General features: G+C 44.2%; 2 protein-coding genes across 3 annotated transcripts; one reads left to right on the forward strand and one right to left on the reverse strand.

The window, feature by feature from the left end:
- The first annotated feature begins 20,279 nt into the window (after positions 1–20,279).
- On the forward strand, positions 20,280–26,579 carry LOC109874594 (protein shisa-like-2A). Its single transcript, XM_031809680.1, has 3 exons — positions 20,280–20,782; positions 23,443–23,579; positions 24,730–26,579. Exons 1-3 carry the CDS (start codon positions 20,601–20,603, stop codon positions 24,903–24,905), a joined length of 495 nt encoding a protein of 164 aa, XP_031665540.1. The 5' UTR covers positions 20,280–20,600; the 3' UTR covers positions 24,906–26,579.
- Positions 26,580–32,493: 5,914 nt separating this feature from the next.
- On the reverse strand, positions 32,494–59,313 carry LOC109874506 (NAD kinase). 2 transcript variants are annotated; one of them, XM_020466426.2, is made up of 12 exons: positions 59,080–59,313; positions 58,310–58,573; positions 57,808–57,891; positions 52,664–52,793; positions 52,222–52,330; positions 51,987–52,072; positions 47,536–47,638; positions 47,219–47,424; positions 42,985–43,084; positions 42,722–42,879; positions 39,927–40,009; positions 32,494–39,741 (listed from the first exon to the last, which is right to left on the reverse strand). In XM_020466426.2, the coding sequence occupies exons 2-12, from the start codon at positions 58,570–58,572 to the stop codon at positions 39,579–39,581; spliced, it is 1,485 nt and encodes a 494-aa protein (XP_020322015.1). In that variant the 5' UTR covers position 58,573; positions 59,080–59,313; the 3' UTR covers positions 32,494–39,578. The 2 variants fall into 2 exon arrangements, with proteins under 2 accessions (XP_020322015.1, XP_020322016.1); XM_020466427.2 differs by lacking the exons at positions 57,808–57,891; positions 58,310–58,573; positions 59,080–59,313 and adding an exon at positions 52,994–53,122 and having other exon boundaries at positions 39,420–39,741.
- Between the last annotated feature and the right edge of the window lie 1,635 nt (positions 59,314–60,948).

The raw sequence follows: 60,948 nt of genomic DNA on the forward strand, positions 1-60,948 counted from the left end.
TAGAAGTGATTTAGCTCGTCTAGTAAGCTCGTGTCACTGGGCAGCTCGTGGCTGTGCTTCCCTTTGTAGTCTGTAATAGTTTACAAGCCCTGACACATTTGACGAGCATCGGAGCCTGTGTAGTATGATTCAATCTTAGCCCTGTATTGACGCTTTGCCTGTTTGATGGTTTGTCGCAGGGCATAGCGGGATTTATTGTAAGCTTCCGGGTTAGAGTCCCGCACCTTGAAAGCGGCACCTCTACCCTTTAGCTCAGTGCGAATGTTGCCTGTAATCCATGGCTTCTGGTTGGGGTATGTACGTACAGTCACTGTGGGTGACGACGTCCTCAATACACTTATTGATAAAGCCAGTGACTGATGTGGTGAATTCCTCAATGTCATCGGAAGAATCCCGGAACATGTTTCAGTCTGTGATAGCAAAACAGTCCTGTAGTTTAGCATCTGCTTCATCTGACAATTTTTTTATAGACCGAGTCACTGATGTTTCCTGCTATAATTTTTGCTTGTAAGCAGGAATCAGGAGGATAGAGTTTTGGTCGGGCAAGGGAGAGCTTTTTACGCGTCTCTGTGTGTAGAGTACAGGTGATCTAGAAAGTATAGCTGAGAACTCTCTAGGCAAGTAGTGTGGCCTGCAGTTTATCAGACTATACTCTACTTCTGGCGAGCAAAATCTAGAGACTTCCTTAGATTTCGTGCACCAACTCATGTTTACAAATATGCACAGACCCCCCCCCCCCCCCCCCGTCTTACCGGATTGTGCTGTTCTATCCTGCCGGTGCAGCATATATCCAGCTGAATATCCAAGTTTTAAGGAAGTTATAGAATAACTCTAAATTAAAAACTCTAAACTACCTATAAATCCCGTTCTCTGAGCGTTAATAAAACCTCACAGGAAGACTTTCAAGGAACCAGAGTAAAATGTTCTCAGAACCTCCCTAAAACCGGAGTAAAATGTTCTCAGAACCTCCCTGGAACCAGAGTAAAACGTTCTCATAACCTCCCTGCAATCTAAAAATAAACGTTCCCAGAGCAGGCAAAATGTTCACTTCTGTTCCCAGAATGTTAAAATATATATATATATATATATATATATATGTTGTACCAGTCAGGAAATCTATATCTTAATTGCCACAGTCAATGAACCAATGTGCTAGCTGGTTTATTGTCCCCTGGAATAAGTCAGGCAGAGATACAGAAAGACCATCTACTATGGAAATAGTATTTATGGTGTTCAGTAGAATCAATATACTCTAGCTGGTTGTGCTCTTGTGCTGACCGTGAATTTACTGGCCCCTGGAATAAGTCTGAAGTGTAGTCAGTCAGAAAGATTATCTAACGCTGAACTTGATAGCTGAAGGCCAAAGCTGTGATTGAATGGCTGGTCGGTGGTGATTCATTCAACTCTTACTGACAGAGAACACTGATGCATGCGAGGAGCACAGGGTTCAGAAGATTTCATTTTGATTTATTTAGCCAGGATAGTACACTCGGTAACATTAGCCAAGGGAGAAGAGTAGGGGGTTCAGAAGAGTAGGGGGTTCAGAAGAGTAGGGGGTTCAGAAGAGTAGGGGGTTCAGAAGAGTAGGGGGTTCAGAAGAGTAGGGGGTTCAGAAGAGTAGGGGGTTCAGAAGAGTAGGGGGTTCAGAAGAGTAGGGGGTTCAGAAGAGTAGGGGGTTCAGAAGAGTAGGGGGTTCAGAAGAGTAGGGGGTTCAGAAGAGTAGGGGGTTCAGAAGACAGGGCACTAAATAAACTTCAGCCTGCTGGTCATCTATGAACGTTTAATCATCTCGAAGAACAATCTGGCCTTAATGGCCATTTACTCTTGTCATCTCCACCCGGCACAGCCAGAAGAGGACTCGCCAACCCTGCCTCTCTAGATTTCTTTGTAGGTTCCTGTCTTTCTAGGGAGTTTTTTCCTAGCTATCGTGCTTCTACATCTGCATTGCTTGCTCTCTGGGGTTTTAGGCAAGCAATGCAGATGTATAAGCACAGGTTTCAGAACAGTAGGGGGTTCAGAAGAGAAGAGGGTTCAGAACAGTATGGGGTTCATAAGAGAAGAGGGTTCAGAACAGTAGGGGGTTCAGAAGAGAAGAGGGTTCAGAACAGTATGGGGTTCATAAGAGAAGAGGGTTCAGAACAGTTGGGGGTTCAGAAGAGAAGAGGGTTCAGAACAGTTGGGGGTTCAGAACAGTACAGGGTTCAGAAGAGAATATGGTTCAGAACCGTATGGGGTTCAGAACTGTAGGAGGTGCCAAACAGTCCATGGTTCAGAACAGTAGGGGGTTCAGAACAGTATGGGGTTCAGAAGAGAAGAAGGTTCAGAACGGTACAGGGTTCAGAACAGTAAGGGATTCAGAACAGTACGGGGTTCAGAAGAGAAGGTTCAGAACGGTACATGTTAACAGAAATACCTTATTTACATAAGTTATCAGACCCTTTGCTATGAGACTCGAAATTGAGCTCAAGTTCATCCTGTTTCCATTGATCATCCTTGAGATGTTTCTACAACTTAATTGGAGTCCACCTGTGGTCAATTTAATTGATTGGACATGATTTGGAAAGGCACAAACCTGTCTATATAAGGTCCCACAGTTGACCGTCCATGTCAGAGCAAAAACCAAGCCATGAGATCGAAGGGAATTGTCCTCTGTAACGTAACAAAAAAATTGTGGAAAAAGGGAAGGGGTCTGAATTCTTTCTGAATAAACTGTATAAGTATTATGTCAAATCTATGTAAATGTAATAGAAAAGCTGCAAACCTAAAAAATTAATAATAATAATAATAATAATAGATAATTCACATGTGTGTGTCCAGAGGCATGTGTGAGAGTCCCTCCCTCCCTCCCCCATTCTCTCTATCGTTGGACAAATAATGCCTTTCGTTTGCCATTTTTTCCTGTTTCAGCATTGGACTCAGAGAGATAATCTGGGATTAAAGCGTCCAGTGAGAGCTGGTTTGTCCCTCATTCATTTATAATATCTGACCGACATGTCCAACATCCACCTGTCATGTCCTGTGAGTCCAAACACATTCCAGTACACAGCCTCACATATCTGGAATGTATTTAAACTAATTCACTATTTACTGGAGCTATCGTGCTAAACGTTGTGTCATGAATGACTGCCGAGATTGTAGCCTATTCACAAATTCAGAGAGTGAAAGGGGGGAGAGGGGGGGGCAACAGAGAAAGAGAGAGTGGGAGGGGTACGTAGAGAAATAGAACGAGAGATGAGATAACATGACGAATGAATGCTGGCCTTGGGGATCTCACCCACCACTCACAAACACCTCCCAGTCCTCCTTTCTCCTCCACCTCCTCCTCTTCCTCCTCCACAAAGCGATGCGCCACACTGCCTCCAGTGTACTGAGTAAACAGCTCTTCAATATTTACTGTCACACTGTGTCTGTGTGTAACTTCAATGCATTTTACATTTACATCGTAGTAATTTAGCACTCTCTTATCCAGAACGATTTACAGTTAGTGTAATAATCTTACAGTGGTACTTCAACGGTTTTGTATCATTTCATTTCAAAGTAACACTTACAGGCCAAAACTGGGCCCTAAAAAAATGGTGTACAATTGTTTTCAACATCCCATAATGTTATCACATCATTGTTCTCAAGCCCTACAGCGTGTGCACAAAGATAGTACAACATTAAAACGTATTTAACAGCCATAATAACAAAAATATATTCGATTTTTTTATTTAACCTTTATTTAACTAGGCGATGCTGGGCCAATTGTGCGCCGTCATATGGGATTCCCAATCACGGCTGGATGTGATGCAGCCTGGATTTGAACCAGGTACTGCAGTGATGCCTCTTGCACTGAGATGCTGTGTCTTAGACCACGGATGATCTGAGATCTTATCAAACATGGCGTGTCATAATTTTGTCTATCCATCACAATTCAATGTGTCTTCTTCAAAAAAAGATCAATCATGATTAAAAAAAGGAATCAAGTACACAATGTGAACTCAGTCCCAAAAAATGTTTTGAGTTAGGGGTTTGATCTAGTCTCCAATGTAATATTTGATGTCTTTAATGGGTGTGGCTTGAAGAAATATTGCAGAACGTTTCCTCAGTTGAGTCTTGTCTGTTTCCGTCAACATGATGTGTTTGTGTTCCAATGCTTCTCATTCTCCAAGTCTCCAAATGAATAGTATTTTGTTTTTCGGAGGACACGTCTGTCTATCCTTTCAGTATTTTGTTTTTCGGAGGACACGTCTGTCTAACCTTTCGGTATTTTGTTATTCAGGGGACACGTCTGTCTAACCTTTCAGTATTTTGTTTTTCGGAGGACACGTCTGTCTAACCTTTCGGTATTTAGTTTTTCGGAGGACACGTCTGTCTAACCTTTCAGTATTTTGTTTTTCGGAGGACACGTCTGTCTAACCTTTCAGTATTTTGTTTTTCGGAGGACACGTCTGTCTAACCTTTCAGTATTTTGTTTTTCGGAGGACACGTCTGTCTAACCTTTCAGTATTTTGTTTTTCGGAGGACACGTCTGTCTAACCTTTCAGTACTTTTTTTTTTTCAGAGGACACGTCTGTCTAACCTTTCAGTATTTTGTTTTTCGGAGGACACGTCTGTCTAACCTTTCAGTATTTTGTTTTTCAGAGGACACGTCTGTCTAACCTTTCAGTATTTTGTTTTTCAGAGGACACGTCTGTCTAACCTTTCAGTATTTTGTTTTTCAGAGGACACGTCTGTCTAACCTTTCAGTATTTTGTTTTTCAGAGGACACGTCTGTCTAACCTTTCAGTATTTTGTTTTTCAGAGGACACGTCTGTCTAACCTTTCAGTATTTTGTTTTTCGGAGGACACGTCTGTCTAACCTTTCAGTATTTTGTTTTTCAGAGGACACGTCTGTCTAACCTTTCAGTATTTTGTTTTTCAGAGGACACGTCTGTCTAACCTTTCAGTATTTTGTTTTTCAGAGGACACGTCTGTCTAACCTTTCAGTATTTTGTTTTTCAGAGGACACGTCTGTCTAACCTTTCAGTATTTTGTTTTTCAGAGGACACGTCTGTCTAACCTTTCAGTATTTTGTTTTTCAGAGGACACGTCTGTCTAACCTTTCAGTATTTTGTTTTTCAGAGGACACGTCTGTCTAACCTTTCAGTATTTTGTTTTTCAGAGGACACGTCTGTCTAACCTTTCAGTATTTTGTTTTTCAGAGGACACGTCTGTCTAACCTTTCAGTATTTTGTTTTTCAGAGGACACGTCTGTCTAACCTTTCAGTACCTCTTTGAACGCATCACCATCGTGCATCTCTCTATTTCCTGTGTGACATTATCTTTCTTATGGATTCACTCACTGCAGTCCTCTTCCTGTGTCAGACCATCCACACCTCTTCAAGATAGTCCAAACTGGTTCAAGCAGGGAGAGACGAAAACGTCAAGGTTAAAGACATTTCCCACTCTGCCTCAAGTTTTACATCTTCAGCTGTGGGACTGTTGATTACTGTGACGAAATGGTCTTTTAGAAGCAATCTGTTTCGCAGAGTTAGCTGCAGCTACACCCCAAACAGTCAGCCTGTCTGCCTTCCAAATGACACCCTATTCTGTATAGTGCCTATGGGCCCTGTTCAAGAGTAGTGCACTATATTGGGAATAGGATGCCATTGGGACACACACACACCTATCTTTTTTGATTGATACAATGTTGTGTGCGACCAGAGAGTGACAGAAAACATATGAGGGGACAGAATGAGGACAATGAAATTAATGAATGTAATTACTCTGCTGGAATTGTTATATTACTGATGAATAGTCTTCAGAACAACTGTTCTGTAACTTTCCAATCAAATGCCTCACTCTGGTTTTCATTTGAGCCTATATACAGTGGGGCAAAAACTTATTTAGTCAGCCACCAATTGTGCAAGTTCTCCCACTTAAAAAGATGAGAGAGGCCTGTAGTTTTCATCATAGGTACACTTCAACTATAACAGACAAAATGAGAAAAAAATCCAGGAAATCACATTGTAGGATTTTTTATGAATTTATTTGCAAATTATGGTGGAAAATAAGTATTTGGTCAATAACAAAAGTTTCTCAATACTTGTTATATACCCTTTGTTAGCAATGACAGAGGTCAAACGTTTTCTGTAAGTATTCACAAGGTTTTCACACACTGTTGCTGGTATTTTGGCCCATTCCTCCATGCAGATCTCCTCTAGAGCAGTGATGTTTTGGGGCTGTTGCTGGGCAACACGGACTTTCAACTCCCTCCAAAGATTTTCTATGGGGTTGAGATCTGGAGACTGGCTAGGCCACTCCAGGAAATGCTTCTTCCGAAGCCATTCCTTCGTTGCCCGGGCGGTGTGTTTGGGATCATTGTCGTGCTGAAAGACCCAGCCACGTTTCATCTTCAATGCCCTTGCTGATGGAAGGAGGTTTTCACTCAAAATCTCACGATACATGGCCCCATTCATTCTTTCCTTTACACGGATCTGGTCCCTTTGCAGAAAAACAGCCCCAAAACATGATGTTTCTACCCCCATGCTTCACAGTAGGTATGGTGTTCTTTGGATGCAACTCAGCATTCTTTGAGTTGAGTTTTTACCAAAAAGTTATATTTTGGTTTCATCTGACCATATGACATTCTCCCAGTCTTCTTCTGGATCATCCAAATGCTCTCTAGCAAACTTCAGACGGGCCTGGACATGTACTGGCTTAAGCAGGGGGACATGTCTGGCACTGCAGGATTTGAGTCCCTGGCGGCATAGTGTGTTACTGATGGTAGGCTTTGTTACTTTGGTCCCAGCTCTCTGCAGGTCATTCACTAGGTCCCCCCGTGTGGTTCTGGGATTTTTGCTCACCGTTCTTGTGATCATTTTGACCCCACTGGGTGAGCTCTTGCGTGGAGCCCCAGATCGAGGGAGATTATCAGTGGTCTTGTATGTCTTCCATTTCCTAATAATTGCTCCTACAGTTGATTTTTTCAAACCAAGTTGCTTACCTATTGCAGATTCAGTCTTCCCAATCTGGTGCAGGTCTACAATTTTGTTTCTGGTGTCCTTTGGTCTTGGCCATAGTGGAGTTTGGAGTGTGACTGTTTGAGGTTGTGGACAGGTGTCTTTTATACTGATAACAAGTTCAAACAGGTGCCATTAATACAGGTAACGAGTGGAGGACAGAGGAGCCTCTTAAAGAAAGGATACAGGTCTGTGAGAGCCAGAAATCTTGCTTGTTTGTAGGTGACCAAATACTTATTTTCCACCATAATTTGCAAATAAATTCATAAAAAATCCTACAAATGTGATTTTCTGGGAACAAAAATCTCATTTTGTCTGTCATAGTTGAAGTGTACCTATGATGAAAATTACAGGCCTCTCTCATCTTTTTAAGTGGGAGAACTTACACAATTGGTGGCTGACAAAAAAAAAATTTGCGCCACTGTATATATATATATGCTGTGGGAAGAAGTGCTGAGATTGTGACAAAGGGCTGGATTCAATGTGTATGCTGAAGTAAAATCCACTTAAAAATGGAAAGGTAAATTCCGACATAGGCCGCTTTAACCGTGAATGCATTCTCTGCTATTGCGGGAACATTGACTTTAATAGTCAATCGTGCTATAAAGCAGATCTTTGGATTGCTATGGATTGAATAGAGCTCAAATTCTTTCTGACATGGTAGTTTGATGCAGGAAAGTGGACAATGAAGTTATATTCTTTTGTGTTTTAGGTGGTCCTAATACCATATATATTTTTTTAATTATCAGTGTACCTTTGAAGCCATTCAAAGGAGGAAATGGAGTGTGCTGAGTACTGGCCTCTAAAATTAGACATTCCTGTTAATGTTCCTTTCTGCTCCAATAGAAAGGCTTGTTTTCTGCCTCTTAAGGATCAGCCCCTATTTTTAAAATTTTGGCCTAAAATGACATACCCAAATCTAACCGCCTGTTGCTCGAGCCCTGAAGCAAGAATATGTATTTTCTTGGTACCATTTGAAAAGAAACACTTTGAAGTGTGTGGAAATGTGAAAGGAATGTAGGAGAATATAACACATTAGATCTGGTAAAAGATAATACAAAGAAAAAAAATGTTTTTGTATTTTTTGCCCCATCATCTCTAAAATGCAAGAGAAAGGATGCAACTCTATTATTCCAGCTCAGGTGCAAAGTTTTAGCCTGATCCAATGAACCATTGTATTTCTGTTCAAAATGTTGTATCAAGACTGCCCAAATGTGCCTAATTTGTTGTATTTGTTTTATTAATAACCTTTCATGTTCAAAATTGTGCACTCTCCTCAAACAATAGTATGGTATTCTTTCACTGTAATAGCTACTGTAAATTGAACAGTGCAGTTAGCTTAAATTCTTGTTAATCTTTCTGCCAATATCAGATATGTCTATGTCCTGGGAAATGTTCTTGTTACTTACAACCTCATGCTAATCGAAATAGCCTTCGGTAGCTCAACCGCTCAACCGACCCACCAATCCTGAAGAAGGTTTAATGTTCCTTTCTGCTCCAATAGAAAGGTTGTTTTCTGTTAATGTTCCTTTCTGCGCCAATAAAAATGTATTTTTTAAGACACACAGTGTAACGCTTTTCGTTGGTGGAAGAAGGAGTAGACCAAAGCGCAGCGTGGTAAGTGTTCATGTTGTAAATTTAATCAAAACTGAACACTAAGGAAAATAACAACGAGGAATAACGAGAACAAAACAGTTCTGTCAGGTGATACACACAAAACAGAAAACAACTACCCACAACTCAAGGGGCGAAACCAGGCTGCCCATGTATGGTTCTCAATCAGAGACAACGATTGACAGCTGCCTCTGATTGGGAACTATACCAGGCCAAACACATAGAAATACAAACATAGAACAAAACATAGAATACCCACCCACATCACTACCTGACCAAACTGAAAATAGAAACATACAAAGCAATCTACGGTCAGGGCGTGACACACAGAAAATACTTAAATAGATCAACAGGACAAGGGGGTAATAATAGTAATATTGGGTCCTCCCGAGTGGCGCAGGGGTCTAAGGAGAGGCGTCACTACAGACCCGGGTTTGATGCAAGGCTGTGTCACAACCGGCCGTGACCGGGGTCCCATAGGGCAGCGCACAACTGGCCCAGCGTTGGCCGGGGGGGGCTTTACTAGTGTGGGGCTTTACCTGTGGGGGGCTTTACCTGTGGGGGGATTAACTTGATTCATCGCGCTGTGGCGCAAGCTGACTTCAGACGTCACTTGGAAGTGTTTCCTCCGACACATTAGTGCAGCTGGCTTCCGGGTTAAGCGGGCTGGTGTTAATGAGCTTTGGGTTTGGCGGAACGTTTCAGAGGACGTATGCATGATACACTAGCACAGGATGCCGCGCGGTGAAACACTGCTTCCCATTCATTTCAATGGAAGGAAAACGGCGAGAAGCGGAGAGGGCGGGGGACCTTAAGGGCAGTGCGAAGGTGGCATGGGAGGCGGTGAAAAAATTACCTTTTCCCAACTTTATGCAAGTTTGGGGATTTGATCTAGCAACCTTTCGGTTACTGGCCCAATGCTCTAACCACCAGGCTACATGCCGCCCCGGGTCTTAAGAGCGGGTGAGATGGTGATGATGTAACTGGGGGCTGGCATCCTCTCTCTCATCAAAACATGTCTGCAGACGAGAGACAGGTGGAGAGAGAGCATGTTTAAGCCTTGTGTTTTTTATTTTGTATTCTAACAATGTTAGTCATCATAATCATCAGGAGGTGAAATGCAAAACTGACCTTGGATCATTAACTCTGGGACTTCTGCATCTCTATCTGCATTTCAATGTAAAGCATCTCTAATAATACTTCCTGTTGACCTGACCAAGTGACCTCTCACCTCTGATCATGCTGTGCCCTCTATGTAGCCAGTTCAGATGAGGCAGGGGTTCACCGACACAGCTGATATAACCTAGAGGATTTAGGGAGAAGAGGAGAGAGGGATTAAGATACTGGAGAAGATACTGAAGGAGAGATACTGTTATTAAGAAAATAAGGTAGCTAAAGTGATATTATTCAACAGGTATCAACAGGTGTGTGTGTGGCCTCACCTGGTGTCCACACCACACTAAGGCTGCAGAGTACTTTATGCTGAAAAACATGAATGGACACACAAGGACAAACAATATAGTGTAGTTATAGAAATAATTAAGGGTCTTGCTATTCTCCATGGTTGGCCTTTGTGCCAGGGGTGGCCTAGTGGTTAGAGCGTTGGACTAGTAACCGGAAGGTTGCGAGTTCAAACCCCTGAGCGGACAAGGTACAAATCTGTCGTTCTGCCCCTGAACAGGCAGTTAACCCACTGTTCCCAGGCCGTCATTGAAAATAAGAATTTGTTCTTAACTGACTTGCCTGGTTAAATAAAGGTAAAATAAAATGTTAAAAAATAAAATGTTAAAAAAAATATTTGAAGGTGGAAGGATTCACAGTAATACACCTGAGCCTGCTATCTGTACAACACAATCCATCAATCAGATTGATACATGAGTATGTGGGTTATAGGGTGTCAAATTGTCCTACATTTTTTCAATATGGGTGATTTAAAATAGCCTGGTTTTTTTTGTACAGACATCACACCCTTACCAAAACAGCACCCTCACCTGAGAAGTAGAAATCAAAGGGAAAGAAACTGGGATTTGAATAACTGCAGTTGAAATAGCTAAGTAAATGGAATAATACTCTTATTGATATGCGAATGGCTCTTAAAAGAGCCCTTGGTTGTATATAGTGTAGTCTATGGTGTTGCCAGGGAACAGCACCCTCTTCGAAGAAGTAGGAGGTGAAGATCTCCTACACACGGACTGCCTCTCTTGCTGTGTTGTTGGACCCCATCCTTGAAACATCCTGCAGAGCAGCAGACTCCTCCTCTGGCACACGGCGGCGAGCTGCAGATCCCCTCCTGGCCCTCGTGTCCATCCTCATAATGTTACGCAGGACACAGGTAGCCTTCAAACACCTGAATTCCTCCAGGAGGCAGTTCCAGATGGGCCTGGACACCCAACCTTGCAGTGCCCTACACGTTAACTGTAGGCAATCGTTTTGAAGGAATATCCAGTTACAAGGTATCTGTAGGAATATGGAAGACAATGTAATTATTAGACTTTTACATCACCAGGTCATTGTGGATTACTAAAGTATAATATCCCTGATAACAAATCAGGATAACATTGAATTGATAAATGCATGGGCACACATATTTGCATGTGACAATAACAGGATCATATCAAGGATAGCATCACAAATGAATACAGAAATACCACTTGAAGCTTGATGATGAGTCAGCAGTGCTGAGGCAAAAACAAAAAGTCCCCAGGAGCAGGACTCAGAACCCCTGCTCTTCATTGCGACCTCTTCAAATGCATTTGGAGTTTGATTTTTACAGTGTTAAATACATCAAGATAGCTAGCTAATATGAAGTTAGGTAGCTGGTGATATTTAATTCACTTGGCTAGCTATCTATACAGTATGTGAAATTGCCTAGATAGCTAGCTAGCTCATTTAGCAGCTCATGTGTGTGTTAGCCTGCACTGTAACGTTAGCTAATAATATATATTTTTTTAATTATATTTTCTAAATGTATTAACTTACTTGAATAGGTGGTCCCAGCCATGTGGACAATTGGAAACAGGGCAGAAAAGTTTGTTTGTCACCAGAGTGTTTTAGAGGATACTACTATTGAACTATGTACCCAATTAATAACCAGACCTTCATACAAACTTGCTATGCTGAATTCTTGACGCACGACGCCCACAAGCGAGTCACAATGGGCGGCCTAAGCGGCATGCCGCAATTTACCGCTATCTAGTGTACATGCACCGTACGCCTCTCCCGAGCCCATTGGGGAGTTGCAGCGATGAGACAAGATCGTAATTGGATCGCAATTGGATATCACGAAATTGGGGAGAAAAAGTGGGTAAAATAATAATAATAATAATAATAATAATAATAATAATGGGCTCTACTCATTCTGAAATGCTGAAGTGTTGCAGATTCGTGATAGAAATGTACAAGTAATTTCCGATTGAAAGGACATACAGTACGCAATGTTCACCATGAATGCAGCCTCCGCTGAAGCAGGAACATTGCCTTTACATTTCCGAGACGAGACGCGGTTGAACAGAGCCCAATATGTGGGAAAACTCTTACAGTAATTGCTGTGCCATTTTAGCAGCTGAACCTTGTCCAAAGATGTTTTTCTTATACTAATGTTCAGGTGAAGGAATGGATGGAGACAGAGCACAAAGAAAGAGCATCAACCAATTGAACAAAAGTACAGATACCTTTCACAATAACAAGGACATGGCGAATACAGTACTATAGGGCTCTCTTTAAATCAAGTCCTTATCAAACCCATTTTCCAAAGAGGTACATTGTTGGTATATGCCACGCAGAAGGTATAATGTAATTCATCTCTCTCACCTTCTCTTTTTCAATCTCTCTCTTTCAATCTCTCTCTCTCTCTTTCTCTCTTTCAATCTGTCTCTATCTGTCCCCCTTTCTCTTATCCAATACTCACTGCCCTAAACTAGTCAGGACCCACATCATGTTTCTCCTGCTGACATGTAAACCATCTCCCTCCCAGAACCTCCTCAGTGAGTCCATATAAACCATCTCCCTCCCAGAACCTCCTCAGTGAGTCCATATAAACCATCTCCCTCCCAGAACCTCCTCAGTGAGACCATGTAAACCATCTCCCTTCCAGAACCTCCTCAGTGAGTCCATATAAACCATCTCCCTTCCAGAACCTCCTCAGTGAGTCCATGTAAACCATCTCCCTCCCAGATCCTCCTCAGTGAGTCCATATAAACCATCTCCCTCCCAGATCCTCCTCAGTGAGTCCATATAAACCATCTCCCTCCCAGATCCTCCTCAGTGAGACCATATAAACCATCTCCCTCCCAGATCCTCCTCAGTGAGTCCATATAAACCATCTCCCTCCCAGATCCTCCTCAGTGAGACCATATAAACCATCTCCCTCCCAGATCCTCCTCAGTGAGTCCATATAAACCATCTCCCTCCCAGATCCTCCTCAGTGAGTCCATATAAACCATCTCCCTCCCAGATCCTCCTCAGTGAGTCCATATAAACCATCTCCCTCCCAGATCCTCCTCAGTGAGTCCATATAAACCATCTCCCTCCCAGATCCTCCTCAGTGAGTCCATATAAACCATCTCCCTCCCAGAACCTCCTCAGTGAGACCATGTAAACCATCTCCCTTCCAGAACCTCCTCAGTGAGTCCATATAAACCATCTCCCTCCCAGATCCTCCTCAGTGAGTCCATATAAACCATCTCCCTCCCAGAACCTCCTCAGTGAGTCCATATAAACCATCTCCCTCCCAGAACCTCCTCAGTGAGTCCATATAAACCATCTCCCTCCCAGAACCTCCTCAGTGAGTCCATATAAACCATCTCCCTCCCAGATCCTCCTCAGTGAGTCCATATAAACCATCTCCCTCCCAGAACCTCCTCAGTGAGACCATGTAAACCATCTCCCTCCCAGAACCTCCTCAGTGAGTCCATATAAACCATCTCCCTCCCAGAACCTCCTCAGTGAGTCCATATAAACCATCTCCCTCCCAGAACCTCCTCAGTGAGTCCATATAAACCATCTCCCTCCCAGAACCTCCTCAGTGAGACCATGTAAACCATCTCCCTCCCAGAACCTCCTCAGTGAGTCCATATAAACCATCTCCCTCCCAGATCCTCCTCAGTGAGTCCATATAAACCATCTCCCTCCCAGAACCTCCTCAGTGAGACCATGTGAACCATCTCCCTCCCAGAACCTCCTCAGTGAGTCCATATAAACCATCTCCCTCCCAGAACCTCCTCAGTGAGTCCATATAAACCATCTCCCTCCCAGATCCTCCTCAGTGAGTCCATATAAACCATCTCCCTCCCAGAACCTCCTCAGTGAGTCCATATAAACCATCTCCCTCCCATAACCTCCTCAGTGAGTCCATATAAACCATCTCCCTCCCAGATCCTCCTCAGTGAGTCCATATAAACCATCTCCCTCCCAGAACCTCCTCAGTGAGTCCATATAAACCATCTCCCTCCCAGATCCTCCTCAGTGAGTCCATATAAACCATCTCCCTCCCAGATCCTCCTCAGTGAGTCCATGTAAACCATCTCCCTCCCAGAACCTCCTCAGTGAGTCCATATAAACCATCTCCCTCCCAGAACCTCCTCAGTGAGTCCATATAAACCATCTCCCTCCCAGAACCTCCTCAGTGAGTCCATATAAACCATCTCCCTCCCAGATCCTCCTCAGTGAGTCCATATAAACCATCTCCCTCCCAGATCCTCCTCAGTGAGTCCATATAAACCATCTCCCTCCCAGAACCTCCTCAGTGAGTCCATATAAACCATCTCCCTCCCAGAACCTCCTCAGTGAGTCCATATAAACCATCTCCCTCCCAGAACCTCCTCAGTGAGTCCATATAAACCATCTCCCTCCCAGATCCTCCTCAGTGAGTCCATATAAACCATCTCCCTCCCAGATCCTCCTCAGTGAGTCCATATAAACCATCTCCCTCCCAGATCCTCCTCAGTGAGTCCATATAAACCATCTCCCTCCCAGAACCTCCTCAGTGAGTCCATATAAACCATCTCCCTCCCAGAACCCCCTCAGTGAGTCCATATAAACCATCTCCCTCCCAGATCCTCCTCAGTGAGTCCATATAAACCATCTCCCTCCCAGATCCTCCTCAGTGAGTCCATATAAACCATCTCCCTCCCAGATCCTCCTCAGTGAGTCCATATAAACCATCTCCCTCCCAGATCCTCCTCAGTGAGTCCATATAAACCATCTCCCTCCCAGAACCTCCTCAGTGAGTCCATATAAACCATCTCCCTCCCAGAACCTCCTCAGTGAGTCCATATAAACCATCTCCCTCCCAGATCCTCCTCAGTGAGTCCATATAAACCATCTCCCTCCCAGAACCTCCTCAGTGAGTCCATATAAACCATCTCCCTCCCAGATCCTCCTCAGTGAGTCCATATAAACCATCTCCCTTCCAGATCCTCCTCAGTGAGTCCATATAAACCATCTCCCTTCCAGATCCTCCTCAGTGAGTCCATATAAACCATCTCCCTCCCAGATCCTCCTCAGTGAGTCCATATAAACCATCTCCCTTCCAGATCCTCCTCAGTGAGTCCATATAAACCATCTCCCTTCCAGATCCTCCTCAGTGAGTCCATATAAACCATCTCCCTCCCAGAACCTCCTCAGTGAGTCCATATAAACCATATAAACCAGTGTCTCCTGACCCCTCCTGTCTCAGCCTCCAGTATTTATGCTGCAGTAGTTTATGTGTCGGGGGGCTGGGGTCAGTTTGTTATATCTGGAGTACCTCTCCTGTCCTATTCGGTGTCCTGTGTGAATCTAAGTGTGCGTTCTCTAATTCTCTCTTTCTCTCTCTCTCTCCGAGGACCTGAGCCCTAGGACCATGCCCCAGGACTACCTGACATGATGACTCCTTGCTGTCCCCAGTCCACCTGACCGTGCTGCTGCTCCAGTTTCAACTGACCTGAGCCCTAGGACCATGCCCCAGGACTACCTGACATGATGACTCCTTGCTGTCCCCAGTCCACCTGACCGTGCTGCTTCTCCAGTTTCAACTGTTCTGCCTTATTATTATTCGACCATGCTGGTCATTTATGAACATTTGAACATCTTGGCCATGTTCTGTTATAATCTCCACCCGGCACAGCCAGAAGAGGACTGGCCACCCCACATAGCCTGGTTCCTCTCTAGGTTTCTTCCTAGGTATTGGCCTTTCTAGGGAGTTTTTCCTAGCCACCGTGCTTCTACACCTGCATTGCTTGCTGTTTGGGGTTTTAGGCTGGGTTTCTGTACAGCACTTTGAGATATCAGCTGATGTACGAAGGGCTATATAAATAAATTTGATTTGATTTGATTTGATTTACAAGCTTAGTGTGGGTTAACTGTTTTGAACTCTCAACACAGATAGGACACTGATAGGACACCGATAGGAAATTAATTTGGTTAGGCATTAATCATGCAAACACTTTGTGTCTTTTTGTGTGGCCCAGCATCAGTGAGATACAAACCTATGATCTTCTGTTCTTTCTTCATATTATTAGTACACTGTGCCATCCAGATGGAGCTAGCATGACACATTTTTTTACTGATACAAAGCTGCTCATTTTAGTCTATTCAAACAGACCCCATTTCAAAGACAACAAGCACTCATTAAGATCAGGTGTGGCCAATTTGTGGGCGAAGCCAACACACCTGAACACACTTTTAACAAGATAGATGATAGATTTTTGTTGACACTGAGAACAGAATGTATGTATTTAAAAACAATTCTTAGAATGTTCTTTGAACGTTATGTGATGGAAAATGTTATAGTTGTGGTTTTCTATTTACCAATTTCTGTGTTCTATTCTTGTGCTTTTCTAATAACCAATTTCTGTGTTAATGCAAGTGACTGATAAAACGAATCCTCACTATCAGTATCTTCAATTTGGCAGTACACCCAGACCCTTGTTTTGAGAACAAAAAATATCTCAGTTTCAAGGTTTCAGCTTATAGAGAAGAAGCCTTGTGAGGTATTGGTCTGTCACATGCATGACCCAGTGTTGGTCAGTCAAATGAATGAAGCAGACGTTAATGATTGATTAATTATAAATTATAAATAAGCTAAATCATGCAAATATAACGTGTCTGTATATAAGAGATTTAACAGGACTGACCCGAGAGAGCTCCTGATTGACATGTGTACATGGTGCATTGAGTTGGTTGGAACCAATCCAGCGTGCTGATAATAAAGTGATTCATTTTAGATTGACTTCGAGTGTACCAATAATGAATTTCCACAACACTTACTAATGTTTTCCTCTGTTTATGGAATGTTTTCTTAATGTTCTGAGAACATGACTTTAAATAAAACCATGAAGAAACCTGCAGGAAACATTATGCTGAAGCACTGAAAATCCCACCTAAGTAACATCCTGCACCATTCCCAGAACGTTGATTTTAATTATTTATTTATTTTTTATTTCACCTTTATTTAACCAAGCTAGTTGAGAACAAGTTCTCATTTACAACTGTGACCTGGCCAAGATAAAGCAAAGCAGTGCAACACAAACAACAACCCAGAGTTACAGACGGAATAAGAAAGCGTACAGTCAATAACACAATAGCTAAAAAAGAAAGTCTATATACAGTGTGTGCAAATGGCGTGAGGAGGTAGGCAATAAATAGGTCATAGTAGCGGAGTAATTACAGTTTAGCAAATTAACACTGGAGTGATAGATGAGCAGATGATGATGTGCAAGTAGAAATACTGGTGTGCAAAAGAGCAGAAAAGTAAATAAAAACAATATGGGGATGAGGTAGGTAGATTGGGTGGGCTATTTTCAGATGGGCTATGTACAGCTGCAGCGATCGGTTAGCTGCTCAGATAGCTGATGTTTAAAGTTAGTGTGGTTAATATAAGTCTCCAGCTTCAGCGATTTTTGCAATTCGTTCAAGTCATTGGCAGCAGAGAACTGGAAGGAAAGGTGGCCAAAGGAGGTGTTGGCTTTGGGAACGGTTGCTTGAAGGTTGCATGAAAAATAACCATAGGACAACCACGCTCTCACCAAGCTCTAAGAAACGTATGGCTCTCAGAACGTTCTGTGTTAGCTGGGGGGGGGGGGGGGTTCACTTCCCTGCACCACCACTCTCTACACTGGTGTCAGAAGCGGGATGGCCCATGAAATTACTGCGGTCAAAAAAATCTTTGAGACAAACTATTGTTGTTTTGTTTGGATATGTTGGAAATGTTGTATTCCATGAGAATACAATGATTAAGCATTGTTCAATACAATTCCTTCAGTACTGAGATGCAATTATGAGAAACTGAAGTCCTTCGGCTTCATCAACAAGATATTGTAACAACTGTGTTCTTTGAATAACAAACAAAAGATTCAAATGATGAAAGTTCTCCATTTCTTTCATTGTTGTCGTGAGAAATTAGTGGTTCTTAAAAATAAAGAAAGATAAAATGGATTAGATATAAAAATATATATATATATAAAAATATAATTTACTCTGTTTTTACTCCGGTGATGGAGGGAGAGTACAGAGAGAGAAGTTGTTTGTTCTTTTTTCCTGTACAACTTCATCAACACACTATTCTAACAGTTAAGGCCTAGATTCAATCAGATCAAGCGTTAACTGCCGATAGCCGTTACCCGCATAGCTGATGTTTTGCCAGTGTCAGAGGGGAATTTGTGTTGGAGCTGTCAAATTGGTGAAGAGCTGCTCTTGTGATCATTGTCACGAAGCTACACCCTTCCCACTGGTGTTAGAAATTCAGAATGAGAAAGTGTAGGCTATAGGTCTATAGAAATAATTACGCTCAAATTGAAAATCATTCAACGAAATAATGAGGATTTCTATCAGCCTAATCGAGGTGGAGATGACTTCTCACATTCCAGTATTTGAACTGCTAAACAAAGCGTGCAGGCAATGGCAATGTATGCTTTAGGTATCATGTCGGGAGCGGCTTGTGGATTTGACAGCTCTGACGTAGTTCCAGCTCCGACACTGTCAAAACATCAGCTATGCGGAAGTTTTTTGAAACCGAACAGAAGACTCCATTTATGAAAGTTCTGTCTGACTTTGTCTTTGGAAAATATTTTACATGTGTGCCTAATTTGTAATAATAAACAAGTTGCAGAAGAAGCACACCAATCATTAGAGAAATTACATTTAAAAAAGACATTTCTTTTCCAGACGTTGACATCACGTACATTTCACTTTGCGTGCTGAATAAAAGGTTCGAAGATCCATTTAAGACATCTTTTTGACATCAGTATAAAACGTATGTTAAAAAATATATGTTTTATACAGAAGCAGAACATTTGTATTTTCTGAATGTTGAAAAAACAAATTTACAGACTTTGAAAATATGTTTTTTTTTTCCTATGGAAAATTAAAACTGCACAAACATTCTCAATGAAGTAGGCATTATGTCACAGTAATATAAGAAATACCTTGCAGCAGAATATGTATTATTGTTCCCATCTGTCACATGCACTTATGTTCAATTTTTCAAAAGCTTAAAAAAAAACTAGAGTCGATTGACACACCGGTGCTTCTCACAGTGACTTCATTTTGAATATTGAGTAGATCCCTGTGTGTTTATGGTAGAGACTTACCTTTTCTTGTAGTGGTTGCAGCTCAATCGCCTCTTTCCGTCGATATGTAGTTCCAAAACAGGAGGCTTGTGAAAGCTGTCTTTTTCCACACAAGAGGATACGGACAAGAAAATCATAATGAAATCGTTTGTAAAACCTGAACAGTTTCCACCAAAGATGAGACTCTTACGAACAAATCAAGATTAGTCCGGACTGCACCGAAACAAGACCCCAAAAAAGACGGCTGGTATGGACAGACGTTTTCGTCGTTAAATGCTTAGTGTGAAATGTAGGCCTTTAATCGTTCACAAGAATACTTCCCACAAGTCTAAAAGCAGGATCAGTGGAATTCTGGGCTAGTAGAAGGAGATTCCACCATATTGCTTAGGTTACAAGTGATGATGTTTAACGGTCATGGCTGCCTTCCCATTTCTGACACCAGTGTAGCGAACAACAATCCCGGGTTGTGGCATGAAAGGCAAAAACCCTACTGGACTTATCATAGACGTCTATAATTGGTGCCAATTCTGAACCAATCTTAGTTGCCTTTTTTAGGTCAAATCAAGGCCGGTCCGGACCGCACCAAAAGAATATCTAAAAAACATCCAAAAGACGTCTGATGGTAAATGCTTAGTGGGTTTGTTGTAGTTTGAAATCAGTGCTTATTAGATATGTTCCATGCAATAATGTATCTACACATGAAGTGGAGGGCACTCTTTCTTTTAAGGTTTTCATATTACTGTATTAACATTGATTGCATCAATCATGTTTCATGCGAACCGCCTACGTTCAATTCAAGCTTGAATGGATTATGTAATAGTCTAGGTACCATTAGTGTGAACATTCCAAAAGCAAATGACACGGAGCACAAGGAGAGGAATGAAATAGCTGAGCAGACACGGCAACCTGGCTAAGGATGTCAGTCTACTTATTAAGAAAGTTTAAGAAAACAAAATGTGGCCTTCATGTTTGTGACATCAAAGCAAGATAAAAATGGATTAGATATGATTTAATGAATTAGTCCACTTTTGTAGAGATATCTCTTCACTGTTGGAGAGAGAGAGAGAGAGAGAGAGAGAGAGAGAGAGAGAGAGAGAGAGAGAGAGAGAGAGAGCGAGAGAGAGAGAGAGCGAGAGAGAGAGCGAGAGAGAGAGAGAGACAGAGACAGAGACAGAGAGAGAGAGAGAGAGAGAGAGAGAGACAGAGAGAGAGAGAGAGAAAGAGAGAGAAAGAGAAAGAGAGAGCGAGAGAGAGATGGGAGGGGTACTCTAGAATTCTAAATGATATGTCGAGGTGCAAAGTTTCGTCCCATTTCAGTGGCATCCTTGGAATAAATGTTTTGCACTTTTCAGCAGAGCAAGGGACACTTATGTGGATAGAATTACAATGAGACCTTTAAACATCTAAGGAAATCATCTCTCCGACTCTTCTCCCTAAGAGTGTGTTTTCTACCAGCATGAGTTCGGAGTGCACAAGCTACTACAGCGCAGAGAATGTGTTTATGAATGGCTCTTCATGTCCTAAAGAAGGGAGCGATCCGAGCGCGACATTCTGCTGCGGATTTAACGATATCAAGTATTGCTGTGATGATCCCAACAGCTTTTTCCCTTATGAGTATGGATACATGTGGTGGCTCAGGTACGTAAGGGATCTTTACTAGTCTTTATGATGGTGTGCTTTTTGGACATAGTTTTTGTAGAGTTATTACAATGGTAGACTATGATGCTTTATTTTATCTCAAGAAACCACAAGATGAGAGACATTGTTGATCATAATTATACAGCAAAGCGCACACAATTAATACACGAGAATTAAGGATATTTTTTAGGATACTGATAACAGATTTATAGGATCTTCACATTTCAATTGGTTTGCACTGGAGTTATGGTGATCTTATTAACTATAGGCTATTGTATGCCAAACTTATGGAAGGTGATAAATACCTAAATTAAAATCCAACATGAAAATGTGTAAAAGTTCAAATGGATCATGGGAAATGGTTAACCTTATTGGAAGGACATTTCAAATCAAATCGAATGAAATATAATTGGCCACATACACATGGTCAGCAGATGTTATTATGAGTGTAGCGAAATGCTTGTGCTTCTCGTTCCGACAAGTCCAGTAATATCTAACAAGTAATCTAACAATTCCCCAACAACTACCTAATACACACAAATCTAAAAGGGTGAATGGGAATATGTACATATAAATATATGGATGAGCGATGGCCGAGCAGCATAGGCAAGATGCAGTATAAAATAGAGTATATATATATGATATGAGTAATGCAAGATATGTAAATATTATTAATGTGGCATTAAAGTTCCACTGTTTAAAGTGACTAGTGATCCATTTGTTAAAGTGGCCAGTGATTGAGTCTCAGTGTAGGCAGCAGCCTCTGAATTAGTGATGCTGTTTAGCAGTCTGATGGCCTTGAGATAGAAGCTATTCTTCAATCTCTCGGTCCCAGCTTTGATGCACCTGTACTGACCTCGCCTTCTGGATGATAGCGGGGTGAACAGGCAGTGGCTCAGGTGGTTGTTGTCCTTGATGATCTTTATGGCCTTCCTGTGACATCGGGTGCTGTAGGTGTCATGGAGGGCATGTAGTTTCCCCCGGTGATGCGTTGTGCGGAGCAGTTGCCGTACCAGGCAGTGATACAGCCCGACAGGATGCTCCCGATTGTGGATCTGTAGAAGTTAGTCAGGCTTTTGGGTGACAAACCAAATTTCTTCAGCCTCCTGAGGTTGAAAGAGGCACTGTTGCAGTGTTTTTCCTGACACCACACTCTGAGGGCCCTCCCTTCCTCCCTGTAGGCTGACTCATCGTTGTTGGTCATCAAGCCCACTACTGTTGTGTTGTCTGCAAACTTGATGATTGAGTTGGAGGCGTGCATGGCCACGCAGTTGTGGGCAAACAGGGAGGTACAGGAGGGGGCTGAGCACGCACCCTTGTGGGGCCCCAGTGTTGAGGGTCAGCGAGGTGGAGATGTTGTTTCCTACCTTCACCACCTGGGGGCGGCCCATCAGAAAGTCCAGGACCTAATTGCACAGGGTGGTGTTGAGGCCCAGGGCCTCCAGCTTGATAATGAGCTTGGAGGGTACTATGGTGTTGAATGGTGAGCTGAAGTCAATGAACAGCATTCAAAAATAGATATTGTTCTTGTCCAGGTGGGATAGGGCAGTGTGCACTGTGATGGCTATTGCATTATCTGTGGACCTGTTAGGGCGGTATGCAAACTGAAGTGAGTCGGTGATATGATCCTTGACTAGTCTCCCGAAGCACTTTGGGGTCATTTAGAAATGTCCTTGTTTTTTAAAGAAAAGCAAATTTTTTGTCCATTTAAAATAACATCAAATTGATCAGAAATACAGTGTAGACATTGTTAATGTTGTAAATGCCTATTGTAGCTGGAAACTGATGATTTTAAATGAAATATCCACATAGGCGTACAGAGGCCCATTATCAGCAACCATCACTCCTTTGTTCCAATGGCACGCTGTGTTAGCTAATCCAAGTTTATCATTTTAAAATGCTAAATTATCATTAGAAAACCCTTTTTCAATTATGTTAGCACAGCTAAAAACCTTTGTTCTGATTAAAGAAGCAATGGAACTGGCCTTCTTTAGACTAGTTGAGTACCCGGAGCATCAGCATTTGTGGGTTTGATTACAGACTCAAAATGGACAGAAACAAAGAACTTTCTTCTGAAACTCTTCAGTCTATTCTTGTTCTGAGAAATGAAGTCTATTCCATGCGAGAAATTACCAAGAAACTGAAGATCTCGTACAATGCCGTGTACTACTCCCGTCACAGAACAGCGCAAACTGGCCCTAACCAGAATAGAAAGAGGAGTGGGAGACCCCGGTGCACAACTGAGCAAGAGGACAAGTACATTCGAGTGTCTAGTTTGAGAAACAGATGCCTCACAAGTCCTCAACTGGCAGCTTCATTAAATAGTACCCACAAAACACCAGTCCCAACTTCAACAGTGAAGAGGCGACTCCGGGATGCTGGCCTTCTAGGCAGAGTTCCTCTGTCCAGTGTCTGTGTTCTTTTGCCCATCTTAATCTTTTCTTTTTAATTGGCCAGTCTGAGGTATGTATTTTTCCTTGCAACTCTGCCTAGAAGGCCAGCATCCCAAAGTCACCTCTTCACTGTTGATGTTGAGACTCGCTCTTTCACTCTCTTTTGATGTGTTCTTCCTCTTTTTCCTCTCTCCTCATCTCTCTTTCTCCTCTTCCCTTCTCTCTACCCCTCTCCCCCTCACCCCCCTTCCTTCCCTCCCTCCCCAGCTTTGGGGCTCTGATAGGTCTGTCCATAGCAGCAGTGGTCCTCCTGGCCTTCCTCATCACAGTCTGTGTCCTCTGCTACCTCTTCATCGCCACTAAGCCCAGTCGCCTTGACAACGGCCTGCCACTACGACCACCAGGTAACACAAGTGACCAGAGGTGGCAACATACCATAATAATGGGCCAGCTACTGACATACCATAAAGATGGGCCAGCTAGTGAGATATCATAATGATGGGCCAGTAGTGACATACCATAATGATGGGCCAGCTAGTGACATATCATCATTATTGTCTTGCTTGGGACATACCATAATGATGGGCCAGTAGTACATACCATAATGATGGGCCAGTAGGGACATACCATAATGATGGGCCAGCTAGTGTCATACCATAATGATGGGCCTGCTAGTGATGTCTGGTTTCATAATGATGGGCCAGTTAGTGATGTCTGGTTTCATAATGATGGGCCAGTTAGTGACATACCATAATGATGGGCCAGCTAGTGACATACCATAATGATGGGCCAGCTAGTGTCATACCATAATGATGGGCCAGCTAGTGATGTCTGGTTTCATAATGATGGGCCAGCTAGTGACATACCATAATGATGGGCCAGCTAGTGTCATACCATAATGATGGGCCAGCTAGTGATGTCTGGTTTCATAATGATGGGCCAGCTAGTGACATACCATAATGATGGGCCAGTAGTGACATACCATAATGATGGGCCAGCTAGTGACATACCATAATGATGGGCCAGCTAGTGATGTCTGGTTTCATAATGATGGGCCAGTTAGTGACATACCATAATGATGGGCCAGCTAGTGATGTCTGGTTTCATAATGATGGGCCGGCTAGTGACATACCATAATGATGGGCCTGTAGTGACATACCATAATGATGGGCCAGCTAGTGATGTCTAGTTTCATAATGATGGGCCAGCTAGTGACATACCATAATGATGGGCCAGCTGGTGACATACCATAATGACGGGCCAGCTAGTGAGATACCATAATGATGGGCCAGTTAGTGATGTCTGGTTTCATAATGATGGGCCAGCTAGTGACATACCATAATGATGGGCCAGCTAGTGACATACCATAATGATGGGCCAGCTAGTGACATACCATAATGATGGGCCAGCTAGTGATGTCTGGTTGGGAATAAAAAAAGAGGACAGCAAAAACACACATTCTATCTCACAATGAACAAGTACAGCTGCAGTGTGTGTGTGTGTCTGTGCGTGCGTGCGTGCATGTGTGCCTGCTTGTGTGTCTCGGTATTCCAGGGTTGGACCCCCGTGAGGGCCCCAGCCACTCCGGCCCAGCACCGTCCATCGGCCCTCAGGGCTTCAGGAAGCACTTCTTCAGCAGGAAGCTGGACTGTGACAACCAGCCACCCGACCCTGAGAGATTGTTCCAGAGGTGCTTCGTCACCACCGTCAACATGGAGGGCCCATCGTAGTGCTCTTAATATGGAGGGCACTTTGTAGGATGCTTAGGAGGTAATGGAGGGCCCTTCGTAGGACGCATAAAGGCCCAGTGCAGTCAAAAACGTGATTTATTTGTGTTTAATATATATTTAGGTTGGGATAATACTGTGACATTTAAAAAATAATTGCTCTTGTTAAGAAGCCATTGTTTCGTTTTGACCATTTTGATTCAAAACAATCACATTAAGGTACTTAATTGTTACCCAGAAATTATTTGATATTAAGATAAAAATGTATGCATTGGGCCTTTAATATGAAGGGCGCTTCGTACGACGCTGTCTTCTAAAGGCGGTCAGATGCTTACTTGTTCTGACTGGAAATGAGTGTATAGAAGACTACGCCACACAGAGGGAGGACTGGAGAAGCAACAACCATTAATGACCATGTTCTGTATGGACTGGAGTAGTACTGAGTTTGTCAATGTTCAAACAGTAGTTGGCTGGTTAACCCACTCTAGAAACATTTCAGTTGAGCTTCTTTTTTTTCTGTTGATGAAAATAAACTTCAAAAACAGAAAGACAGAAGTCACGCTGGACAACTGTGGACCCGAAGCATATTGTCTGTCTTGCCTCACCTCTGTATTCCAATGTTGTTTGATGAAGCAAGAGAAAGGACAGAGGGAAATCTTTTCATTCATTATTTTGTGTTGAGAAATCCATTTTAACTGTGTCTGATTTAATAGAAGCTCGTGTGTCTTCAAGACAGACACTCTCAGATAACAAGCTCCTCAAACCAGCATTTACTGAACTTCAACGTCGACAGTTTGTGTGATTCTTCACCTTCTATCTGGACACTGTTTTCGATCGTCTACGTGTCTGTGTGTGAAATGTTTATTTGGTTGAGAATGTTGCCAATGGGACAACAAGTGTCTACAACGTATTTGCATCCAATAGAACTGATAAGGAAATAAATCAGACATAGTACAACATAATAACAAACAGAAAGCCTCAGATTTCCAGTTACCTTAACTTGGCCCGGTTTTCAAAACGTTCAAGGTGGAATCCATAACGGTAAAACTGCCACGTCCTTTTGCGATATTACAACAACAAATAAGTCACACCCTCTGACATCATCATCATCATTCCACGCGCGATAGACCAACAGCGTACGTACTGTAATTATTTATTTTCACGATGCTGGACACTCCACAACTCGGTTTCATCAACAAAAACAAATGTGCTGGCGCGCACAGCGGCGTCGTTTGCCCTTATGTGGATTTCAGCTTTAAAAAGGTCATGTCTGTTGTAATATAAAATACATGAAATTGCTTGTTGAAACATTGCATGTTGAACTGTCATGTTGAATTTTCTCAAAACTCAGCATTGATCATGGCAGAGATTATAGAATGTTATGTTCCACCGCTGTCCATGCTGCTGTCCCCATGTTCAGAAACACTTTAATTCATGTGGTCAAAGTCATTGTGTTGCCAATTTGCCATATACAATGGCTGCATGCCATGAGGCATCAGTTGTGTGAGTCACTTCTTTGTTAGTCATGCTTCAAATAGAGAGTAACTTGTCAAAGAGGAAAGATGGTGCACCTTTATGGTGTGTTATCACAGCAGGCACCAAGTTTGATGTTTTCTCAATCTATTAAAGTGGGTGGCTGAGTGCACAACACATTAAAATGTACTTACAAAAATAAAATGCATGTGGCCTTTCAATATTCAAAGTGCTTTATAAAAACGAACTATTTCTTTATATACACATTTGAAAAAAAGTGTGAGAAGCAGATGCTATATCAATTTGTGATCAAACATTTACATAAGCTATCCAAGAGCACAGAGCTTGACAACCCCTCCATGTGGTTACATAAAACACAAACTCAAAATGGGACATCTGTTGACGAGATCGGGGGTGTTTGGAGCGCACCCTCTCCAACATGAACAGCAAAACACAGTGTATGTACATAAAGTATATACACATTATATATACTGTATGTATCTATGTACATAATCTCCATATATGCCTCTGGATAAAGAGGAACATAGGAATGAAGAGAGTAAAACCATTCTGCCACTCAGTGTTGATGACGTCACCATTTCCAACCACAATTAAGGGCTCTATTCAGTCTGTGAACCTGAAGCGTTACAGATTCCACAATAGAAATGTAAAGGTAATTTTCGACTGAGCCGACATGCGCAGCGTTTACCGTGAATGCAGTCTCCGTTAAAATCTGGAACATTACATTTTCAATCACGTTGTAAATCTGAACTCCCACAACGCGGATTGAAAAGAGCCCCGAGACATCAAACATCTCATCTTCTATTCTCCTGCACCTACAACTATGTTGTCCGGACTTCTTCCCCATTCCCCTCATTATAAAAACAGTGTGATTAAAGCACTGAGTCAATAACAGGGAAGAAGGAGTAGACAGATGTCCATTATTTCTCTCATACACATGGTTCAATACAGTCCTTGAGAAGACAGAAAGATCAGCGGCAAAAAAATATTATCTTCATCAAGAGAGGACCGCACAAACGAAGCGATCGATCGCTGGTGAAGATAAATGGGGGCGAGAACAAAGTCATCCCCCATAACCCCATACTTATCTTGAGAACACTGCAGTAATACATAAATTGAAGCTACAGTAACATGAGCATGGTTACCATTTCCCCCCTCATTATAAAGTGTGTGAAAAGCACACACACAAAAAAATACAAAAACTCCCTGACGTTGATGACTTTTTGCAAATCCAATCAGTTTTCCACATTGATTCAACGTTGTCACATTGATTTGTTGTTGTTGTTGTTGAAATGACATTGAAACAGTGTTAATTCAATCAGTTTTTACCCAGGGGGTCATCATCAACAGTATGGATATATTGGGGCGGCAGGTAGCCGTGGTTAGAATGTTGGACCAGTAACAGAAAGGTCGCTAGATTGAACCCCGAGCTGACAAGGTAAACATCTGTCATTCTGCCCCCTGAACAAGGCAGTTAACCCACTGTTCCTAGGCTGTCATTGTAAATAAGAATTTGTTCTTAACCTACTTGCCAAGTTAAAATAAAAATATCTTCAGCTAGCTGATCTAGCTTCAGTCGAGTGGTCATTTACTTCCCAAAGTAGAAATAAATAATTTACTACTCTTTCCTATTATTCTTTGTGACTCCGTGCTTTTTACACCCTGTTGGGGAAATGGTGATAATCATAAACATGTCGTGATGCGTTATGTGATGCTAATCGAGGTTCACTAACAATAACATATATTGCATGGGAGGGTGATATGCATCTCCATGTTTCTGCATCTTCACTAACCTCATCCTCAGGCTATTGTGCACAGTGCATATAGGCCTGGGATATCAACCAATCAAAAGTTGGCCTTGGTGTGCGTGACCATAGAACTCTAATAGGAATTTAATTTTAGCGAATCACAAGACTGTGAGGCGTGGCTCTGTGCTTGTGGTGTGCTAGCGTACGGGGAGGGTTAGGGGAAGGTGTTGTGGGAGATAATTGGTTTAAACCAGTGCCTTACGGTATGCGCTGGGAGTTTCTCCCGGCTCTCTGTACTGGCTAACGAAGGCCAAGTTTGACTCTCTGGTCCACCAGGCTCTCTGCGCATTTGGGCGGATGTGTCTGGGAATGAGAATCTTCACAAGTCAGTATTTTCTCCTGTTCATCCACAAACATACTGCAGCACAAAGGCTGTTTACACAGGAAGCCTAATCCTGATATTTTCCCAATTATTGGCAAAAAATCTGAGTTGATTGATGTAAACGCAGCCAAATCAACCCCATGTCCCTTTCTCAGTTAATTGTCTCGCACCCCTCTAGTCTACTCTCGCACCCCTCTAGCCTACTCTCGCACCCCTCTAGCCTACTCTCGCACCCATCTGACTGTTAACATCTACTCAAACATGCCAAATTCTTTCAGTATCCAGACACATTAGCAAACTTACAATTTCATCAGATGAGCCAAACCTCTTGATATTTGACTGATTAGTTGTTGTGTGGAAGGTAACCGAAGGCTTTCAGATTCCACGGTCTCTCTTCTGATGACTCCTATAGCTTCTCTCTAGGATGTCATTTCACAAAACAGCAGTATTTTTCTCAGGCAGGGTTTTTGGGTAAAACGGTAAGTGTCCAGACCTGACACTCTGTACTGCAGGCCTAACGTGATAAAAGACTGCATGAGTGTCAATCAGATGCCATTTTTCAGCCCCAGAGGGAGCCATGTAACAGCATGGAAGACATTCAACAACATGGAGAATTTATCAGCGCCTCAGGTTACAGAATGTTGCCTAGATGTTGAAAGGGGTTGTCTTGGAAAAATGGTACATTAATTGCCTATGACTGGTAGTGAACAAGAAGACCATCATGGTACTATGATTTCAATTATAACGGTGCAGTAGAAAAGGGGAGTCCAGGAATGGCTGCAATGACAAGTTGGCTGCCATTATCAGCCAATGACAATCCCCGATTGGTCGAGTCATGACTAGTAATGACAGGAAAGACATGAGTGAATGAATGGCTAAAATATACTAATTAGTTCACAACCCATTTTTCATGAGAGCAACGGGATGTCTGATGTCACAGTGCTCCCGAGTGGCGCAACGGTGTAAGACACTGCATCTCAGTGCTAGAGGCGTCACCACAGACCCTGGTTTGAATCCAGGCTGTAATCACAACCGGACGGATTTGGGAGTCCCATAAGGAGGCGCACAATTAGCCCAGCGTCGTCCACGTTTGGATTTGGCCGCGGTAAACCGTCATTGTAAATAAGAATTTGTTATTTACGGACTTGCCTAGTTAAAAAAAAGATTGTTAAAATAAATAGGGCTCTGGTCATAAGTAGTTGACTATATGGGGAATAGGGTGCCATTTCAGGAGCAACCAAATGGCTTCTGAGCTTTGTCTCTATGACAACCAACCTACTGAGGGTTCTAAGTGGTAAAAGACAGCCCTCTAGTGGACAAGGTGTATTTTACAAGCAAACCATGAACCAGAAGACATGGGTGAATGAATGGCTAAAATTTACAAATTAGTTCACAACCCATTTTGTGTGGGATGTATGAGGTCCCAGTGCTCCCGAGTGGCGCAGCAGTCTAAGGCACTGCATCTCAGTGCTAGAGGCGTCACCACAGACACTGGTTCAATTCCAGGCTGTAATCACAACCGGCCATGATTGGGAGTCCCATAGGGTGGTGCACAATTGGCCCAGCGTCGTAAGGGTTTGGCCAGTGTAGGCCGTCATTGTAACTTACTTGCCTAGTTAATAAAAAATATAAAGAAAGAAAACATTCTGGTATCAAATGAAAAGTATTTACATCGTTTTTCAAATCTAATTTCACACTTTTAAAATAGACGCCACACAAAAACCATTGATTTAAAAGTTTAACAAACCATACAACTCTATGCACAAGGACTACTTTGAACAAATATTTCATAAAAACATTTACTGGAAGAACTGCGCAACGTTTGGTAACAGAATTACGGTAAATTCTCCCTGTTTATGCAACGTTTCGTAACAGAATTACGGTAAAATCTCCCTGTTTTATGCAACGTTTCGTAACAGAATTACGGTAAATTCTCCCTGTTTATGCAACGTTTCGTAACAGAATTACGGTAAAATCTCCCTGTTTTATGCAACGTTTGGTAACAGAATTACGGTAAATTCTCCCTGTTTATGCAACGTTTCGTAACAGAATTACGGTAAAATCTCCCTGTTTTATGCAACGTTTTCCCCAAAAATGTAAATCAGGTAACAGGATTATGGGTCCCTGATCTGTACTATACAGAAATGCATAATTATGGATAATGTATGAATGTCTTTCTCTTCACAGTGATGTATCCTACGCAGGTATGTGGTAGTAGAGTAGTGGCCTGAGGGCAAACACTACCTGTTGTGAAAAGTGACATGAAATGTATGTCATGTAATATACACTGCTCAAAAAAATAAAGGGAACACTAAAATAACACATCCTAGATCTGAATTAATGAAATATTCTTATTAAATACTTTCTTTACATAGTTGAATGTGCTGACAACAAAATCACACAAAAATTATCAATGGAAATCAAATGTATCAACCCATGGAGGTCTGGATTTGGAGTCACACTCAAAATTAAAGTGGAAAACCACACTACAGGTTAATCCAACTTTGATGTAATGTCCTTAAAACAAGTCAAAATGAGGCTCAGTAGTGTGTGTGGCCTCCACGTGCCTGTATGACCTCCCTACAACGCCTGGGCATGCTCCTGATGAGGTGGCGGATGGTCTCCTGAGGGATCTCCTCCCAGACCTGGACTAAAGCATCCGCCAACTCCTGGACAGTCTGTGGTGCAACGTGGCGTTGGTGGATGGAGCGAGACATGATGTCCCAGATGTGCTCAATTGGATTCAGATCTGGGGAATGGGCGGGCCAGTCCATAGCATCAATGCCTTCCTCTTGCAGGAACTGCTGACACACTCCAGCCACATGAGGTCTAGCATTGTCTTGCATTAGGAGGAACCCAGGGCCAACCGCACCAGCATATGGTCTCACAAGGGGTCTGAGGATCTCATCTCGGTACCTAATGGCAGTCAGGCTACCTCTGGCGAGCACATGGAGGGCTGTGCGGCCCCCCAAAGAAATGCCACCCCACACCATGACTGACCCACCGCCAAACCGGTCATGCTGGAGGATGTTGCAGGCAGCAGAATGTTCTCCACGGCGTCTCCAGACTCTGTCACATCTGTCACGTGCTCAGTGTGAACCTGCTTTCATCTGTGAAGAGCACAGGGCGCCAGTGGGGAATTTGCCAATCTTGGTGTTCTATGGCAAATGCCAAATGTCCTGCACGGTGTTGGGCTGTAAGCACAACCCCCACCTGTTGACGTCGGGCCCTCATACCACCCTCATGGAGTCTGTTTCTGACCGTTTGAGCAGACACATGCACATTTGTGGCCTGCTGGAGGTCATTTTGCAGGGCTCTGGCAGTGCTCCTCCTGATCCTCCTTGCACAAAGGCGGAGGTAGCCGTCCTGCTGCTGGGTTGTTGCCCTCCTACGGCCTCCTCCACGTCTCCTGATGTACTGGCGCTGGTAGCGCCTCCATGCTCTGGACACTATGCTGACAGACACAGCAAACCTTCTTGCCACAGCTCGCATTGATGTGCCATCCTGGATGAGCTGCACTATCTGAGCCAGTTGTGTGGGTTGTGGACTCCGTCTCATGCTACCACTAGAGTGAAAGCACCGCCAGCATTCAAGTGACCAAAACATCAGCCAGGAAGCATAGGAACTGAGAAGTGGTCTGTTGTCACCACCTGCAGAACCACTCCTTTATTGGGGGTGTCTTGCTAATTGCCTATAATTTCCACCTGTTGTCTATTCCATTTGCACAACAGCATGTGAAATTTATTGTCAATCAGTGTTGCTTCCTGAGTGGACAGTTTGATTTCACAGAAGTGTGATCGACTTGGAGTTACATTGTATTGTTTAAGTGATCCCTTTATTTTTTTGAGCAGTGTATTTTTGTTGTATATAAACTACCTTAATGTTGCTGGACTCCAGGAAGAGTAGCTGCTGCCTTGGCAGAACTAAATGGTGATCCTTAATAAATATGTACACAAAAAGGTAGAAATATGTAATAACCTTGTTTTAATGAGCTCTGCCCCAAAACAAGACCACATTTTGGTTGGTCCGCACCAGTCCAAATCTTAAAACAAAATCATAGATGTCTACACTATATGACCAAGAGTATGTGGACACCTGCTTGTTGAACATCTCATTCCACAATCATGGGCATTAATATAGAATTGGTCCCCCCCCCCTCCCCCTTTGCTGCTATAACAGCCTCCACTCTTCTGGGAAGGCTTTCCACTAGATGTTGGAACATTGTTCTGGGGACTTGCTTCCATTCAGCCAGAACAGAATTAGTGAGGTTGGGCACGGATGTTGGGCGATTAGGCCTGGCTCGCAGTCGACGTTCCAGTTCATCCCAAAGGTGTTCGATAGGGTTGAGGTCAGCGCTCTACGCAGGCCAGTCAAGTTATTCCACACCGATTTCGACAAAACATTTCTGTATGGACCTCGCTTTGTGCACGGGGGCATTGTCATGCTGAAACAGGAAAGAGGATTCCCCAAACTGCTGCCAAAGTTGGAAACACAGAATCATCTAGAATGTCACTGTATGCTGTAGCATTAAGATTTCCCTTCACTGGAACATTTGAGCCTAGCCCGAACCATGGAAAACAGCCACAGATCATTATTCCTCCGTCACCAAACTTTAGTTGGTACTACGCATTCGGGCAGGTAGCATTCTCCTGGCAGCCGCCAAACCCAGATTTCTCCGTCAGACTGCCTGATGGTGAAGCGTGATTCATCACTCCAGAGAACGTGTTTCCACTTCTCCAAAGTCCAATGGTGGCGAGCTTTACACCCCTCCAGCTGATGCTTAGCATTGCGCATGGTGATCTTAGGTTTGTGTGCGGCTGCTCGGCCATGGAAACCCATTTCATGAAGCTCCCAACAAACAGTTATTGTGCTGACGTTGCTTCCAGAGGCCGTTTGGAACCCGGTAGTGAATGTTGCAACCGAGGACAGACTGATTTTTACAGGCTTCAGCACTTGGCGGTCCCATTCTGTGAGCTTGTGTGGCCTACCACTTCATGGCTGAGCCATTGTTGCTCTTAAACGTTTCCACTTCACACTAACAGCACTTACAGTTGACCGGGGAAGCTCTAGCAGGGTAGAAATTTGACAAACTGACTTGTTGGAAAGGTGGCATCCTATGAGGGTGCCACGTTGAGAGTCACTGAGCTCTTCAGTATAGCCATTCTACTGCCAATGTTTGTCTATGGAGATTGCATGTCGGTGTGCTCTATTTTATACACCCGTCATGAACGGGTGTGGCTGGTGGCCACACCCGTTCATAGCCAAATCCACTAATTTAAAAGGTTGTCCACATGCTTTTGGCCATACAGCATACCTGTGATGCACACAAAGTACTTTATTTTCAACACAAAATCACCCTTCAATAACACAACTGCGTGTAAGGGACAATCTCATTAAAAACATGGTGAAACGCTTGTAACCAACCATAAAGGGTCATAATTCTTTCCTCCATCTTACCTCCTTTAAAAAGGGCCAATCTAGCAGTTGAAACCAAATCGAAGTGTTTGTCTCCAACCGTTTCGGTAAAAAGCGGGGGGTTGAGCTGAAGAAACGTAATCACTCAAATTCCTAGAGATATGGATGCAGGGACTGACCATCCATGACATCAAAATTGAAGTTTTCACCATGTCATTAGGATATAGTGTTTTGTTTACATTGTTTACAAACATTGGAGTAAAACAAGCTTATATTTTGGGTTCTGATGGGGTAAAACTAAGCTCCTGAGGCATTTTAAAGTCATATTCTTCTAGAATTAAATGGTATTATATCATTACTTTAAAATGTCCAAAAATGAATCTAGCAACTGTAGATTGCCCCTTTAAATATTCAGGAAAGTGGCCTTTTCGTGTATGAAATATAGACAACCATTAAACATACTAAGATCTCCTTTAAACTAGAGGCTCTATATGTAAATATGAATATAATGAATGTGGTGATTGACTATAATATCTATGTACAGAATAAATATTAAATAATTGGTCTACAGTGAAATCGGGGATGAAAGTCCGTGTTTGGTTATTAAAACACTTATCTTGTTGAAATAGTTTTGAAACCCTACGACCAGAATATACAAATATTACACAAGTAGTCAGGTAAAATACAAATCATTGACAAAACTTCAACATTATGGGCCTCCATTTTCTGTACGATGTGCAGTGTCTGACTAGCCCGGACGACAGAAGACCTACTCTGTTATGTAGAGACCAGGGTTGGGGTCAAATTCCATTTGAATTCCAGTCAATCCAACAAGTACACTGAAAAGCAGATTCCAATTCTAGTCCATGCTTTTCAATGAGGAAAATGTGGAATTGGAATGAATTGAACTGAAATGGAATTGATCCCAACCCTGACAGAATTAACATCAGGAGGTTAGAAAGACACACAAATAATACTTCATCGACACCTTTTGAGGGATATTGGACTGACTACAGCTTTTGAGGGATATTGGACTGGCTACACCTTTTGACTGATCATTGCACTACAGCTTTTCAGGGATCATTGAAGTTGTTTGAGATTCAACTCTAGACCACCACAAAGAAATGGAGAACATACACAGAGTAAATACGATCAGGAACACATTCCTAATATCGAGTTAATTCCTTCTTTAACCTGTCTCCTCCCCTTCATCTACACTTATTTAAGTGGATTTAACAAGTGACATCAATAAGGGACCATAGCTTTCACCTGGATTCACCTGGTCAGTCTGTCATTGAGAGAGCAGGTGTTCATAATGTTTTGTATCCTCAAGTGTCTAATGAGTTTACAGCGGCTCCTCCTAGTGGTCATCAGCTCACTATGGTGATATTCTCAACACTAGTCACTATCTAGCCATGCTGCAGTGTACAGAAGAACAGGAATTTCTCTCATTGCAGCATGGCCATCTAGTGAAAACTGTTGTCAACCTAAAGTATGAAACATGGACTGAATAGACTGATGTAAGGCTATGTCTCTAATGGCAGTCTATTCCCTATATAGTGCACTATGTTTTGGTCCCAAATGGCAGTCTATTCCCTATATATTGCTGATGGATTCTATTAAAAGTGTAACATGTTTCAAGTTAAACTGTCGTTTGTTTGTATCCTATTTAGTGAAAGATTACTGCGAGTATTAATGGAGTTCAGGCCATGAAACTGTGTGTATGCTAGTTTAGAAATGTTGAACTAATCAGATAAGAGGAAATTGTCTAGGATCAGAGGGCAGGGTCAGGCCCAGAACAGAAGATGGACGGCGTGCGATTCTGACATCTGGCTAAACAAAGAGAGAACCATGGACATTCAACAGGGGAAAGGAGGGAATCTCATTGGGGCCATAAACTGTATAGCTGGGGAGGTGACTGCTACAAGGGAAGAGTATATTAAACTGTATAGCTGGGGAGGTGACACCTATAAGGGAAGAGTATAATAAACTGTATAGCTGGGGAGGTGACACCTATAAGAGTATATTAAACTGTATAGCTGGGGAGGTGACACCTATAAGGGAAGAGTATAATAAACTGTATAGCTGGGGAGGTGACACCTACAAGGGAAGAGTATAATAAACTGTATAGCTGGGGAGGTGACGCCTACAAGGGAAGAGTATAATAAACTGTATAGCTGGGGAGGTGACACCTATAAGAGTATAATAAACTGTATAGCTGGGGAGGTGACGCCTACAAGGGAAGAGTATAATAAACTGTATAGCTGGGGAGGTGACGCCTACAAGGGAAGAGTATAATAAACTGTATAGCTGGGGAGGTGACACCTACAAGAGTATAATAAACTGTATAGCTGGGGAGGTGACACCTACAAGGGAAGAGTATAATAAACTGTATAGCTGGGGAGGTGACGCCTACAAGGGAAGAGTATAATAAACTGTATAGCTGGGGAGGTGACACCTACAAGAGTATAATAAACTGTATAGCTGGGGAGGTGACACCTACAAGAGTATAATAAACTGTATAGCTGGGGAGGTGACACCTACAAGGGAAGAGTATAATAAACTGTATAGCTGGGGAGGTGACACCTACAAGGGAAGAGTATAATAAACTGTATAGCTGGGGAGGTGACACCTACAAGGGAAGAGTATAATAAACTGTATAGCTGGGGAGGTGACGCCTACAAGGGAAGAGTATAATAAACTGTATAGCTGGGGAGGTGACACCTATAAGGGAAGAGTATAATAAACTGTATAGCTGGGGAGGTGGCACCTACAAGGGAAGAGTATAATAAACTGTATAGCTGGGGAGGTGGCACCTACAAGGGAAGAGTATAATAAACTGTATAGCTGGGGAGGTGACACCTATAAGAGTATAATAAACTGTATAGCTGGGGAGGTGACACCTATAAGAGTATAATAAACTGTATAGCTGGGGAGGTGACACCTATAAGAGTATAATAAACTGTATAGCTGGGGAGGTGACACCTACAAGGGAAGAGTATAAACTGTATAGCTGGGGAGGTGACGCCTACAAGGGAAGAGTATAATAAACTGTATAGCTGGGGAGGTGACACCTACAAGGGAAGAGTATAATAAACTGTATAGCTGGGGAGGTGACGCCTACAAGGGAAGAGTATAAACTGTGTTGTGATCTTTCTAAATGTGTGCACTCAGCTGACTGTATCCTTGGTATTAAAAACACTCAAAACTCCTCTTGAGCTTTTGGTCTCAATTCCTTATTGCATAGAGGTTGCAATAGCATTTTTGTTTTTAACAGAACACTACCTTCTACCAGGACCCATAGGAATCTGGTCAAAAGAAGTGCACTGTATAGAGAATAGGGTACCATTTGGGACTTCACCACTCATCATTCTCCCAGATCAGCTGTGTGACCTGTAGCCATCTATTCTACTCATCATTCTCCCAGATCAGCTGTGTGGCCTGTAGCCATCTATTCTACTCATCATTCTCCCAGATCAGCTGTGTGACCTGTAGCCATCTATTATACTCATCATTCTCCCAGATCAGCTGTGTGACCTGTAGCCATCTATTCTACTCTTCATTCTCCCAGATCAGTTGTGTGGCCTGGAGCCATCTATTATACTCATTATTCTCCCAGATCAGCTGTGTGGCCTGTAGCCATCTATTCTACTCATCATTCTCCCAGATCAGCTGTGTGACCTGTAGCCATCTATTATACTCATCATTCTCCCAGATCAGCTGTGTGACCTGTAGCCATCTATTCTACTCTTCATTCTCCCAGATCAGTTGTGTGGCCTGTAGCCATCTATTATACTCATCATTCTCCCAGATCAGCTGTGTGGCCTGTAGCCATTTAAAGGGACAAGCAGAATATTTGGAATGATACTGATTGAGATGCACACTAAAACAGAGTGATGATTAGGACTATAACACTACATGTTAACTGAATCATCCAGCCAGGGGCCGCAGGAAAATCAATCAGTTAGCATCATAACCTGTTTATATATATATATATACACATACAGTTGAAGTCGGATGTTTATATACACCTTAGCCAAATACATTTAAACTCAGTTTCACAATTCCTGACATTTAATCCTAGTAAAAATTCCCTGTCTTAGGTCAGTTAGGATCACCACTTCATTTTAAGAATGTGAAATGTCAGAATAACAGTAGAGAGAATGATTTCAGCTTTTATTTCTTTCATCACATTCCCAGTGGGTCAGAGGTTTACATACACTCGATTAGTATTTGGTAGCATTGCCTTTAAATTGTTTAACTTGGGTCAAACGTTTCGGGTAGCCTTCCACAAACTTCCACAATAAGTTGGGTGAATTTTGTCCCATTCCTCCTGACAGAGCTGGTGTAACTGAGTCAGGTTTGTAGGCCTCCTTGCACACACACGCCTTTTCAGTTCTGCCCACAAATTTTCTATAGGATTGAGGTCAGGGCTTTGTGATGGCCACGCCAATACCTTGACTTTGTTATCCTTAAGCCATTTTGCCACAACTTTGGAAGTATGCTTGGGGCCATTGTCCATGTGGAAGACCCATTTGCAACCAAGCTTTAACTTGGCTGATCCTGACTGATGTCTTGAGATGTTGCTTCAATATATCCACATTATTTTCTTTCCTCATGAAGCCATCTATTTTGTGAAGTGCACCAGTCCCTCCTGCAGCAAAGCACCCCAATAACATGATGCTGCCACCCCTGTGCTTCACAGTTGGGATGATGTACTTCGGTTTACAAGCCTCCCCCTTTTTCCTCCAAACAGTTCTATTTTTGTTTCATCAGACCAGAGGACATTTCTCCACAAAAGCATGATCTTTGTCCCCATGTGCAGTTGCAAACTGTAGTCTGGCTTTTTCATGGCGGTTTTGGAGCAGTGGCTTCTTCATTGCTGAACGGCCTTTCAGGTTATGTCGATATAGAACTCGTTTTACTGTTGTTATAGATACTTTTGTACCTGTTTCCTCCAGCATCTTCACAAGGTCCTTTGCTGTTGTTCTGGTGTTGATTTGCACTTTTCGCACCAAGTCCGTTCATCTCTAGAAGACAGAACGCGTCTCTTTCCTGAGCGGAATGATGGCTCCGTGGTCCCATGATGTTTATACTTGCGTACTATTGTTTGTACAGATGAATGTGGTACCATCAGAAATGTGGAAATTGCTCTAAGGATGAGCCTTTTTTCTGAGGTCTTGGCTGATTTATTTTGATTTTCCCATGATGTCAAGCAAAGAGGCACTGAGTGTGAAGGTAGGCCTTGAAATACATCCACAGGTACACCTCCAATTGACTCAAATGATGTCAATTAGCCTATCAGAAGCTTCTAAAGCCATGACATCATTTTCAGGAATTTTCCAAGCTGTTTAAAAGGCACAGTCAACTTAGTGTATGTAAACTTCTGACCCACTGGAATTGTAATACAATGAATTATACGTGAAATAATCTGTAAACAATTGTTTGGAAAATTACTTGTGTCATGCACAAAGTAGGTGTCCTAACCGACTTGCCAAACTAGTGGTGTGGAGTGGTTGAAAAACAAGTTTTAATGACTCCAACGTGTATGTAAACTTCCGACTTCAACTGTATATATTCTTATGTGCTTGTGTGTTTTCAATTCCTGTGCACATTTGTGTGTCTGTCTGTCTGTGTTCAGTTCTCTGTATCTGAGGAGTCCGAGACATCGTCAGCCAGACGAGCTTGTTTCTTTCTGACGTTCCAGTGCAGACACTGAGCCAGGCTCTCAAACCAGTCGTACACCAGATCATGACAACAGATGGATGGTACCGGATAGCACGACGTAGTGATCTTTATACTGCAGGGAGAGTAGGGGGAGACGGTGAGGGGAGAAGAGGGGAGGTGAGAGGAGTGGTAAGAGGGGGATAGAAGGGAGATTAGGGTTGATTAGTGTTCTAGCATGGATCTTCCATTCTACCTGATAGTATGTGGAAGCTATTACACTGTAGTAAATGGTGGTAAGGTGAAGGACAGTGAAGTTACCAGTCTCCATGGCTGATCTCCTGTCTCTTCCTGCCATCGAATGACACCCAGCATGTGTTCCTGGCATCAGGGGAGAGGGTGATCTGCAGACAGACAGAGACAGACAGACAAGGTGAAGAGGTCAACACATCCATAAGACAGATCCACTCCCTCTCTTCTCCCCACTCTCTTCAACCCTCCCCTCTCCTCCCTACTCTCTTCAACCCTCCCCTCTCCTCCCTACTCTCTTCAACCCTCCCCTCTCCTCCCTACTCTCTTCAACCTTCCCCACTTTCCCCTCTTCTCCCCACTCTTTACAACCCTCCCCACTCTCTTCAACTCTCCCCTCTTCTTCCCACTCTCTTCAACCCTCCCCACTTTCCCCTCTTCTCCCCCACTCTCTTCAACCCTCCCCACTCTCCCCACTTCTCCCCACTCTCTTCAACCCTCCCCACTCTCCCCTCTTCTCCCCACTCTCTTCAACCCTCCCCTCTTCTCCCCACTCTTCAACCCTCCCCTCTTCTCCCCACTCTCTTCAACCCTCCCCACTCTCGCCTCTCCTCCCCACTCTCTTCAACCCTCCCACTCTCCCCTCTCCTCCCCACTCTCTTCAACCCTCCCCTCTTCTCCCCACTCTCTTCAACCCTCCCCACTCTCCCCTCTCCTCCCCACTCTCCCCTCTTCTCCCCACTCTCTACAACCCTCCCCACTCTCCCCTCTCCTCCCTACTCTCTTCAATCCTCCCCTCTCCTCCCCACTCTCCCCTCTTCTCCCCACTCTCTACAACCCTCCCCACTCTCCCCTCTTCTCCCCACTCTCTACAACCCTCCCCACTCTTCTCCCCACTCTCTTCAACCCTCCCCACTCCCCCCCCCACTCTCTTCAACCCTCCCCACTCTCCCCACTCTTCAACCCTCCCCTCTTCTCCCCACTCTCTTCAACCCTCCCCACTCTCCCCTCTTCTCCCCACTCTCTTCAACCCTCCCCACTCTCCCCCCACTCTCTTCAACCCTCCCCACTCTCCCCTCCCCACTCTCTTCAACTCTCCCCTCTCCTCCCACTCTCCCCTCTTCTCCCCACTCTCCCCTCTTCTCCCTACTCTCTTCAACCCTCCCCTCTTCTCCCCACTCTCTTCAACCCTCCCCACTCTCCCCTCCCCACTCTCTTCAACTCTCCCCTCTCCTCCCCACTCTCCCCTCTTCTCCCCACTCTCTACAACCCTCCCCACTCTCCCCTCTCCTCCCTACTCTCTTCAACCCTCCCCACTCTCCCCTCTCCTCCCTCCTCCCTACTCTCTTCAACACTCCCCACTCTCCCCTCTCCTCCCCACTCTCCCCTCTTCTCCCCACTCTCCCCTCTCCTCCCTACTCTCTTCAACCCTCCACACTCTCCCCTCTTCTCCCCACTCTCTTCAACCCTCCCCAATCTCCCCTCTCCTCCCCACTCTCTTCAACCCTCCCCACTCTCTTCAACCCTCCCCACTCTCTTCAACCCTCCCCACTCTCCCCTCTCCTCCCTCCTCCCTACTCTCTTCAACACTCCCCACTCTCCCCTCTCCTCCCCACTCTCCCCTCTTCTCCCCACTCTCTACAACCCTCCCCACTCTCCCCTCTCCTCCCTACTCTCTTCAACCCTCCACACTCTCCCCTCTTCTCCCCACTCTCTTCAACCCTCCCCAATCTCCCCTCTCCTCCCCACTCTCTTCAACCCTCCCCACTCTCTTCAACCCTCCCCACTCTCTTCAACCCTCCCCACTCTCCCCTCTTCTCCCCACTCTCTACAACCCTCCCCACTCTCCCCTCTTCTCCCTACTCTCTTCAACCCTCCCCTCTTCTCCCCACTCTCTTCAACCCTCCCCAATCTCCCCTCTCCTCCCTACTCTCTACAACCCTCCCCACTCTCCCCTCTTCTCCCTAATCTCTTCAACCCTCCCCTCTTCTCCCCACTCTCTTCAACCCTCCCCACTCTCCCCTCTTCTCCCCACTCTCTTCAACCCTCCCCACTCTCCCCTCTCCTCCCTACTCTCTTCAACCCTCCCCACTCTCCCCTCTCCTCCCTACTCTCTTCAACCCTCCCCACTCTCCCCTCTCCTCCCTACTCTCTTCAACCCTCCCCACTCTCCCCTCTCCTCCCCCACTCTCCCCTCTTCTCCCCACTCTCTACAACCCTCCCCACTCTCCCCTCTCCTCCCTACGCTCTTCAACCCTCCCCACTCTCCCCTCTTCTCCCCACGCTCTTCAACCCTCCCCACTCTCCCCTCTCCTCCCCACTCTCTTCAACTCTCCCCACTCTCCCCTCTCCTCCCCACTCTCTTCAACTCTCCCCTCTCCTCCCCACTCTCCCCTCTCCTCCCCACTCTCTTCAACTCTCCCCTCTCCTCCCCACTCTCTTCAACTCTCCCCTCTCCTCCCCACTCTCTTCAACTCTCCCCTCTCCTCCCCACTCTCTTCAACTCTCCCCTCTCCTCCCCACTCTCTTCAACTCTCCCCTCTCCTCCCCACTCTCTTCAACTCTCCCCTCTTCTCCCCACTCTCCAACCCTCCCCTCTTCTCTCCACTCTCTACAACCCTCCCCACTCTTCCCTCTCCTCCCCACTCTCTTCAACTCTCCCCTCTCCTCCCCACTCTCCCCTCTTCTCCCCACTCTCTACAACCCTCCCCTCTCCTCCCTACTCTCTTCAACCCTCCCCACTCTCTCCTCCCCACTCTCCCCTCTCCTCCCTATGCTCTTCAACCCTCCCCTCTTCTCCCTACACTCTACAACCCTCCCCACTCTCCCCTCTCCTCCCCACTCTCCCCTCTCCTCTCCCCTCTCACCATCAGCTCGACCCCAGCAGGCACCACTATGGGTCTGAAGGAGAGGGAGTGTGGGCAGATTGGTGTGACCATGATGGCTGGGACATTAGGATGGATCATTGAGGCTCCCGCTGCTGCTGCATACGCTGTACTGCCTGTAGGGGTCGACACGATCACACCTGGAGTGGTGGAGGAAAGGGAGGGGAGAAGAGAGATAGGTACTGAAGACAGAAGAGTATTTGTTCGCGTCACCACTGTGGAGCTGTGTCATGTCCTGTACTCACCGTCTCCCTGTACAGAGGTGATGAGGCGTCCATCTAGGTACAGGTCAACATTAGACAGGTAGGAGGAAGGGCCTCGGTCCACCACCACCTCATTCAGAACCTACACACACACACACACACACACACACGTTTTCGAACAGTATAGTTTTGAAACAAGGAATAATGGTTTAATGATTAAACTGAGTTAGGTGACAGTATTTGATAACATGTCTAACCATTCATTGCTTTGTCAACATATGACGATGAAAAAACACCATGTTGTTAAGCTAGCTAAGTTAACATTTGTCAATTAGCTTACTAGTTAGCTCCAACTGTTTACTGGTGGTATCCATAACATATATACTATAGCATAGATATACAGAAGATAGCCCTATTTGGTAAAAGTCCATATTATGGCAAGAACAGCTCAAATAAGCAAAGAGAAATGACAGTCCACCATTACTTAAAGACATGAAGGTCAGTCCATCATTACTTAAAGACATGAAGGTCAGTCCATCCGAAAATGTCAAGAACTTTGAAAGTTTCTTCAAGCGCAGTCGCAAAAACCATCGAGCGCTGTGATGAAACTGGCTTTCATGAGGACCGCCACAGGAAAGGAAGACCCAGAGTTACCTCTGATGCAGAGGATAAGTTCATTAGAGTTACTGGCCTCAGAAATTGCAGCCCAAATAAATGCTTCATAGAGTTCAAGTAACAAACACACAATTACTTAGGTTCAAAAATAAACTCAAATGAACACCTACATGTCCAGAGGAAAACAACAAACAATGCATGCAGAGCAGAATTAGACCAAAATACAATTAATGATAAAAACTCAAAAATCAGCAATGAAGTTTTTGGAAACAGCTACAGTGACCTCCTCTCATATCATTACCAAGTCCTGCAATGCCAAGAGCTGAGAAGAGTCCCCTCATCCAGCTGGTTCACAAACACACTGAAGCCTCAGGACCCTCATCCAGCTGGTCCTGGGGCTGAGTTCACAATTCTGTTCTACTAACACACTGAAGCCTCAGGACCCTCATCCAGCTGGTCCTGGGGCTGAGTTCACAAACATGTTCTACTAACACACTGAAGCCTCAGGACCCTCATCCAGCTGGTCCTGGGGCTGAGTTCACAAACATGTTCTACTAACACACTGAAGCCTCAGGACCCTCATCCAGCTGGTCCTGGGGCTGAGTTCACAAACCTGTTCTACTAACACACTGAAGCCTCAGGGCCAGAACATAGTCAGAACAAAAACGACATTATTAAAAACTACTACATTATTAGTCCAAGCTCAGTGAGCACAGCCTTGCCATTGAGAAGGGTAGACACAGGAAAACCTGGCTCACTGTAGAGGAAAGGCTGTGCAACCACTGCACAACAGCAGAACCTGGCTCACTGTAGAGGAAAGGCTGTGCAACCACTGCACAACAGCAGAACCTGGCTCACTGTAGAGGAAAGGCTGTGCAACCACTGCACAACAGCAGAACCTGGCTCCCTGTAGAGGAAAGGCTGTGCAACCACTGCACAACAGCAGAACCTGGCTCCCTGTAGAGGAAAGGCTGAGCAACCACTGCACAACAGCAGAACCCGAGACGGAGCTGTATTTGTAGAAAAATATAAAAACAATTACTGTAATTTCTCCAAATGTGAAATGATTCAAGGTTTCAAAGACCTCTCTGATGAGAGTAGGATAGCCATCCTGTTGGGGGAGGACGCAGAGAGCTGTGGGTTGGCAGCTCACTACATTGTGAAATGATTCAAGGTTTCAAAGACCTCTCTGATGAGAGTAGGATAGCCATCCTGTTGGGGGAGGACGCAGAGAGCTGTGGGTTGGCAGCTCACTACATTGTGAAATGATTCAAGGTTTCAAAGACCTCTCTGATGAGAGTAGGATAGCCATCCTGTTGGGGGAGGACGCAGAGAGCTGTGGGTTGGCAGCTCACTACATTGCTGCCTGCCATAAGATGAGGGACAGTGTCTGACAGACCAACCAACCTCATCTTTGCCATTGTTATTGTCCATTGTAGTTATATTTACCCTTGATTATTGTTGTTAATGATTCAACCACTGACAATTTTGATTATTTTAATTAATTTTAAATAACTTAATTTCCAAAGTAAGCTTTGGCAATATGTACATTGTTACGTCATGCCAATAAAGCAACTTGAATTTAATTGAGTGTGTATGTCACACAAACTGTCCGAGCGCATTAGGGTCTGCGGTCAGAATCCGTCTAGGTGCGCCTTCGTAACCACGGCAACTGGCTCAACATCCAGCCAGCCACGCTTTATTATGACTGCTGCCATGGAGACCGGGAGATGCTCCCAGACAAAATGTTTTGAAAACGGGTTGAGAGGAGAAAATGGAGGAAGGGAGAGAGGGTCATTTGCAGTGTTTTATAATTAGTGTAATTCTGAGACAGATACAGTCTATATTACATAAACATAATTTGTTAGGAAAAACCCTTTTTTGCATCTTAATGAAAACAGACAAACATACATTATTAACCATGATAATTGATTAATTGAACCTGTTAACCACATGTATACAATACATCAAAGTGAGAAGAACAATGTTTCGGTGAACTGGTTCCTGAATAAACTTCAGTTAAAGACATTACATTCCACCACCAGCTGCCCCATTTGAGCTTCTGAGTAGCACAACAGTCAGTCTAAGGCACTGCATTTCAGTGATAAGAGGCGTCACTACAGACCCTGGTTCGATTCCAGGCTGCATCACAACCGGCCGTGATTGGGAGTCCCATATGGCGGCGCACAATTGGCCCAGTGTCGTCTGGGTTTGGCCGGGGTAGGCCCTCATTATAAATAAGAATTTGTTCTTAACTGACTTGCCCAATTAAATAAAAGGATAAATATATATATATTTTTTTTTTTTAACAGAATAATCAGAATCAGAATAATCGTTTGAGCCCCAACTGTTTTGCTAAAAGAAAGTGTGTACAGTACCAGTCAAAAGTTGGACACACCTACTCATTCAAGGTTCTTTATTTTTGCTATTTTATACATTGTAGACTAATAGTGAAGACATCAAAACTATGAAATAACACATATGGAATCATGTAGTAACCAAAATAGTGTTAAACAAATCAAAATATATTTTTCAATTCTTCAAAGTAGCTACCCTTTGCCTTGACCACTTTGCACATTCTATCAACCAGCTTCATGAGGTAGTCACCTGGAATGCATTTCAATTAACAGGTGTGCCTTGTTAAAAGTTAATTTGTGGAATTTCTTTCCTTCTTAATTCATTTGAGCAAATCAGTTGTGTTGTGACAAGGTAGGGGTGGTATACAAAAGATTTGAGGCTGCCATCCAGTTTTTCGTTAAAACGATAAGAACAAATCATAAAATTCCATGTCAATTTCAGTGGCGACCACCCACCTGTTCAGCTTTGGTTTTTTTTGCCTATTTTTTGTATTTATATATATATATATATATATATTTTTTTATCGTTTTGCATGTTATTTTGGTATTAATACGTGCACACATATCAATTTGCAAACAATGTAAATATAAAAATGTTGAGTGAATAAAGCCACATACAGACATGGTCTCTTGCTTTTAATAGGCTACAGCCAAAATCCCACCATAGAAATACGCCGGTGAATCTTTAGAAATTCCCACTATGTTTGTGTATCAGTATAACTTTAGACCGTCCCCTCGCCCCGACCCGGGCGCGAACCAGGGACCCTCTGCACACATCAACAACAGTCACCCACGAAGCATCGTTACCCATCGCTCCACAAAAGCCAGAGCAAGGGGAACTACTACTTCAAGGTCTCGGAGCAAGTGACGTCACCGATTGAAACGCTATTTAACGCGCACCACCGCTAACTAAGCTAGCTGTTTCACATCCGTTACATTTGTACCATTAGGCTGTATATCAAACTCTGTCGCGTTATAAAAACGGCTCGCATCAGGTGCTTGTTTGAGAATGGTCTTCTCTCGTAATAGTATTTTGGAACATTCACGCATATGGCCCGAGACAAGTGAAACACAACGTGATCTGTTTCAGCAGCCTCGTGTTTGTGTAAACATTTTAATAAGGAACCACTGTTGTATGCATTTTATATTTGTCTGGCCTATCGTCCCGCAACGGTCCCAATGTCTGTTTTGAACTGTACCAGAGATTATCATCATCCCCGGGACCCCCTTAATTTGGAGCCCTGCTAGGGAGTAGGGGCTAGTGCAAAAGGGTTTGGAGCTAGGGGTTAGGGATTGAATCTCACCTGCATCTGTAGGGTAATGTTCCCAGCCTCGCTGTTGGCGTGTCCATGGGGCAGCAGGCCATTATGCTCTGTGTCCGGCTGGCCCCCAGCTTGGCCTTGGCCCCCAGACCCCTGGTACTGCTGCTGGCCTGGCTGGCCTGTCCTCTGGAGCATGTCCTTCACCACCTTCACCTTCAGACGACTACGCAGTGTGATGGCTGCATTACCTGGTACACACACAAACAGACACACACAAAGACATCCATCGGATCATGAACTGGCAGATATATCACTAATTGACAGCGCTATTTAATTTTTATTTGAAAGGAATCCTCTACCTTCAAAAACTTTAGCCACCTCTGTCTTGTATGATTCAAACTTAAACGGTGTCAGAAAACCCAGAGAACCCAGATGGAACGCCATAACTGGAGGAACACTGCCCTGAGAGAGGGGGGGGGGGAGAAAGAGAGAGAGAGTGAGTGAGTGAGGGAGAGAGAGAGTGAGGGAGGGAGAGAGAGTGAGGGAGGAGAGAGAGAGTGAGGGAGGAGAGAGAGAGTGAGGGAGGAGAGAGAGAGTGAGTGAGGGAGAGGGAGAGAGAGAGTGAGGGAGGGAGGGAGAGGGAGAGTGAGGGAGGGAGGGAGGGAGAGGGAGAGTGAGGGAGAGAGAGTGAGGGAGAGAGAGAGAGTGAGGGAGAGTGAGAGTAAAACATAGTAAAACACAGTTAAGACTGTTGGTCCATGTCCCCTTGAGCAAGGCACATATCCAGAGCTCTTACAGGAGTAATTAGGGATAAGAGCCTCGGCTAACTGACAAATGTAATTGTAGCTATAACATACTGGAAATATGAATGAGAATAAAGCATCTGTCCTCCTTTTCAGTTCCAGACAGAGGAGGCTGGTGGGAGGACAGGCTCATTGTAATGGAACCAACATGACCATAGAGAACAGGCTCATTGTAATGGAACCAACATGACCATAGAGAACAGGCTCATTGGAATGGAACCAACATGACCATAGAGGACAGGCTCATTGTAATGGAGCCAACGTGACCATAGAGGACAGGCTCATTGGAATGGAACCAACAGGACAGGCTCATTGGAATGGGACCAACGTGACCATGGAGGACAGGCTCATTGTAATGGAACCAACATGACCATAGAGAACAGGCTCATTGTAATGGAGCCAACGTGACCATAGAGGACAGGCTCATTGGAATGGGACCAACATGACAGGCTCATTGGAATGGAACCAACATGACCATAGAGGACAGGCTCATTGGAATGGAACCAATATGACCATAGAGGACAGGCTCATTGGAATGGGACCAACATGACCATAGAGGACAGGCTCATTGGAATGGAACCAACGTGACCATAGAGGACAGGCTCATTGGAATGGAACCAACATGACCATAGAGGACAGGCTCATTGTAATGGCTGGAATGGAAGCCAAGTCATGTTGGTTCCATTCCAATGAGCCTGTCCTCTATGGTCACGTTGGTCCCATTCCAATGAGCCTGTCCTCTATGGTCATGTTGGTCCCATTCCAATGAGCCTGTCCTCTATGGTCATGTTGGTTCCATTCCAATGAGCCTGTCCTCTATGGTCATGTTGGTTCCATTCCAATGAGCCTGTCCTCTATGGTCATGTTGGTTCCTCTATGGGCCCTGGTTAAAAGTAGTGCGCTATGTAGGTACTGAGGGTCAATTTGGAACGCACACAAGTCTGGCCAATGAAAACGGAAACCTCTAAATCACATCATTCTGTTCTGTTCCAAGTATGATGACAGTGGCGATGATGATGATTAACATGGAGATGACAAATCCAAACACTGCCTCAAATGCCACAGACAGACCAAACACATGCAGCCAGCCTGCTCTGAGCCAGGCAAGTACAAGACTCTGGTTAGAATAAGCAGGCGTGTTGGAACAGGGGATCCCAAACTTTTTCACTCGGGGCCCCCCTTCCAGCATTGGGGAACATCTCCCCCCGCGCACCCCGCCACGTCTACTTCTATTGGCACAAGCACCGTTCATGACTCAAACTGTTCACACCCCTCTGTTGGTGGAGAGAACATTTTGCAGGTTTAAAAGATTATTGCCTACAATTTTCACTTTAATAAAAAAAATAATAAAAATTGTTTAAATGGGGTGCAATTTTTTTCTTCCAGTTTAAAGCAAATTCTCTTGCAATTCTATACATTTTTCCATGTCTAATGTGTATTTGTGTGATATTTGAGTGACAAAGAAATTACAACAATATCTATGGGCTAAAAAACAGTTGACATGGTCTAGTTGACCTTTCTGACAAGTTATAAATATCTCTCTAAGGTCGACAATGACTGACATGACAAGAGGAACTGATGATGCACTACCCAATTTAGAAATGGCACCTTGTGCCGTCTACTATTACAACTTTCAAGAGAAAGTTTAAAGCTGAACTGAGTTCCTTTTTAAAACCACTGTTAGATCAGAGCTGGAACAAAAGCTGTGTTGTCTCCCCTGTTATACTGACCTTGTTTCTGAGTACAGAGATCCACCCCCGCCCCCGCTCCCAAACTGTAGAGCAGAGCTTGGCTCCCCTGTTATACTGGCCTTGTTTCTGAGTACAGAGATCCACCCCCGCCCCCCCTCCCAAACTGTAGAGCAGAGCTTGGCTCCCCTGTTATACTGACCCTGTTTCTGAGTACAGAGATTCTCTCCCCCCCCCCCCCCCCTCCCAAACTGTAGAGCAGAGCTTGGCTCCCCTGTTATACTGACCTTGTTTCTGAGTACAGAGATCCACCCCCGCCCCCCCTCCCAAACTGTAGAGCAGGGCTTGGCTCCCCTGTTATACTGACCTTGTTTCTGAGTACAGAGATCCCCCCCCTCCTCCCAAACTGTAGAGCAGAGCTTGGCTCCCCTGTTATACTGACCTTGTTTCTGAGTACAGAGATCCCCCCCCCCCTCCCAAACTTTAGAGCAGGGCTTGGCTCCCCTGTTATACTGACCTTGTTTCTAAGTACAGAGATCTCCCCCCCCCCCCCCCCCCCCCAACCTGTAGAGCAGGGCTTGGCTCCCCTGTTATACTGACCTTGTTTCTGAGTACAGAGATCCCCCCCCCCCAAACTGTAGAGCAGGGCTTGGCAACCCTGGTCCTGGAGGGACGCAGGAACTTCATGTTTTTGGTTTAACTGACCTGGAAGACCAGGTGTGTTCAATTTAGGCAATCACTGAACTGATCAACTAGCTGGTCAGGTATGGTGCTGTCATGACGTTGGCCTGGGGGGGGGGTAGGTTTTTAACAGTCATAAATACCTCTTCCCCCCCTTTTTCCTCTCTACCCTACTGATGTGACATTTGCAAACCCCTTGGTTAACAGAGATTCTGGGAACGTCGGAATGTGGGGGTAAATGAACTATATTCTGACAATGCGACCAATTGAACATATGCGGTGGAACTTAATGAATATGATGTCGGTTCGGTTGTCATCGGAGACATTCTCATCAATGATAAGATGACATAAACTCTACAGTGGAAAGTCTACACATCAGAGTTATTGGATTCACATGGAATTTTTCAATTTAAATGTTTGAATATGAAATTATTTGTAATGGGATGAAATGTGATTTTAGCTTCTAAAATGTGAGATGTGGGTTTTCATAAGATATTGCTGCTCACTCATTGGCCACCCACGTGAAGAGAGAGGTTGTAAACTATGACACACACCCCTTTTCTCCCTTCCTATATAAAGCCCTTGACGACAATAAAACTCCCTGTTCCGAGGATATGAGGGCGACGGTCCGATGTCAGAATGGTTCAGATAATAACTACAGAACGAAGCCAACATCAGCATGAGCTTTGGTTGCGAATGGTATGAACTTTGAACTCTTATTCACTACAGAAGTGATACCTCCTAGCTGTTGAGTTAGCGACCGCAGCTGCAAACGCAGGTTAGGAAGGAACAGACAGAGTATCCCGTCTACCACACAACGACGTTACAACAACGTATCCAATTGACAACCAGAGACATTCTTCAAAGGACAGGTGACTCGGTTTGGCAACACGGCCTTCCATCTACCACCAACCTACTGAAGTGCAGCTCAGAGTAGATATTTATTGCATTTTCCTTTTCCAAATGGGCGGTAATTTAGAATGCATAAAATACTGTATTTACGATAGCATGGCTTCACCCTTTGTTCCTCAGTCTTCTTGCTCTTTCACTCAAACCCAGCCCCTTTTCTTTTGTGTAACCAGCTGTCATAGCTGTTCCGCCCTCTAGGGACGTTTTCCTTTATGACGTAATTTGTAATCAAGTTATGATTAATTGTGTGTATGTGAATTCTGTGTGATTAGTTAGGTATTTAGTAAATAAATAATTAAACCCAATTTTGTATTGCTGATTCAAATTGTTAGCCAGGGTTCTTGCAGATAACCAAGAATTTACAACTTTCAGATGAGACTGAAGTAAGATGAAGATTAATATTGACTGCTATTGATGTAAAATATTACTAGGTCTTTAAGAGTTTATTCAGAAGATAACAGCTCTATAAATATTATTTCGTGGTGCCCGACTCTCTAGTTAATTACATTTACATGATTAGCTCAATCAGGTGATATTAATTACGGATAAATTATTTTATAGAATAGCATGTCATATCACTTAATCCGGCAGAGCCAAAGACACGACAGTGCCTAGTTTGAACAAAATCCTGCCGTACCTGAGGCACTCTAAGAACAGGGTTGCCCAGGAACAGGGTTGCCCAGGAACAGGGTTGCCCACCCCTGGTGTAATGTATGTGTTAGTGGGTACCTGGAAGAGAGAGGAGGCGTAGAGTAGAGTCCCGTCTCCTCCCAGACAGATGATGAGGTCAATACAGTGAGAGATGTCATCATAACCTGGACAGGAAACACAGGTCAGCAATTCAGTAGAACTATATACGTTGTAGCCATGTGACCCAATCCACACGTTTACTGAAGGGGAATGGATCTGACACACTGCTGGGTGGATGTTATGCAATGAGAGATGGTGTGTGTGTGTCTGTTACCTTCTCTAAAGGTACAGAGTTGTTTTCGGATTGTGGCGAAGGTCTCGTCCGTAGTCAGGGAGACGTCAGCCACCACCCTCCTCTCCACAAACACCAGCATACCCTTCTCCTGAAGCACATGGAAATGGAACGTCACTTTACTTACTCAATACTGAATAGAAAGCTCAACACAACCCTAGATCTGATTCGGACCCAACAGTCTGATATCATCCTAGTGAAGCATGTATGAGACAAGACAAGACTACAAAATTCATGCTTTCATTCAATTCTGGGACTGCATGCTTCCACCAAGATAAATATTTTATAAAACTGCATTGATCTCTATAGATTCACCATTGATAATGTACATAGCTCCTATTCAAACGCATCATAAACAACAACGTGTAAGCACATGCACACACTCACACAGAACCACACACACTTCAGCTCTATGATATAGTACCTCAACGAGGAAGTGGCAGAGTTCTTTGAATGGTTCTACCAGGCTCTCGTCTCGTATCTTCCTGATGACTAAAACGTTGACTGGTGGTTTGTTCCATGTCAGGCGCTGACTGGCCGGATCCTGGATGTGCCTGAGGACGACGACGACACACAAACAATCAAACTTCATTAAAAAGTAGTCTACATTTATTTATACATTTTACAGTTCGCCTCACAACATCAGGCACAGAACAGTACAGCTACACACACACACACTTCCATTGGCCGATTCCATATTCCCCTTTACCAAAAATACATTTTTCTAACTAGTCTTGAATTTCCTTTTTGTTACCATTTAAACGACGTCCGGTGGTTGCACTGAAGATAATCCCTCATTTCAAAAATTCAAAAGCTGTTCTGAACAGTCATTCATTAACATGGTAAATACAGAATTAGATAACGAAGTCCAAACTCCACAGCTACTCAGTCTCACCAGATCCCAGGGTTGATTATTTATCTTTACTGTCTAGATGGACAGTGTGTCTATGTAGAGTAGGTGTTATTGTCATGCAAAAGCATGCCTGTGTCATGGTAATTAACAGTTTATTAACATAAGCAAATTCCGCATCTCCAGGCTGGCACTCATACAAGCCTCCTACAAGCCACTAATGCACGCTTTTGAAACATCTACATTTTTTTTTAAGTATAATAAATCAATTTGATATACACCGTCATAATAAATCCATTATTTTAGGCAGGTCTAAAGAAACATTATGATACGAAGACAACGTGTTTCAGAAGAACAGACTGTATGTTATCTGGCTATGCACCATGCCAATGGCAGCCGAGGCTGTAGTTCATCTAGCAGACAAGATATATCTGTTCCATTATTATAATATTATATGATGTTAAAGTAAGATGAATATAATTGAACTTGGTAGAATAGAATCAAAAGGAAATGTTTCCTGTTGAGCTTAAAGGTGATCATTTGAAACAGGTCCAATATACTAGATTTAGAGTTATTTGGCAACTTTAGCTGTGAATGATACAAACCTTAGAAATCAAAACATACACTGAAACACAATACATGCAACATACAACAATTAACAGTTTAACTGAGTTATAGTTCATATAAGTAAATCAGTCCATTTTTTAAAATTCAATAGGTCCTAATCTATGGACTTCACATGACTGGGAATACAGATATGAATCTGTTGGTCACAGATACCTTTATAACAAACATATTAATAAATAAATAAAGGGTAGGGGCGTGGACAGAAAACTAGTCAGTATCTGGTGTGACCACCATTTCCCTCATGCAGCACGACATCTCCTTCGCATAGAGCTGATCAGGCTGTTGATTGTGGCCTGTGGAAGGCTGTCCCACTCCTCTACAACGGCTGTGCAAAGTTGATGAATTTTGTCGGGAACTGGAACATGCTGTTGTAGACGTCGATCCAGAGCATCCCAAACAGGCTCAATGGGTGACAGTTTGGTGAGTATGCAAGCCATGGAAGAACTGGGACATTTTCAGCTTCCAGGAATTGTGTACAGATCCTTGCGACATTAGGCTGTGCATTATCGTGCTGAAACATGAGGTGATGGCGGTGGATAAATGGCACGACAATGGGCCTGAGGATCTCATCACGGTATCTCTGTGTATTAAAATTTCCATCGATAAAATGCATTTGTGTTTGTTATTCTGTAGCTTATGCCTGCCCATCCCATGATCCCACTGCCACCATGGGGCAGTCTGTTCACAACGTTGACATCAGCAAACCGCTTGCCCACACGACGCCATACACGCTGTCTGGCAAATGCCCGGTACAGTTGAAACGGGGATTCACCCGTGAAGAGCACACTTCTTAAACATGCCAGTGGCAGAGTATGCGAGTGGAGCTTGAGGAGCGCGCCCAATTTGACTGGAGCGTGATTCCCAAAGGTCGGCCTTCTCGCCCGCTCCAATTTCACTCCAGTAGTGCTTTCACTAGCTCAGGGCATGCCCAGCCCAGCATGTACTTCTCCTCTACTTGTGTGCTGCTATAGCCCCTTGCTCCAACTACTGTCATGGAGTTCACTAAATATTTCATAAAGTAACTAATAGAACACGCAGTGCTAAAATCAAGGTGACTTACAAAGATGAGGACCAAAAAGCAAGAGAGGGAATGTGGTGATGTAATGTCCACAACTAAATAATCATAATGGAAGCTGAAGAGACACGTATCCCTAAAGCATGATGGTGTACTTACTACGTGTACATGCTAAAAGAGAGGAACGAGGTGGGTAGATAACTAAGTGTGTCATTGTAGCAAAGTAGTCAAACAAAAAAAATCAGATCTCTTAAAAGTTATGATTTAGAATGGGCCATTATCAAATGGACAGGAAGAGGGGCAGGGAGGGGGGGGAAACATGTCCTCTGTACAGGAAGAGGGGCAGGGGGGGGGGGGAACATGTCCTCTGTACAGGAAGAGGGGCAGGGGGGGGGGGGGAAACATGTCCTCTGTACAGGAAGAGGGGCAGGGGGGGGGGGGGGGGAACATGTCCTCTGTACAGGAAGAGGGGCAGGGGGGGGGGGGGGGAAACATGTCCTCTGTACAGGAAGAGGGGCAGGGAGGGGGGGGGAAAACATGTCCTCTGTACAGGAAGAGGGGCAGGGGGGGGGGGGGGAAACATGTCCTCTGTACAGGAAGAGGGGCAGGGGGGGGGGGAAACATGTCCTCTGTACAGGAAGAGGGGCAGGGGGGGGGGAAACATGTCCTCTGTACAGGAAGAGGGGCAGGGGGGGGGGGGGGAAACATGTCCTCTGTACAGGAAGAGGGGCAGGGGGGGGGGAAACATGTCCTCTGTACAGGAAGAGGGGCAGGGGGGGGGGGGGGGAAACATGTCCTCTGTACAGGAAGAGGGGCAGGGGGGGGGGGGGGGAACATGTCCTCTGTACAGGAAGAGGGGCAGGGGGGGGGGGGGAAACATGTCCTCTGTACAGGAAGAGGGGAAACATGTCCTCTGTACAGGAAGAGGGGCAGGGGGGGGGGAAACATGTCCTCTGTACAGGAAGAGGGGCAGGGGGGGGGGAAACATGTCCTCTGTACAGGAAGAGGGGCAGGGGGGGGGAAACATGTCCTCTGTACAGGAAGAGGGGCAGGGAGGGGGGAACATGTCCTCTGTACAGGAAGAGGGGCAGGGGGGGGGAACATGTCCTCTGTACAGGAAGAGGGGCAGGGAGGGGGAAACATGTTCTGTACAGGAATTTAATTTAAATTTTACCTTTATTTAACCAGGCAAGTCAGTTAAGAACATATTCTTATTTTCAATGACGGCCTGGGAACAATGGGTTAACTGCCTGTTCAGGGGCAGAACGACAGATTTGTACCTTGTCAGCTCGGGGGTTTGAACTCGCAACCTTCCGGTTACTAGTCCAACGCTCTAACCACTAGGCTACTAGGCTAGGAAGAGGGGCAGGGAGGGGGAAACATGTCCTCTGTACAGGAAGAGGGGCAGGGGGGGGAAACATGTCCTCTGTACAGGAAGAGGGGCAGGGAGGGGGAAACATGTCCTCTGTACAGGAAGAGGGGCAGGGAGGGGGAAACATGTCCTCTGTACAGGAAGAGGGGCAGGGAGGGGGAAACATGTCCTCTGTACAGGAAGAGGGGCAGGGAGGGGGAAACATGTCCTCTGTACAGGAAGAGGGGCAGGGGAAACATGTCCTCTGTACAGGAAGAGGGGCAGGGAGGGGGAAACATGTCCTCTGTATGCACTCAAATAGTGAACGGAGGCTGCTTTCCCACCAGTTTGTTTTCCAATCATGCCGAGTAGGAGCATGCAGCCACTTGCTGTGCGACAGGTGATATTCCACCCAAACTCTGTATGCCATGGGCTCTCCAACCCTGTTCCTGAAGCTAGCCAGTACTCTGTATGCCATGGGCTCTCCAACCCTGTTCCTGAAGCTAGCCAGTACTCTGTATGCCATGGGCTCTCCAACCCTGTTCCTGAAGCTAGCCAGTACTCTGTATGCTATGGGCTCTCCAACCCTGTTCCTGAAGATAGCCAGTGCTCTGTATGCCATGGGCTCTCCAACCCTGTTCCTGAAGATAGCCAGTGCTTCATTTGGGAAACCAACTGAAATCTGTTCAGGAACATCGATAGTAACACGTTTTCACAACTAAAGATATTTCATCAAACTGTTTGACAACCCCTCTGTCTGCGCGCTGGAGAAAGGAATGAAGGAAAGAGGAGAAGATGGAAACGCATGGTAGTGAGGTATTCTGTAGCTAAAAGGTAACATGTAGCCTATTAATTATGAAAATATGAAATATGCCCAATGGCATAAGGTAACCAGTCCATTCAGTATGCATAATAACACAGTCCACAGTCAAAAGGCCATTACTAGAATTAGTTTACTGTTGGAGTATAGGCTAGACCCAATTATGTACCAAAGACATCTTAAATCTGTTGTGTTTTTCTGCCGTGTGTAATATGCAGTAAGCTATGTTTCGTTGTTAGGCTTTGAAACATCCACAACGACCATGTGTTCCACTCAGTTGGCATTGGGACCTGTTGAACCTCTATCTTCAAATTGATCATCACAGTGAGGTGAGTTTTAAAAGCATGATAATGTATTGATAAGTGTTTGATGTGATTTTCATTGATATCCGAGTGGTTAGAGGGACAATAGAGAGCTGAGTATCAGGCCATTAGTGACCTGATGGGTGTTAGCCAGTTGGGTACTACCACAGCATGTCCAGAGTGCATAAAAAGAGATTACTGTAACTCAACAGTCACGTGGAATTTTACTGCGGTCATGACAGCCGGTGTACGTGGTAATAAGGTCAATGAAACAGCCATAAGCTAGACCCTCTGCAACTAAGTACCCTAGGTGTTCTGACTCACAGTACCGTTTCACAGGACACTACTACCCAATCACAGTCCTGTCCTTAAATCTCAATAGGACACTACTACCCAATCACAGTCCTGTCCTTAAATATCAATAGGACACTACTACCCAATCACAGTCCTGTCCTTAATGCTCATCTTACCTGCTGATACTGGGACAGTTACATAAGGATTCAATGCCAAATGATGCAACTAAAATAACAAAGACAGAGAGGGGAACAAATTCCAGACAGTGTGTAATGTAAGTGCAATGAAGTTCCCACACCAATGACTTACATGACGGAGGTTGGGTTAGGAAGAATACAGGCTTTGGGTCCAAAGTGAGTAGCAGGATATGGTCCATGGAGAAAGTGAGCTCTCCTGTAGGAGGTAGAAAAGAGGACAGTCAGACAGTGAGCGAGAGAGAAAAGAGAGGGTCAGACAGACAGAGCGAAAGACAGACAAAGACAGACAGAGAGAGAGCCAAAGAGAGAGCAAAAGCAAGAGAGAGCAAAAGCAAGAGAGAGCAAAAGCAAGAGAGAGCAAAAGCGAGAGCGAGACAGACAGAGAGCATGTTCAGCTAGCTACCATAAGGCAGTACTGTGGCTATGGCATGTCCAGCTAGCTACCCTAAGGCAGTACTGTAGCTATAATGGTATTATTATCCCAGTAGTCTCATGTTAGCCTGGTCCCAGATCTTTTTGTGCTGTCTTGACAAATCCTAGACACAAGACAGCACACCAAGCAGCTACTGAAAGAGACTACTGTCCCAGGCTACCTGCGGCTCTCAGACACGCACCTCTTAGGGGAGGTCTCTGCCATCTCTGCCGTCGAAGACCCAGAGGGCTCGGAGTGTTCGTGTTGGCCCGGCAACCTGATTTGCTCGCCATCGGGCAGCAACAGGTGTTCCTGGTCATCCTGATGGTGGCATTGGGACCTCTTCTCCTCCCGTCGTCTCTTAGGTGACTTCCTGTGTTTGGAGGTCGAGGACCTGACTGGTTCTGGAGTGTTGGAGCTTCTCTCTGGTGTAGCTGAGGAACAGGATGACTCTTGACCCTCCATCCTGTAGGAACACACACATAAACCGGGGTTGAAACTGTAAATATCTCTGGATGACCACATGCTGCAGCAGAGTGACTAGTGTCACAACAACATAGTTAACAAAACCATGCACATTGGATTTACAGGGCAAATATATAAACACTATCAACACATGACCTGTCTAATTATATAGCTAGACTAGCCCAAAGGCTAGTATTGAGCCGTTTCAATATCGCCAAATGCTGGCCTTTGGGCTATAGCTAGTCTTGATAACTGGATAAAATTGCTAGCTGGTTAGGTAAGTTAGCTAGTTAGCTATCTAAGCAGGCCAGCTTTAGCCAAAATCTCAACTTGTTTAAAGCCTACACTCCTGTAACCTTAGCACGCCAGCCTTCTAAACAAAGAAAAGCACGGACTAACAAGACATGGCTAACAATGGTTTAATGCCAATGAAAGGTCAACTGGACTAAGTTTAGTTAACTAGCTAGCAAATAAACCTGGTAAAGTTGTCTAAGCTACTGTAGCTACCTTGAGTTGCTAAACAGCTCTCCTTACGACATCATCAGCGCTGTGTTAGCTTCCACGGGTTGAATAGCAAACGAATCTGATGAAATACTAGTAGCTGGTCAAGGGCTAATGTTATAATGCTAATTGTGTGTCTGTGATTTTACTTGCAAAGCTTAACCTAGCTAGCTATCAGAACATCAGTTGACAGAATCAAAACATAAAGGTACATGCGCAGTGGAAGCCATTCGGAAAACTGCTGCTTCGGGAATGACTGTTCAAGAGCGTCAAACCTGCCACACCACTGCGCAGCATTCGAGATCTCAAACAGACCGCCATATCAATTGCCAATTTAGTAGCCTATGTATCTGTCAACATATTTAGACTGATAACATCAAAAATCGAATCCTGGGTTAGACAGGAAAACCTGTTGAGAAGTGAGCTGCCAACGACAGGGTTTACAGCATCAGTACCCTAGATCAGGGTGTTTTCAAACCGCTCTTCAGGGACCCCAAGACGTTTCAAGTTATATCAGGTGTGCTAGCTCTAGAAGAGATCAAATACATGGAATGGCTGGGGGTCCCAGAGGAGCGGTTAACGCCTGCCCTACATGCCATCTCCTGCAGCTGGCTCCAGAGGTACCGCCCGGCACCTGACTCCGAGTGCATTTTGAGTAGTAAGCCTAAAGCAACCGACCGTAGATGAAAGTCGTGTGATGTGTGTTTGGGACAGCCGAAAGTCAGACACTGTTTTTGTTTAACAGAGCAGATACCTTTGGGAAACCGGGCCCAGATCAACATTTTTTTTTAAATGTTGAAATAGCCATGTATCTAACCTCCATATCACACACTCACAACCTGAAATCATAATATAATATTATTTGTGTACACATTGTACAATCAATCAGTGAGCGAGAGACTCAAATATCACATTTATTTGTATATATCCACTGTACACATAAATCATGGCAAATTGGTTAATGTTTCAGTCATCTCTTTGGTCATGTGGGTTAAACAGAAACAGCCTAATGATTGGTTGACATTAGAGTCTCCCACAATGCAGGTAATGGCTGCAAGATGAAGTACGTGAAGAGAAACTGCAGAAAATTGCAGTCAAAACTTCATGACCTTCGATCACATGATTTTTTACAAGTTCCTGCAGTCCACATGTAGGCGCAATTCGAAAAAAATGTATCCCAGAGTGCAACACAGTTTGAAAGGTGGTGATCAATGATATCGAAGATGGTCACCGACTTGACAAAAGTGATCCACTCGAAGGCGCACTCTGGTTTCTGACCACTCTGACATTATACCACTAACTTTTAACATTCAAAAGGCACGAATTGGTAGCTTCGTACGAACCATCCTGATCTCGCATGCTTAAATGTAAGCTGGTTCGTACAAGGCTACCGAATGGGTGGAATGACCCAGTAGGTGTCATACTGTAAATAGATTGGCATCATTCAGCGCTCTTTTGACACACAGACACCGTGAACTAAAAGCATCTTAAGGCCAAGTTCATCGTTAGAACCTTCATAGGACCATCGTTAAATCCCTGAGCTGTTTCCCAAAACCATCGTTATTAAAATTGCACCTGAAAACACTTGTAATCCAACACCTGCCTCAGGCCTCCCAGATGGCGCAGCAGTCTGCATCTCAGTGCTAGAGGCGTCGCTACAGACCCGGGTTCGATCCCGGGCTGTATCACAACCAGCCGTCCCGTAGGGCGGCGCACAATTGGCCCAGCGTTGTCCTAGTTAGAGGAGGGCTTTACAAGTAGGCCATCATTATAAATAAGAATTTGTTCTTAACTGACTTGGCTAGTTAAATAAAAACTTGTAGAACAGCTAAGTGAGTTGCTTTTTTGCCCTTCCTCATCACGTTATACACAGAA

The sequence above is a fragment of the Oncorhynchus kisutch genome, linkage group LG30 (genome assembly GCF_002021735.2).
Source record: "Oncorhynchus kisutch isolate 150728-3 linkage group LG30, Okis_V2, whole genome shotgun sequence".
In the NCBI taxonomy this organism is placed as follows: Eukaryota; Metazoa; Chordata; class Actinopteri; order Salmoniformes; family Salmonidae; genus Oncorhynchus; species Oncorhynchus kisutch.

Excerpts from the sequence above, each read along its gene's own strand:
- LOC109874594 (XM_031809680.1), top strand. The coding sequence starts at position 20,601 with ATGAGTTCGGAGTGCACAAGCTACTACAGCGCAGAGAATGTGTTTATG. Across the intron at positions 20,783-23,442 it reads GGATACATGTGGTGGCTCAG|CTTTGGGGCTCTGATAGGTC; the intron begins GTACGTAAGGGA and ends CTCCCTCCCCAG. Across the intron at positions 23,580-24,729 it reads CCTGCCACTACGACCACCAG|GGTTGGACCCCCGTGAGGGC; the intron begins GTAACACAAGTG and ends TCGGTATTCCAG.
- LOC109874506 (XM_020466426.2), bottom strand. The coding sequence starts at position 58,572 with ATGGAGGGTCAAGAGTCATCCTGTTCCTCAGCTACACCAGAGAGAAGC. Across the intron at positions 52,331-52,663 it reads TCTGCCACTTCCTCGTTGAG|GAGAAGGGTATGCTGGTGTT; the intron begins GTACTATATCAT and ends CATGTGCTTCAG. Across the intron at positions 47,639-51,986 it reads ACGCCTCCTCTCTCTTCCAG|GGCAGTGTTCCTCCAGTTAT; the intron begins GTACCCACTAAC and ends CCCCTCTCTCAG.